Source organism: Sprattus sprattus (assembly GCF_963457725.1).
Source record: "Sprattus sprattus genome assembly, chromosome: 21".
NCBI classification, from domain to species: Eukaryota; Metazoa; Chordata; class Actinopteri; order Clupeiformes; family Clupeidae; genus Sprattus; species Sprattus sprattus.
The window spans coordinates 773178-840920 of NC_137919.1; the positions used below are offsets into that span (position 1 = coordinate 773178).

The window sequence follows — 67743 nt, forward strand, 5'->3', positions numbered from 1 at the left end:
AGCGTCCTGTGAGCAGAGTTCTCGTCCAGTTTTGGTCAAACCGAAAGTAGTCCGGCAGGTTTCTAGACCCAGCAAAATAAAACGTTTCTCTTCCCAAAACATTATGTGTTCAAAAGAGTGATATATTTGCATCCCAAAAACATGGTAGTGGAAAAAGTCACACCTCGTTATCACTTGGCCCTATTTTCAGTAGGCTCGATACTGCAAACTCACAGCTAGAGTCTACCTGTTTGATTCGCGAAAGTTTGATTCACCAAAGTTGCCTGAGAGAAATGTCCGTCACAGGAAAACGATGAAAACTGAGACAACATTTGATAAAATTGACATAAAGCATCGTTTTCCTGTGACGGACATTTCTCTCAGGCAACTTTGGTGAATCAAACATGATTGCATGACACTGGTGACGGGGAAGGTATACAGATTCATGTCTTAAAAACCGAACTATCCCTTTAACGTGCTATAAATGCGTTATTAATGTGTTGTTAACGCACTGCATATTGCATGTATTCAAGCTGTTTGGCGTTCCATGGGGATGTCCCACCTCCGCTTCCAGCTTTGCCCCTCTAGAGGGCGCTCTAGGTCCATATACACCAAAACTATTTCAACCGGAATGGAGGGAGGAGAAGGCTGACCTCTCCATCTTTCCTCTGAGGAGACCCCCAGTCTCTAAGAAAGGAGGAACATAAATACACCACAGAAAACTGCACTGCCACAAATATCTAATCTCTGAAAACAATGTGTGATGAATGTTTCTACCCTTATTTTCTCTACCCAAGACAATTCATGCATCTATTTAAATTGTCAAACTAAATAAATATTCATCAATATCAGTTGCTTATTAGTACTAATGACAGTGTTTACTGAGACATGACATTTTCAGGTATTACTCATTCAATCTTTATTGTTGATATACTGTACCTCATTAAGCCTTTTGAAGTCTTTCAAAATATTTGAATAATATCATCTAACATAACAACATAATAACAATTGACTAAGAAAGATGAAAAAGGTTTGTAAATACCACATAGGAATGAAAACTGTGATAAAGAGTTTACATGTACTTTCTCATACTAAAATGGCATTAATCCCTTCACCATACAAGGTAGGTCACCTATGAAATGTATATTTCTTGATCTTGATGTGGAGCTCTGGATCATGGTGATGGTCCTCTAAATATGCACTGCGTAACCATCTAACAGCTGTCAAGATAGAAGTTGAAGAAGGAGTGGGACACGTTGTCCTGTGAAATAGAAGGAAAAGACCTCATTGAATACAATTACTGATTAACATACAAGGTATTGCTGTAAAGTTATTTTATTAGAATACATACCAAATGTTTACATATAGTCTATATCATCAGCATATAATATTAAATATAATTTCTGTTTTATGCTATGACTATGTCTACAACACACAACAATGTAAACAACACAGGAGTAAAGAGCACATGTACCTCACCAAAGAGCGATCTACAGGGCTATCAATGATTTATATTCTCTTCCAACTCCTCCATTAGCTGCACAAACTCTTCTGTGTAGTGCACTGCACTTCTATATTTCCCTTAGACTACCAGAGGGTGGTGTAGTGACTGTGTGGAAGAGTACCTGTCACTCTTCTTGAAGGCTAGAGTCAGTACCTTATGCATGTTTAAGGGCTATGTGATTAAAATGAACGTATTTGTCTCATAGTGTTCAAAGATTCAGGACTTTTTGTTTGTTCGTCTGAACTTTAAAAGTACAGCACCGGGAACCAGGAACATCTTTTGGCTTTTATCCAGTTTCACTGATGTTTTAGTTATACAATGTTGCGTGCTATTGGTTGGGGACTTCCCATGGTGGCCAACGCTGTCACTGACACATGCAAATACTCATACCCAAAAATCAAACCTAAGTATTATAAGAACAGGGTGCACTATAACCATCACACAGATACTTAAAAAACAAAATACAAAACTTTTCAAATGTGCCCAATAACAGCCTTGCTCATATACTTGTATACATGCTACATGAATGCTAATATGTTTACTGCTGACGGACATACTGTATGTAGTATTGTATCTGCTTGCTATTGTCTCTCTCTTCTCTCCCCACACTGGACTAGCCTCAGGTAGAGGGCTCCCTCTCTTCACCTGGTGTTCTGCTCTCCCAGATGGTGGTCTAGTTCCTGTTATTAAAATTAAGTTTTAGTGGGCGCTCAGGTCTTGGGCTCTATAAACTGCATTAAGTCAGTATCAGTTGAGAATCCAAATTAATAAAATACATTCAATTGAATTGAATTAGTTATAAAGGATAGTAAATATATTTGGCCTACTATATATATTGTGTATACATCCTTGTAAGTCGCTTTGGATAAAAGCTTCTGCTAAATGACTAAATGTAAATGTAATGTAAATATACGTATGCATATATAATATTAGGTACAGTAAATTACACACTGTCAGTACTAGAGAATTGTAATCGCCAACAACAACTTTCAGAGAACTGTCTGTACCACTTTACAATAAGACTCCATTATAAATGGTTTATAAATAGGTTATTAATGAGGTTGGGTAAACCCTTTGTAAGTCATTAATAAGCCCTTATAAATGAGTTGTAAACATACATCGATGCAGGCTTACTATTTGGGAAGATCCCCATCTTGGCAACCCACTGTCTATCCCTTAACTTGCTCTACTAGCCCAATTGCACACTCCCTACCATTCTTGTATCTGTTACATCCGCATCGACGTATAAAAACTGTGTTTATAACTCATTTATAAGGGCTTATTAATGACTTTAGTAACCTATTTATAAACTATTTATAATGGAGTCTTATTGTAAAGTGGTACCGAACTGTCCACATGTTGCTAGATTTAGTATTATGTCTAGTTTGTCTACTTCTGTCAGTGTCTATAATGAAAGCTATATGATTAAGGCATTATTGGCAGCCAATTATATAAACTGTCATTCATATGCTACTTTACTCGTCTAATTTCAGACAAATAGAATAAATCAAGATATCAAAGCAGCACAATGGAGGATATGCTAAACTCTAATGAGATGCTAGCGGCTTAACCTAGCAAAACCTGTTATAATTTGCTTACCTTAACACATGACAAACTAGTGAGTCAACAACTTTCCTAACACAGTCAAATATCAAGCAAGTGCAACACAAGACAAAGCAGGACGGCAAATAAATGACTTACTAGTTCGGCAGAAAGTAGTACTCGGACGGTTTCAGAAACTTACATAGCGAAGTCATATGCTGACGGACCCTGGTATGGCAATGCCACAGAGGCCATTCTCCATATTTATCATCATTGTAGCGCCCACATTTTCTTTAAGGTGTTATTTAAAGGTAAAATTGCTAGTCCTAACCCTAACCCTAAAGTACAATTGCTACATTCTGTTACTTTAAATGGTGTGAATGAAGTGAGAATGTTCAAAAGTTACAGAGAAATAGGCACTGTCCTATCTGACAATGGACCTTTATAACACAGTTATTGTAGTCAGCAAAACATTTTGATGTGATTTGCAGGGAGTGTGTCAGCCAACTGTCTAATATTAGCAAGTGAGATTATGTTAGCTAGCCTAACGTTCTTGCAGCGTGCCAACATCACACATCACCATTAATGCTATCCTAAAGAGTCGTTCGAAAACAATGGTTTAAGAAGATGTTTTCATTCAAAAGTCATGCCTTGTGAGACACCTGTCTATTACGGCAAGGGGACAACGGGGCATCAAATTTCTGTTTCAAAAGAACAAAATTTCATTCTAACATAGATTTAACTGAATGCATAAATACCAACATTTACATGGTTTGGAGAGTTGTCTCTTTAATTGCCATCATCTAGTATTTTCTGAAAACTGATACCCTGATTTTCTGAAACAATGATACTGATTATGCTTCATTACATATATGTACCTCCTTTTTAAGGGTGATTATATTTTTTTCTCAGCTTGTTCATCAGTTTGATTGTTTGTTTGTTTGTTTGTCAACAGGCTGATTTTCATTTAATGTGGTCGGGAAGTGGAGTATATGTGAGAAGCCATTAAATATGGGAACGGAACCAGATCATGGCCCCTCAGTACTGCCCCTCCTCACCATACTCAACAGTACTGTGTTGGCTGTGGAATCCTTCAAGTTTGAAACCAACATCAACACCATCATCAAGAAGGCCCAGCAGAGGATGTACTTCCTGCGCCAGCTTACTTGCCTCAGGAGCTGTTGATGCTATTCTACACATCAGTCATTGAGTCTATTGTTTAGTCTAAGAACAGTCTTCAACGGACTGTCAGGACTGCAGAAAAGATCATTGGTGCCAACCTGCCCACCATCCAAGACCTGTTCACCTCCAGAGTCAGGAAACGGGCATGAAAAATCACTGCAGACCCCTAACAACCTGGACACAACCTAATCCAACTCCTCCCCTCTGGTAGGCGCTACAGATCTCTGTTCGCCAAAACCTCCAGACACAAAAACTGTTTCTTCCCTCTCGCCGTCTCTTTACTGAACAGCTAACACATTTTGGTTCTGTGTAATAAACCTGGATCATTGTAATAACCAATGTACAATTACTCCCTCAACCATATTTATTTAAATCACCCTTACTGTATAACCGTCATACTCATACCGTATAGTATTTATTAATTCCTGCACTTTCTGGACCCTCATCTTCTTTGCACTATTCCTCCTTGTATATACTTTTTTAGACTTCTTGGATTGTTAGACCATTGCACTGTTGTATTGTTTTGCACTGTTGTATTGTATTGTGTTGTGATGTATTTTGTGTAATATGTGTAAGCACACTGAGAGCCACTGTACCAAGACAAATTACTTGTTTGTGCAAACTTATTGGCAAATAAAACCTGATTCTGATTCTGTCCACATCAGGGTCTGCATCCTCTTAACCATCCAGGATAGCTAGCACTACCTAATAACATTGAGTCAAAAATGTGATAGCTAAGCTAAGTCATTTAGTGATAGCTAGCTATTTAATTTACTGTAAATGGTAATTCTCCTACATCTTGGTTATCATCGTTGCATTACATGCAGATCAATTCCTGATCGCTTTGGATAAAAACGGCTGCTTAACACTTTTACCTGTACTAGCTAGGTTATTAACTAGTTACACACGAAATAACACAATCAAAGCTCCTGTAATCCATTACAAATGCTGGTGATTCAAAAGGGGTTAGGGCGAAATATATTCAGTAAAAAGCTTTAAAGAATATATGTACAATGTAGCATTAATTTGGTTGGTTTGCATCTTCTCGCCATCTAGACAAGCTCCATTCATTTGGCAGTGTGTCCTCAAATTTTGAGCAGACTTGACAAGTTAAAGATGCAACTTTTTTCTCCTTTTTTCTGGACCAATGCCTGTGTTTAGATTTCTGTTTTTTTTTCAGTTCCATTGCCAGGCATGATACAATGTTATAGGGACATATTTTCATCATTTTAGCATCAACAACATAGCTGATAGTACACCTGATTTTAATCAGAAACTTAGGTGTGGTTGCATCAAGAACGTTAACAGTCAGCCTCTCCTCCAATCAGTCTCTGTAAATGTAGCCTGATGTCACCTGAACTACAACCATGTCAATATCAGAGACTTCTACAGATACAACACAGGACATGATATGCTGTAGATGTACACATCAGATACATCCAAGCATTACTGAGATACTTCCCCTCAACAACCAGCCTGGTTCTTCAGCAATACTTTGGCCCATTTGCTGGTGGCTCTAAGTATGGCCTCTTCAGCCACACTTATGCCCGTAGATTTAGGTTGCTCTAAGTATGGCCTCTTCAGCCACACTTATGCCCGTAGATTTAGGTTGCTCTAAGTATGGCCTTTTCAGCTGTACCCATGCCCCGTTGATGCAGGCTCTAGGTATACCAACAAAACAGGAGATCTTGCAAAGTGTATCAGAGTAATGCCAATGTCAACTTCCGGAACATCTTACAACAACAGGCTTCTTCATATAATAGTAGTCTGTTAGTGCCTCAGCCATAACCACTGGCTTCCGTTATAGCAGCCTCAGACAACTCCTTTAAAGCTCCTTTCAGTGACTGTCTTTGAAAAATGTAATCCAACAGAAGTGATGTGGTTGATTTAACTACAAAGCTTCGACACCCAACTCGTTCCCTCGCTTCTGCAACCAGTTTTGGATACGTTAGCTTCTTCCTATCAAAGGCTTCCTCAGTTGCCTAATTCTTAATTATATCTATGGCTTGCCAAGCCACTGACAATGCAATTATATTTGATTTACCTTTATTGCATGCTCACTCGATGACACTAGTGATGGTGGTGTCATCTTATATTGCCTGGTGCCTGATTTCCCTGCTATGTCTTCGTGAGTTCCGTATTCAGACGTCTTCGTAAGTTCCAGTATTCATTTTGAGAAAGATGGCAAAAGACGTTGTGTGAGAAGGTGAATTCCCTCCCTTCTCACCTTGGCAAGAGTAAGGGATGTTGCCCTTCAAGAAACGTTGACTCCCCCACCGTAATGGTTGGTTCTGTGCTTCCCCGCATTAATGGTGTAGTCCAATTTAGTCCAAGTGGCTGCCCTTTTTAAAGGGTGCCTCAGGAGAGGAGAGACTAGCATGAGAGGCAGTGAAAGGCTTAAGATGAAGCCAACACTTCCCTGCTGTGAGGTGAAGAGTTGGGTATCTAGATGTGTGGATACTGTGTTTTTGTGCCTTGTTTACTGTTTGCCTTGTCTGTATGCCCTGTCTTTGTGCCTAGCCAATGTGTCGCTAGCGGAGGTACTTAGGGCTTAGTCTATGGGCCTAGTTTGGGCCTAGAAGGCTTGACTTGAGTTCCTTTAACCCTTCCAGCACAGTTGGTGGTATTTTTATTAATAGAATTTAAAATATCACATGTACTGGTTGTATTTTGCTTTGATGACTTACGTTTGTTTATTCTGTCGGCACGTGTTTTGGGGTTGATAGAGTCCCCCTGGTAAATGCCAATATTTCTATAAGAGCCACCATCTCCTGCACCATTCACCCGTCTTCCCAACTACACCACCTGGTCCAGTCGCCAAATCCCAAAATAACGTGTGGTGACCGCCCGGTCCCTCACTCGTCTGTATAGAATTAATTACTTATTTTTTTAAAGGCGGGAAAAATATATAAATCATAAATTAATAGATATTTGGTTGACTGGTTGAAGCTTGTTTGATATAGTTCATGGTGTACCCCAGGGTTTCATTCTGGGACCCACTTCATTCAGCATGAACACGTTACTATCCTGTGACATTAGGCTGTAGTTGTTTTCAAATAACGTTTACATGATTGTGCTATGGCCCTGCTGTTTTGCAGAAAATTGCTACTATCTCAAAATATTTTATAAAGAATACACATTTCAAAGTTAGGTGAAATATAAGTTCCCCTTCACCCAGGTTTCACCAGTAAGGGCAATATCAGCAACGTCACCAGGTGTAAAAAGGCACCCAAACCCACAGCTCACCGGTAATCAAAAATGATTACCTACACTGCAAGTAATGCACAGACCTTAGTTAAACTTGTAATGGGTAGATATTAACATGACACAAGATGTGTGACGTACTACGATAAATAGGGTTGTGTGGTGGAAACATATGTTCAACATTACATGAAAAAATCTAATCACATTAAGTTCGTAGCATTGTTTTACTGCTACTTATGAGTCTGAAACGAGCTAAGGCCTTAATAAAGTACATACACATTTGAATTACATTCCCAGACCAAGGATGGAACCTGTTAGCAAGGTTTACATAGCTCTTCAAGGTATGAAAAGATATTTTCCCTGAAATGCAATTCCAAAACATTCTGGCAGACTATGAAATACAGTCACAAAACAATGTTTTTTTTTTCTTTTCTTTTCTTTTTTTTTGTATTTAGGAAAATTAAATACATTTGATTTATCCTGGGCTTTTTGACACATTATTGTGTTACTGTTTCAGTTGATCCACGCAGTAGTTCAAGAGATACAAGAATTCAAACTTTAAATTAGAATCAAACAAAGTAGCCATAGGAGTGTATACAGGCAGTTAGATGTTTAGATTTTTGGACGCAAACATAAGTTTGCGTTGACGGGGAAACTGCTAGCATTGGCAGGGATTTGAATAAAGGTCATATGTTTTTTTATTGCTAGTTTTTTTTGGAAGTAACATAAAAAGAGGTTCGGGTAAAATCTTAATAAAGTAAAGCCTTTGGGAATAATTGGTCGATGACCTTGCATCAAAACTTTTTTTCTCTTCGAGATATAAATAGGGAAGGCAACTGACATCAGAGTATCAATGCTAGGCATTGCCTTAGCCATTTATGAGCATATAAAGCACCTGTGCTGCTTGGCAATTTCACAATATTATATCAGAATGATTGTGCTCTATCTCCCATCAAACTATAACGATATAACAGGAAATTAAGTGCGCAAATTATTGAATAGTATGGACAACTGTGTAGGTCAAAACACATCTTGCACTGTCAAGAATTTTACAGTTTTCTTTATTTTGCCACTGTCCACATCATATAACTGGTAGACTTTTCAGAGAAAGGAGTTTGAAAGCCCCTCAGCTGATGTGCAATTAAACAAAGGTATTATAATATTGGACTGTACGACCAAAAACTGTATGTAACAAACTTAAAGTGCTTTCAGTTGGTCTGCCTTGAGCAAAAATTACATACATTTCATCCTGAATCAGGTAGGGATACAGCAGCTATGTGGATGTGTTGTTTGGTCTTTTCGCAGCTAGAGGGAAATCTTGCCGCGAAATTGCCTTCAAGAGGACCAGCCCCTTTTTTTGCATAAGAACCTACCCACCATTTTATACCTCAGTTCCTTTTTTCTCTCAAACACATTTCACGGAGTACCTCTTAGCAGATCCTCCTCTAGATCCCTGTAGGTCTCAAGAAATCTTTAGCTATTTAATACATTTACCAACCTTTTTCATTTGGAAATCCATCCTTATTTCTGGCTGTGGGAGAAGAATTAAGATCTATCATGGAATGTAAGTGCATTGTTCTTTGTACTTGTTGTCCTGTATACAGTAAAATAGCTACTCTATACTACATAGCTACTAACATTTTATATTTTACTTTTTGGTTACTATAAATATTCAATATGTATGTATGTATTTTCTGCTTTTTGATCATGAGAAGCTTTCCATATGAAGGGTTAATACTGCCTTGTCATTTGTGCTGGGCTTGCTCCTTGCCTTGGTAATTTACCTCACAAGTATTCCAATACCAAAGCAATGCTAAAAGTCTCTTATGGATGTCAAATAATTGAAGATCAATGATTTTGTTCTCTTGTTAAACATATATGTGGAACAAAGAAAGATGGAGTGAGACAGATAGTCTACCAATAACCAGTTAATTAGTGGAAGTGCCTGTAAAACTCCATTTCTATCTTACCTGATATAGCTAACCGTTTAATTTACAGTTACGCTCAGGTGTGATTTTCTTAAACTTCTTAGATCTCCTTAGAAGGCTCAATGATATCTTGTGTGTGACGTCATATTCTAGATTAAGGTGTGTCCAGTTATGGACATGATTGTGTAACAGGAAAGGCAGTTTTGTCTGGAACCATTGGCTTTAAAGGGTTAAACAATTCAATATAAAATTATTAATTTTATTTATAAACGTACCCTTCTTTAGCCATAGCTAGGGCACATGTGATAAAGAAGGTCTGTTAGCCTAAGAGTCCTATTGAAAAATAATGATAAAAACAAAAATTATGGGAACAATGTTTTCGTCATTTGGGTACAGAAAACACAAATACAATTTTAGTTTTGCCTCTGTCATAAAGATGCTGTTTGTGTGGAGGTTGGGCAGTGTTTCATAGCATGTTAGCGCTCAACGATCTCAAACGATTACCTGTGGAGACTCCGGTTTGATGGCTGATGGATCATCCTTCTCTGCTTCGTATTAGCCCGGTTCACTCATGTAGCCTAAAAACAAATAAATACATGTCAGATTTAGATTTTCTAAAAATATATATTTGGATATTTTTACAACCGTTGTATACATCTTTGTTAATTGAGGCTATGCAATCATGTCTTAAAACAACTTGCCACCTGTAAAAACAAAAAAATCTAATTACAAATGTTATTTTTAGATCAGTGTTAGATTTTTGTCAACACCATGAGACATATAAAACAAAAATTCTAAATAAATTATCCCAGATATTTTGGCTCTTAGCCGTTTCTTTGTTCTCATAATTATGAACAAGTTTTAATGACTGCCGTTTAGGTCGTATAGATTGCCATAAGTGATATTTAGAAACAAATTACTTTGGAAATGCAACGACTTTATTGACAAATATTCTTGAGGGAAGAAAACATTTTTTTTTTTTAAACAATAATCTGAAAGAGTTGACAAGACATCAACAGGGGTGACCAAACTTATATGGAACAGGGAAAAAAATTATAAAACGTTTCAAATTAACTCTTAAAAATATTAGGTTGGTGCAAGACATGAATAAAATATAGTACAAAACCCTTCTTTTCTTGGATTCACATCTCAAGAGAGTAGAGGGCCGTTACACATCAGGCAGTAGACAATGCACATATAACCCACTTGTAAAGTCCACAACCTTTTGAAATATATGCTACATAATGTAATTCAAATCATTTAAAATAAAATAACCATTAAAATATTGGAAAACTGTAATGGAAAAATACGGTAGTCGATGGAGTTTAAACACCAGGCATTTCAACGTCCTTGTTTTTGCAGAAATGTAACATTTGGTCCATGAGGGTGAAACAAATTCAACTTTACCATCTTGATGCTCTTGGTCAATTGCTAAGACTTTAGCCAGCCACCTTTTATGGCCATACATGGCAACAAGCCAATCTCCACTCTTGGGCTGTGTCTCAAATCGGGTACTTGCGCACTTTTAACACTGACTTTCAGGGTGTAGGGCGTTCACACTCACATAACCAACAGAATTCAGGGCACTGAAAGTACCCGGATTGTGCCCTGCCCAGTGTGAAACGATGGACATGTTTTGCCCTAAACAGGCGCTATCTTGGCTATGTAGCGGAAGAGGAGGAGCCCTTTTGGCAGCTTTTCAGTTTGGAAAGTTGGCTGACTGATGCTTCGCAAATCACTTCAATCATTATTGCTGGTTACAATAACTGTGTAATCGGTTAGTACAGTGTCTATTTCTCGTTTACTTTTGAAAAATCTAAGCCACAAATACACGGCCGTCAGCGGAGTTTGGTCCGCCATCTTTGTATGAATGTCGGGTTGGTCGGAGAGAGCTAGCGCACAGATGTATGGGTAAAAGGCTGGCAGATATCGTCTGTCACTTCCGCTAAGTGGTTAACGTAAGTATTCCATTTGAAACAACACTAATCAGAGACTGAACGCACTAAAGATGTCAGTGCGTAAGGCGCACTACGCCTGTATTGCAGTCTACTTCGTAGAGTAGAACACAGCAATAGAATGATCAACAACACTAGAATGTCCAACAGCAATAGAATGATCAACAGCACTAGGATGTCCAACAGCACTAGAATGATCAACAGCACTAGGATGTCCAACAGCAATAGAATGATCAACAGCACTAGGATGTCCAACAGCACTAGGATGTCCAACAGCAATAGAATGATCAACAGCACTAGGATGTCCAACAGCACTAGGATGTTCAACAACACTAGAATGTCCAGCAGCAATATAATGATCAACAGCACTAGAATGTTCATCAGCAATAGAATGATCAACAGCACTAGAATGATCTATGTCCTGAGGGATGCCATCAAAAGTGTGATAACTGGTCTGAAACACTGGCCTCTCTGTGGCTCACTGCAAAAACATGAACTGTGTCTACACTGGATGAACGGATTTCAGGGGTTGCATGAGGAGAGTGTCATATGCCTGAAAATCATCATTGGTGGCATATTGTAGCTTGACACTACTTAGGCTGCTCGACCCTATCCTAGAAATGCTCTGCCATCCACTATGTCCCGACCTCTCGGCACAATACTGTCTGCACATCTCTTTACTTTGCCTGAACGCAATCTGGGGCACTCTTGTCATGTGATGTTAAGTAGCTATGTCAGTTATCGGACAGTTTCTTAAACATCGGCCATTCTGTTAAACAATCGATATGCTAAGTATAGTAATGGATTAACATGACAATGCAAACGTTTGCCGATAACACACATATGCTGGTATTCAACACCGTTATGATAGAGAAGAAATTCCATGTTGTATTCAACAATCCCAGTTGGGCAAGGACAGCGCAGAGGAGGATAAAGTTGTTCTTGTTTTTATACTGTTTGCTTGAACCATCTGACCAGAAATAGACGGTGTTTATATTTTGGGAACTTGGCATGAATGTCTGTCCTGATTTGATCCGTATAGGTCCAGATGGCAGTTGCATCTTCACGCTTCCATTCTGAGATTGTGCTGAGGTTTTGCCCGTAGTGAGAGGATTGCACTTCTCAGCTGGATTTACTTAGGTTTCATTGCAATTGGTTATCATGTTCCTGTATTCCTTGATCTGATTTTGAACTAAGGTGACACGGGTGGCTGTCTCATTTCTTACTTTGTCTTTTAGACAATCGTAACATCTGAAAGAGGGCCTGAGTGTTTCTCAAGTTTGGTGTGAAAGTGAGCTCCATCTTCTGTTCGCACCTCAATGCATTTATACTGCTTCCACTCCACCTGTCTTTCTCTCTCTCTCTCTCTCTCTCTCTCTCTCTCTCTCTCTCTCTCTCTCTCTCTCTCTCTTTCTCTCTCTCTCCCTCTTCCTCTTTCCCCTGCTCTGGTGAGACCTGAGTATTTGTTAAGACATCAGGAACAGGTACGATACAGACAAGATTCACTTGCTGGAGAACAACACACAATTTGGAAAGTCTCTTCAAGTGTGCTGGTTGCCACAGCATTGAATGACTTCAGGACCTCATGCATCAATGTTGCATTCTCATGGTACTGACATTGACAGGTCTTTCGATCTGAGGCTCTTGGAAATGTAATGTATAATTGATGCAATGCACAAAAGGATGAATAAGTCTAATGTTAGGGTTTTGTTGGATATATACATTGTGAAGGTGTTGCATAGTATCGGTCAGAGTCATACTTTGATGTTTCATGTTCTTCCTGGTGACGGTGTCTTGCTTGTTTATCGCTTTCCTCGCATTGTTTTCCAAACTCTTTTGAAACTCAAGGGAATGGTCAGGAGGAACCTAGGCAACTTTTGTTTTCGTATCTTTTCTCATAGTGTTTTGTAAGTCAAGCCAAACTCATGAACCCAATAGACACGGCAATAACTCTTGAGACAGTTTTGGATGCTGTGATGCAAGTGTGCCTCTTCAGTGAGTTTCAGGATCATGTATTTTCAACTCTGCAGTCATTGCATGGTGGAAGAGCAATCTTTAGTCTTTAATTGATTGAGTGTTGTGTCTTATTTTGAGTACGCTTTCTACGTTCAAATTGCCTTCTCAGCATGTCAAAGTCAAAGTCAAAGCAGCTTTATTGTCAACTACTACACATGTCAAGACATACAAAACAAATTGAAAGAACGTTTCCCACTCTCCCCACAGTGAAACATATAAAGTGCACAGGCACAGCAGATAAACATTTCCTAGTACTAAGTAGAGCATACAGAGAAGACATTTCATAACACTAAGTAGAACATACAGATAAACGTACAGCAGCATCGGTTTTACTTAAAAAGTGGGGTTATGGTAGTGCAAAAAAGACAATTGGTAATGGTAGCTGAAGACATCCTGTAGGATGTATTTGTAAATTAGCAGTGCAAGTAGAACAGTAAGTGGTGGTGAACGTAATTGATAAAAGTGATAGAAAGTGATAAAAAGTGATAAAGTGCAGAAACAGTTTGCTGCAGAGTCCTGAGTGATTTTTTTGGGGGGGGGGGGATTTCAGCCTCTTGTCAGACTGTCGGATATGGCTGGGGGGAGTCAGTGGAGAGAATTAAGCTTCCTGACAGCTTGGTGGATGAAGCTATTTCTGAGTCTGGTGGCGCGGCAACGGAGGCTCCTATACCTTCTTCCAGAGGGTAGGAGGCTGAACAGGCTGTGTGCGGGGTGGCTGGTGTCCCTCGCAATCGAGGTGGCTTTCCGGGTGAGGCGGGTGGTGTATATGTCTTGCCAGGAAGGGAGTGGGGCACCAATGATCTTACCAGCTGTGTTCACTATGCGTTGCAGTGCTTTTCTGCTGTGTTCAGTGCAGCTACTGCCCCACACAGTGATGCATCTGGACAGGATGCTTTCAATGGTGCCCTGGTAGAAAGTGTTCAGGATGTATAAGATGTCCCTTGCTACTTGTCGAGTTTGTATTTCAATGCTCTCATCTCTCTGGAGTGTCTTTACCTAGTTTTGCGTCTTATCCAGCCAACAACGTGGCCAATCCAAACATGTTTCCTCCTCAGTGATTCTGAACTCTGGGTACAAGGGTAGCCCGTTGGTTTCCATCAGTCCTCAAAGACTTCAAAATGACTCAACAGAAAACAGCTTTACAGGAAAACTGTCATATTAACCAACAACTTTGTCTTCCAATGCTTTAAACTCTCTGGAGTCAGATGTTGCGTCTTATCCAGCCAAAATGTTTTCCCTTCAGTGCATCTGAACTCTGGGTGCAAGAATAGCCCATTGGTCTGCTGCCCCGGTGCATCAGTCCTTAAAATGGCTCAACAGGAAAACTGTCATATTTACCAACAACTACCCCACTCAAAATATGTTTTAATGTTACACTATAGGCATGAGAGAGGCTGAGGTGGCAACCCCACATTTTGGGATGTGGGCTAACTGGAGTCGATGGTGAAATCGGGAAAAAATGGTGCAGGAGATGGTTGCATCCTTCATTATTTATTTTACATGGGGATTCTTTCCAAAAACCCCAAACAAGAATCAATCAGTGGTCAAACGTTCTCAAAGGAGGCTACTACAGAAACTAGGCAAACTAGGAAATAGCCACTGTTAGTTTAAGACGTAATGGCCACCAGACACAACCTACATTTCTATTCAACTGCACTGCTTGAGCAACAAACATGAACCTCTAAGAAAAATCTACTGCTCTTGCAACCAAGCATCTAAAAACCTTGTTTGTTGACCGTGTCTTATATTTCACAAAAAGTATGAGAGGCAGAGTCATTTTTTGTTCATAATTCTTAAATTAAAGGAAGGTACCTACAAACACTGAAATCAAGACATGATTCAGATGAAATATGTTGAAAGAAGAAACATCATTATTCAACCTGGTTTAGACTGATTGTGTTTTTGCGAACATATCCAAACGTCTGAACTGACTGTAATACTGTAAAACAAAACACATCATCAACCAGTGAAGGACTTATCCCCTCCCCACAAAAGAAGACCCTCACAGACCAAGATCAAGTTACTTCAATGTCACCGCTTGTTGCTAGGCAGCCTGTGTGTTGCTAAGCAACCAGTCTGGTCCCTACTATAATGATGAGTGTTGCAAATAGCCATTAGTGCCCTGCACTGAGACTGTCTGGTATTTTTTCGCTGCTTCATCTAAACACTGCTTTTCAAGGCACTGAGAAGGAAGTCCAAAATAGGTTCCATCTCCTAAAGGCTGAAGCCATAATTCAAACCATATGTTTTTTCATTCACCCCCTCTGTCTGCAGCCAAGGCCCTGCGACTGTAGTGCCAGATAAATGTGAACACTGCTCTGCTCTCCTTTCACTGTAGTTTGAGATACATTTGAGCTCTGCTCTGCATCTCTCTTCCTTAATGTCATCCAAGATACAAATATGACCTCATAGTCTACCACTAGAATTAGCAAAAACGGTTAACTTCTTAAAATATGCAATGCACCCACCCAAATTCTATGATGGATGTTTATGAAATGAATCACTTTCAGCTAATAATAACACCAGACTTTCATCAGCATAGTTCCTATAAACTGCAGTTGGGTGTGTCCAGTTCTGTGGAGTGTTATTTTCTGCTTTATTATTCTGCTTTAATGAGAAAGCTATTCTCCATGACCCTGTACTGTCGGAAGGTGTGCCAGGGTCTATTGACTTAGCTCAGGCGTGTCACTTCAGCAGTTCTTCTGCCTGAGTTGGCCCTGCAGTCTATTCAAATCTCAGAGGCAGAGTAGGGGTGGCTAAACTGGATTTCACAATACCATAAAATGAGTGTTCTGAGACGATGCGAGTGGCAAGAGTGTGCTTCTGGTTTCACTTCTTGTATCTCATAGTTATTATACACAGAAAAAAATCCCAGGGTGTTGCCATTTTTAAAAGGACCTGATCCCTTTAAACATTCCAGAAACTATAATTGTCTCCACATGATTTAGGTAAGCCTTGCCTCCAGACTGCAGTCATCTGCTCAGCCCACTAACATAGTTATGTCCCAGGACAACACTGAATGCTCGTTGCCGTGGTGATGGATGACGTGGTAAACAAAGAGTGGAAGGCTTTCCTGACTCACTGGCTGCCTGTTCCGCACTCTATAGCCTTGGTGCAGAGGGAGAGAGAGAGAGAGAGAGAGAGAGAGAGAAAGAGAGGGAGAGAGGGAGAGAGAGCACTCTATAGCCTTCATGCAGAGGGAGAGAGAGAGGGAGAGAGAGAGCATTAGATAAAGAGAAAGAGAGAGAGAAAGATAGACAGAGAGAAAGAGGAGTGAGAAAGAGAGAGAAAGCGAGCAAGGAGGAGAGAGATTATTAGAGAGGAAGAGAGAGAGAGCATGAGATAGAGAAGGAGAGAGAAAGAGAGAGAGAGAAACAGAGAGAGGGAGACGTTTGTTATTCAGGAAGGGGAGTGGATTGAGGGGAAATCCAGGTCACTGCACTCTGTAATGTTTATAGTCTCTGTCTTGGTTTCTGCAAGCTGTGCTTTGCTCTATTCATCCTTGCAGGGTTTTTAAGGAGGGTTTTTGTTTAAATTATGTTTGTGGAAATTACCATGCTTCTGTGTCTTTGCTTTAAAGGTCACACACTTAAGTCAATAACCTGCCACACTAATATGCAATATATTCCAGAAAAAAAATACATATTTTATTGAATTACTTTTAGTTAGTATTACTACTATTATGATTATAAGTATTATTATTATAGCAAAAGTATACATATTAGTGGCAGTTCCAATGGTAACAACAATAGTAGTTATCGTAATCATACTAATGCCACAAAATGACGAAACACATGACCAAAATATTATAGTCAATAATAGTCAAAACAAGACAACCCTTCCTCGTAAAAAGAGTGTAATCCATGACAAATAACCAGTAAAAGCATTTGAAGTTATCCCTTTGCTAAGATGAGGGGAAAATTGAAAAGGGGCTGACCATTTCAGTGAAAATGCCACCAGGTGGTACTACAGCCTAGCTAGCAGAGCATCAACACTTGCACACAGTCTTGGTTACTGGCTCCAGTGTTGCCTTTAGGGTGTGCAAACAAGAGGACACCACTGAGATCAATTGAAGTAACAGTGCAGTGCACAAACTAAATGTCCTTTGGTATATTGCTTTAGCTCAAAAAATAGACAAGGCTAAGCTAGCACCTCATGGTGTTCGTGACAGATAGGGACATCATAAGAACATACTTGGAAGTATGTGTTGTAGGTCATATGGTAAACTACAAATAACATACAAGGTAATTTGTGTGATAACTATGACAAAAACAAATGTACACATTTTTTCTACGCTTTTCACAATCAGTACGAACAACAGAATAGCATCATTGTGCAAAACATACAAACACACTGGAAAATTAAACACCTTACATTACATTAAACAAATATGATGTTATATTTGTCAACAAGGATGTGAAATGCTTGCTTTTATTGGTAAGATTGTACATAGTATGTAGCTAGCTAGCTAACTAAGATTACCTGGCAGAGACGCATAGTTTTTCATGTCAGTAATGAATTGTTCCTCAGATGGGAGTATTTAAGCCCACACAATATGGTAACTTGACCTATGAAGAAAGGTATTGACATGCCATGTACTCTGGAATGGTAACTTGACCTATGAAGAACGGTATTGACATGCCATGTACTCTGGAATGGTAACTTGACCTATGAAGAAAGGTATTGCCATGCTCTGTACTCGGGAATGACTCTCAGAACTTGAATTGGCGCTGTCGTGTAGAAACAAACCTTTTTATTTACATCAAATATACAAAGTGGTTCCACCTAAAACTGTAATGTGCAACAGAAGATCTTTCATTACTGTAATGTATGCTACGGGACATGATTATTGTTGGAGCTTTTTAATGATACTCCAAGTAGTGCATAAGGGATGCTAATACAAGTTCCTCTGTTTGTGTCTTTCTAGTAAGGTTGGTGCTTCTTGGGAAAACTGGGGATGGCAAAAGCAGCACTGGGAACTCTATCCTCAAGGACAAGCTCTTCCAAGTCTCAAAGGGCACGCAAGCTGGAACACAACACAATGAGATGAACGAAAATGATGATGGCGACAGAAGAGTCAAAGTTGTCGACACCCCTGGCTTCTGCAACTCGAAGCTCACAGAGGGACAGCTGTCAGAAGAGCTGAAGGCCTCTGTTTCCCAGTGCGCTCCAGGGCCACATGCCTTCATCATTGTGCTCCGAGTGGGCAAATACACTGCCCAAGAGAAAGAAATTGTATCTCAAATCGGAAAAATCTTTGGCAAAGAGACTTTCAATCATGCTATCGTCCTGTTCACCCATGGTGACCAGCTCGCCAATGATCAGACCATCGAGCAGTTTGTCGATCAGAGTGAGGATCTGAAGACGTTGGTTCAAAAGTGTGGAGGTCGCTGCCACGTTATCGACAACAAACGTTGGAACGAGAAGCACGAGTACAGGAGCAACAGCGTTCAGTTGGAGAAGCTGCTATACACCGTAGAGGAGATGGCTAACAACGGATACTGCTACACAACCGACATGGTACAAGCGACCAAACAAGAGGCACAAGGTAAAGAAAACACTCTAACACAAAACCGCACAGAAATGACACATTTTATATAATTATTTGGTAAAATTGCAAATGTCAGTGTTAAGTGGGTTAAGTAAAATACAAATCAAATGCTAGACTACTGTATGTACGATGATGAAATCATGGTAAGCTATATGACCCGCAGCAGAATGTGACAGAATGATCAAGAAGCAAGTGTGTTATTTTGAACAAATATGTTTCTAGCAACAATAGACTAAAAACGTTTGTTGCATATCTTATTCTGAGTGAAAATGTAAGGAACTATAGTTTGTGGATGTGGTGGCTGTATGGTTATAGGGTGGTAGAGTTACGTTCTTCCATTTTGAGACCTGTCTAGCAAATATGAGGTTGAGTGTGACTTTATAGCACTTATATCCTTGTGGTACATTTACATGTAACAATTTGAGCTTCATTGTATCTATATACTTGCCATTTATTCTCAAAGTTTGGAAAAATATACAGTACATGTGTACATAAAATGTAGGTTTATTAGTTAATGGCAATACCATGTGTGAATACTCCTAAATGTAGAGTAAACGCTACATATTGGCGTAGAAGTATCAACATTTATAACAGGACGGGTATGCACCATCATAATAATACACTTCAATCTAACTGCAATATCATTGAGGTCCAAGCAGATTGTTCAAACTAGGGTTAGGGTAAGGGTAAGTAGCAAAATGTTGAATGATTTGACCACTTCAAAAAGGTGAAAGAGGAAAATTTGAATAAATAGCTTCTATTCATTTGATGTATTGGCTGCTGAATTTTATTTTTTTATTGGTGGCTATGTTATCTAGCACTTCAGGAGACAGAGCCAAGTATAAGCACACCAAACTTAAAAGTTGAGCTTAAGCCATTATTGAGACGTTGAAACTTGCCAGTTGCAGTGGTCCGATTCACCAATTGTGTCCAAAAATTCTCTATCAATGCAACATGTCAGCTTTCGTGAAGTTTGAACCTTGACATCACAACATATTGGCTAGTCGAGTGGTACACCTTTGCTTGAACATTATTCAGTAGGATAAGCTATTCCACGAATGAACCGTAATGAGCCTTGCACCTAACATGCACCTAGCATCTACCAAAGGCAAATTGCCATAAAGATAACGGTATTTTAGGCGAAAGTGTTTTTAGTTATTGATGTGTGTAATTTGCCCTACAAAAAAACATTTGGAACATTTGGTGAGCATCCAGAAATGTGGTAGTGATTAAGGCATGCCTCTCCTTCAAACTGCAGTCATCTGCTCAGCCCACTGACAGTGTGATGGCCCAGAACAACACTGAATGCTTGGTTGCCATGGTAATGGATACAATTGTAAACAAAGATTGGAAGGCTTTTCTGACTCACTGGCTGCCTGTCTCACACTCTATAGCCTTCATGCAGAGGGAGAGAGAGAGAGAGAGAGAGAGCATTAGAGAGATAAAGAGAGAGAGACCATTAGAGAAGGAAGGAGAGAGCGCATTAGAGAGAGAGGGAGAGAAAGATAGTGAGCATTAGAGAGAGAGAGAGAGAGAGAGAGAGAGAGAGAGAGAAGCAGAGAGAGAGAGAGAGAGAGAGAGAGAAACTCTTTGATATTCAGGCAGGGAAACTCTTGCTATTCAGTGAGGGGTGTGGCTTGAGGGGAACTCCACGTCACAGTACTCTGTAATTTTGATAGTCTCAGTCTTGCTTTCTGCTCTGCTCTCTCCATCCTGGCAGGGTTTTGAGGGAGGTTTATAAGCGTGTTTATAAGCATGTTTATAAGCATGTTAATATTATGTTTTGGGAAAGATCATGGCTTTGTTTCTTTGGTTCAAAGTTCACACACTTGAGTGAATATCCTACCCCACTTATATGCAATATATTGCAGGAAAATAATGACTCCTCCTCCTTCTACTATTATTATTATTATCGCGACCACAATAAAACTATCATCCAGTTCAAGGACACTAGCACGAAGGGAAAGACACACACACCTACAGACACAAGCCCTAACCCTACAGACACAAGCCCTAACCCTACGGACACAAGCCCTAACCCTACGGACACAAGCCCTAACCCTAACCCTACAGACACAAGCCCTAACCCTACAGACACAAGCCCTAACCCTACAGACACAAGCCCTAACCCTACGGACACAAGCCTTATATTCCATATCAGTCACGTATGGCCTCATATTACATCTTTGACTATAACTTGGACCATAGTTTTCTGTTTAGACAACTGTATCAGCACCTATGGAATACCTACTACTGAATAATCAAAGAATGACGATCTGTTGGCGTCCAATGGATTGTAACACATTAAACCTTCACATGTAAATACAGGGTAACACCCATGATGTTTAATGTATTTGTAGTGTTGTAGCATTGAAACACAACACGAATAACGATCTAATTATGTTTTCTAAAAGCTTTTTCAGTGAGTGTTGTCCTTCTGGGGAAGACAGGAGATGGCAAGAGCAGCACTGGGAACTCCATCCTAGGAGACAAGTTCTTCAAAGAGTATCGTGGGACACAAGCTGGAACACAACAAAATGAGATGAACGAAAAAGATTTTGGTGACAGGAGAGTGAAAGTTGTCGACACGCCTGGGTTCTTCAACTCGAAGCTAACCGAGGAACAGCTGAAGAAAGAGCTGGAGACATCCGTTTCCCAGTGTAGTCCAGGAGCACATGCCTTCATCATTGTGCTCAGAGTGGGAAAATACACTGCCCAAGAGAAAGAAATTGTATCTCAAGTCGGGAAAATCTTTGGTAAAGAGACTTTCAATCATGCTGTAGTCCTGTTCACTTGGGGAGACCAGCTTGAAAACGATCAGACCATCGAGAAATATGTGGGAAAGAGTGAAGATCTGAAGGAGCTGGTGGATAAGTGTGGAGGCCGATGCCATGTGATCGACAACAAACGCTGGAATCAGGAGCACGAGTACAGGAGCAACAGCGTCCAGTTGGAGAAGCTGCTGAACACCGTAGAGGAGATGGCTAACAACGGATGCTGCTACACTCCAACGATGCTGCAAGCTGCCAAAAAAGAGTCACCAGGTAATACTGAACTGTACTGATCCTATGCTTCATATCATAACTAGTATTGTGGGTTGAATGTAATGTTTCCTTTCCCTCATATTGGTTAAAGTATCATCATTATTATCATGAACATCATACATAGCATAAGTAAAACATGGTCACCTGCTTTAATGGTCAGCCACTTTAACTGACATTTTGTTGACATTCTTGAAATGTGCTGGTTCAGCTAGGAATATGACAAGTAGCCTGCAAACTACAAATCTAGCATTGCATAGAGAGATTGTTCATTTCCGTTTTACAGTCAATGTACATGAGAGGGTCTCACAATTTGCTTCCTATTCCAGCACTAGATGAGATGAGGCTTGTCCTTCTGGGGAGGACAGGAGATGGCAAGAGCAGCGCTGGGAACACCATCCTAGGAGACAAGTTATTCAAAGAGGTTCGTGGGACACAAGCTGGAACACAACAAAATGAGATGAACGAAAATGATTTTGGTGACAGAAGAGTGAAAGTTATCGACACCCCTGGGTTCTTCAACTCGAAGCTCACCGAAGAACAGCTGAAGAAAGAGCTGGAGGCCTCCGTTTCCCAGTGCGCTCCAGGAGCACATGCCTTCATTATTGTGCTCAGAGTGGGAAAATACACTGCCCAGGAGAAAGAAATTATATCTCAAGTCGGGAAAATCTTTGGCAAAGAGACTTTCAATCATGCTGTCGTCCTGTTCACTTGGGGAGACCAGCTTGAAACCGATCAGACCATCGAGAAATATGTGGGAAAGAGTGAAGATCTGAAGGAGCTGGTGGAGAAGTGTGGAGGTCGCTACCACGTGATCGACAACAAGCGCTGGAATCAGGAGCACGAGTACAGGAGCAACAGGGTTCAGGTGGAGAAGCTGCTGAACACCATTGAGGAGATGGCTAACAACGGATGCTGCTACACTCCAACGATGCTGCAAGCTGCCAAAAACGAGCCACCAGGTAATACTGAACTGTACTGATCCTATGGGTCGAATCATGATTAGTATTTTGGGTTAGATGCAATGTTTCCCTTTCCTCATATTGGTTGAAGTTTCATCATACATAGCATAAGTACAACATGGTCACCTGCTTTAATGTTCAGCCACTTTAACTGACATTTATTGAGGTTTTGGATATTTTGCTGGTGCAGTTACAGATATGACATTCAGCCTGGAAACGAGAAATTTAGCATTGTATAGAGATATGGTTAATTTCCTCTTTTACAGTCAATGTACTGTACATGATAGGGTCTCACGATCTGCTTCCTATTTCAGCACTAGATGAGATGAGGCTTGTTCTTCTCGGGAAGACGGGGTATGGAAAGAGCAGCGCTGGAAACACCATCCTGGGAGACAAGTTCTTCAAAGAGGTTCGTGGGACACAAGCTGGAACACAACAAAATGAGATGCACGAAAAAGATGTTGGTGACAGAAGAGTCAAAGTTGTCGACACCCCCGGGTTTTTCAACTCCAAGCTCACCAAGGAACAGCTGACCAAAGCGCTGGAAGCCTCTGTTTCCCAGTGCGCTCCAGGGCCACATGCCTTCATCATTGTGCTCAGAATGGACAAATACACTGCCCAAGAGAAAGAAATTGTATCTCAAATCGGAAAAGTCTTCGGCAAAGAGACTTTCAATCATGCTGTAGTCCTGTTCACGTGGGGCGACCAGCTTGAAAACGATCAGACCATCGAGAAATATGTGGGAAAGAGTGAGAGTCTAAAGGAGCTGGTGCAAAAGTGTGGAGGTCGCTACCACGTGATCGACAACAAGCGCTGGAATCAGGAGCACGAGTACAGGAGCAACAGCGTCCAGGTGGAGAAGCTGCTGAACACCGTAGAGGAGATGGCTGGCCAGGGGAGCTGCTACACTATGGACATGCTTCAGCTCGAGGAGATGAAACGAGATTCCGTGGATATAAATTGCCACACATGTTTCTCCTTCTTAATACGCAAATAGAGTGGCGTCCACCAATGCACACAGAGGGTGTTCAATTAGCTGCCTGTTTGTGATGAACACAAATTAGAATGGTATTGCAGTGGAGTTAACTTGTTCTTTCAGGTGGATTATCTGTTCCCCTTTATGCAGGTACCCTTTTCTCCACTAGAACACAGTAGAAATGACCATATATGGACGTATGCAGTACCGTGAAAACGTTTTAGGCACAAAAATACTGATTACATTTTTTTTTTCTGATCAAATAGCAACATACATAGTGCAGTACACAAAAAAAAACTAAAAATCTATGTGTAGTATACATACTACATACATATATAAAATGTATATACATTATATACATACATTTGTCTAATTTTTAATTAAATGAATTACATTTTATTTATATAGCCCCAAAACAATATAATTGTCTCAAGTCCTTTAAATAGCCCAGTGCCTGGACTGTGTGCAGATATTGAAATGCAATACAAAAGACAGTTGTGTAAAAATAGAAAGCAATACTATTGTGTAAAGTCAACATCCTTGTTGTGGTAACACATTTCATGTTTGTGTGACAAAAATTGATCCCTGGTTATTGCATGTCTTAGTAGGTTGGACATTTCAGGAAAGTGATTTGATAAATGGGATTTTAGAAAATTGAGTTTAAGTGCCAAATATAAGCCTGAATGGAACCATGTGATCTAAATGGAAGCAGCTGGCTTTCAATGTGTTTATGCAAATCATAGAGAGGAAATAGAGACGTTCAAACTGGCGACGAGTGAGACGTTGGTGTATGATGCCATGTAGCACTGCAGGGAAAGAGGTTTTTACTGTGGAGGGTTTATGAAAAATCCTTCAAAATGACACTGGTGCCATTAAAGGCAGAGAGTGGCATAATGTTTCTTTAATTATAGCTTCTAGTGCCTTCAGCTTTAAGCATTATTCATGGGGAGATAAGTATCTGTCTTTGAGTACCCAGTTAAGGAATTATATATAACCAAATCATCGAAATCATACAAATCTGATGACTTCAAATCTTTCTCTATGCTGTGTGTGATTATTTATGTTCTTCTTGTGCAGCAAACACACTCTTTTATAATCAATCAATCAGCTATCAATAAACATGGTAAAAGCTATTTTACGCAGAGCATGGTTCCACTGTTCATTTATTTAATGTTTGCGCTTAAAACAGTTGATTGGATTGGATGTTCAGTTTTACATTCCTTGTTGTAGGCTTCCTGCAAATGAACTGCTGACTCACAGGCCTGGTCTGTATCTCACTTCAGTAAGGGTATAATTAAAGAACCCTCCTCCTGGATTTAAAGAGACAGAACCAATAGTCCTCTTTAACCTCTACATGTCGCTTGTTTGTTTTATCTGCGCATGAGAGAGAGAGAGAGGGAGTGTGAGTGTGTGGGTGGGGGCGCATGTCTGTGTGTGTGAGAGAGAGAGAGAGGGAGTGTTTGTGTGTGGGTGGGGGCGCATGTGTGTGTGTGAAAGAGGGAGTGTGGTTGAAGGCGTGTCAGAAACGGGTTTAACCACTTCTCTTGAACTTAACCCCTTTGGAAAATAATATGTCACCTATTGTTGACGAGCCCCTGAGCGCTCTCGGTGAAAGGCCAGGTGGTTCCTGTGGCTGTGAGTCAGGCCACAGGTATGCAGTGAAGGAGAGATATAATGGGAAACAGTGGAGAGGGTTTAAAGCTCAACCAAAATGTCAAGGCTGCTTTATATTGATACAGTGGTATCCGGTTTCACAGGTTTAAATGTATACAAGGGAAGGACACAAGCAGGCACCCAGTATGCACTCACACTCACACACACACACACACACACACACACACACACACACACACACACACACACACACACACAAACACACACACACATCTATATAGACCCACATCCTTTGTATTCAAAGCAAACACCCGCGCACACACGCGCACACACACACACACACACACACACACACACATATACACACACACACACCCCCCCCCCCCCACACACACACACACACACACCATGCGCGCGCATGCATGCCGGCACTCTCACACACAGACCATTTGCACTACGCTCACTTCACACTCCAATAATACTAATGAGGTCCATGACCCCAATCCATCCTGCTGACCCATGTATCAGGTAAAGAGAGAGACAGAAACATTGATATGGAACCCTCGGAGGGCAGTAAAAAGAGAGATAGAAACATTGATATGGATCACTCGGAGGGGAAGAAAGAGAGAGAAATACATTGATATGGATCACTCGGAGGGGAATAAAGAGAGATAGAAACATTGATATGGATCACTCGGAGGGCAGTAAAGAGAGAGATAGAAACATTGATATGGATCACTCGAAGGGGAAGAAAGAAAGAGAAACATTGATATGGATCACTCGGAGGGGAAGAAAGAGAGATAGAAACATTGATATGGATCACTCGAAGGGGAAGAAAGAAAGAGAAACATTGATATGGATCACTCGGAGGGGAATAAGGAGAGAGATAGAAACATTGATATGGATCACTCGGAGGGGAATCTGCCTCTTGGCTGTGTATACAGACGGCTGGTTAGACAGGAAGCCAGTGTGTTCCTCTGCATCGTGCTCCGTGAGGGGAGGGGTGTAACATGACGCCAGCCATTTTACTCTCACTGGCAGTGAAAGAGACTGCAAGCTCCGGCTGCAGATGTGGTTGACGTTGGGGCTGTGTCTTTCTTGGCCGCAGGGAAATCACATCCTTATCTTTTAACAAAATGGCGGGTAAGTTCGGCAGCTCTGATCAAATATACAATATGTTAAAAAGGGGTTGAGGATTTATTTAGAGAGAGAGAGTGAAGGCAGATCTGATCAGATAGTTTCTGTTGGGAAGACGTGGGAGTAACTGCCATAGAGGAGTAATGTCTTCCATGGCAATGTGCATTCAGGGGCTATTTCCATCCAACTGCTCAAGAGAGCATGCTCTTAATATGGAATTGGACTTTGGAATGGAATGTTTACTGAGCTTCTAAAAGCAGAGCTACATTAGACACTTCCAAGTATAGTACAGCACATGCCCGAGTGATTAAAGTTGGTTCTGGCTTTTGCTATTCAAAGTCCCTTACTGGATGTGGATGACAGGATGTTTAGTACCTCAATTGTATTCACATGGAAGTGTACTAATGTGCTTTGGAGATTGTGGTAAAACAAAAAATGCAGGATAGAATGTGGTCTTAAATGGAGTTCTACTGCCATCTTCTGATTAGGGTTAGGACTAGGATGCCTGTTACTAATTGTCCACAAAATTAAAGCAAAGTTTCTGGTTCTAGTGTATGTGTTTATTGTCCTGTAAAGTCTTTAGGTTAAGACATTTCAGATCCTCCTTAATTTTGTTGTTGTACTACAAGAGGTTGCTTGTATAAGACATGTATCCTGAATATGCAGGCCTCAGACATCCACGGTGTCATGTTATGTGGATGTTGTCCAGGTTTTATCTTTGGTCTGTAGGTTTTACAAGCATCATTATTAAAGTCTATTGCAAAGAGTCAGCCATCCTAGCCTGTGATATAAGGATCTGGCAAGGCCATATGAACAGGCTAGATGATTTTTTGTTAGTCTAATTTGTATGGCTCATGGGTTGACCTTGGGAAGGATAATTCAAATATCAAGAGACCATTTTATTTATAACTGTCAGATACTTTTCAGACTACTTTATAGCACATATTAAGCACATTTTGTCTTCTGTTGTTTAGACGAACTACGGATTGTGCTGCTCGGCAAAACCGGTGATGGTAAAAGCAGTGCTGGAAACACCATCCTGGGTGGAGACTTCTTCGAGGTGATGAGCTCACCGGAGTCCACCACACACAAGTGCAGCGTCCAGTCCAACAAAGTCAACGGGAGGCTTCTTTCGGTCATCGACACTCCTGGATTTTTCGACACCCGTTTAACCGATGAGCAGCTGAAGCCAGAGATCGTGAGGTGCGTCACGGAGTGTTCTCCTGGACCGCACGCGTTTGTGATTGTGCTCCGGGCCGGCCGCTACACCGAGCAGGAGATGGAGGTGGTGAAGAAGATCACCGAATCGTTCGGCGAGGAGGCCTTCCGCTACGCCGTCGTCCTTTTCACTTTCGGGGACGAGGAGATTGACGATGACTGTGACACCGTTGAGGAGTTTGTGGAGACTAGCGAGGAGCTGCAGGAGCTCGTGGACAAGTGCGGGGGCCGCTGTCACGTCATCGACAACAGATACTGGACCACGGCACAAAAGGGGTACAGGAGCAACAAGAGGCAAGTTGATAAACTGCTCAAAACTGTGGACAAGATGGCCGCCCAAAATGGAGGAGGCTGTTACACCAACGACCTCCTGCAGGCCGTGGAACAGGGAATACAAGCCGAGACAGCGCGACTCCAGGAGGCCGAGGTGGAGAAGGACGAGGAAGAAATAAAACGACTGGCCAAGGAGAACATTCACAGAGTGCTCATGATGATACTAGGGGGTGTAGTGGGGGCTCTTTTGGGAGCCTTGTTCGGACTTGTAGTGACCGCACTGTCAGACCCCGCATCCAAAACTGTGGTTGTCTTGTTAGGGACGGTCCAAGGCGCTATAGCGGGGGTCAAGGCAGCGAAGCATGAGAAGAGTCTCAAAGGCGCTCTGACCAAGGCCTTTCAGGCTAATCTGTGTTGTTTCACGGATCGATTTTCGAAGGATAACGACTAATGCAAAGCTGACTAAGGAAATCGTAGGAGGAGGAGAAAATGTAAACCTTTAATCAATGTGCTCATTTGTTGATATTTAACAACCTTTTTTTATAAAAGCTAAACTTATGAACCATGCCAGTCATATTTTAGGATTGTAGTCCTTGTGTCGAAGACAGTTAGAGTGAAGAAGTATTGCTTAATCAAGAGATTTCACATTTAAGTCAAATAATATATTTACTTTTCTATGTGCCTTAATCCTCAAAAGCCATTAAATCACGTGTTCCGTTTCATAACGTGACCTTTGTTGTGTGACACTGACCATACTTTACATGCATGTGCCACCTGGCACTTTAATATCACAAAGCTTGTATTCAAACTTGTACAATATTGTCCCAGGAAAACGTCCATTTCAAAACACTGAGAAGACCTTTTGTTATTATACTGTTCATCATCATCTCAGTGCTCTACAATGTAAAGTATGTTCATTAAATGAAATGTAAAAAATAGAAACTGTGTGAGTGACAGCTTCTTTGGATGGTTTGATTATGTGGCATAGGAGTAATGGAACTGAAAATATGTAACACATTTTCATATTTAAATGCAAAAATATGGAACATTCTGAGGTGTGACATTTCCACACCCCATCTCTATATCCCCAGTCCTTTAGTTGCCCAAAAGCCTTATGATGCTTAAGACAAACTCTTTAAGATGGTTGAAACAGATCAGATCCCTCAACAGATGAAATAAGACAAAATGCTTCATTTAATAGTTGGGCAAATTATTTGTTTCCCTCAGAACGGATTGCTATGCTTAAAATCCACATTCCTGTCACTATATGTGTCACATTTCCTTACTTTTATGGAATGAGAGCAGGGCAAAGGGTTTAATATGTAACACTTAAATTAATCTGGATGTTTCAAAGTTTACCAATAACAGAAACTAACCATCCCTTAGGATAACACAATCATAAATCTAATCTAAGGCTATCATATCTAATCTTAACATATCTGTCTTGTATAGAGCTGTTAGTAATACAAGGAAAGAAGAGGAAAAAACGTACCTCTAGGCTTTGAAGCATTTCAGCCTGGCCTGTGTGTTTGAACCAATCAGGAGGCTTCCTTACAGATGGGCATCCCTGCCAGCCAATGATGTTGCACACCAAAGGGAAGGGGTGGTCTCCAACAGCGGCTAGGTGTGCAGGAAGTAAGACAAAACTGATAAGCAGCTTTCTATCACAGACTCACAGCACTTGAATTTTGCTGAGTCGATGCAGTCAGACTTTTTAAAGCAAATAGTTTTAAATATGGTGGCCCCCCAGTTATCCTTTGTCCCTGTGACTATGGCTGTGATTTCAAATCTCTGATAGGCGTGATGCATAACTGAGAAAAACAATACAATCATTTCTAACATAAACTTCTAGCCTTATAAATGGAATGCTCTGTCTTTTTCTTACACTACCTAATCCAGAACAAGACAATTGATCAGACTGATGTTAACTGGAGGTCAGGACACACTTATCAAGTAGAGGTGATCAGACTTCATCGGGGCCAGGACACCGACACTCAGTTGAAATGTTTTTCATACGCACACATTCCCAAATGTATACCCTTTGATATAAAGACCTATGAAGAATTTAAAGAGGTATACCTATCCCTCTAGTGCCTTGAAATATGCAGTGCATGGTGTTGTAGTACCGCCTAGTGTCTTAAGATATGTATTGCATGAGGTTTACATTCTATACCGTACAATAAAATGACTGTAAATTCTACATGTTTTCACTTAAAGGCGGAACACAACCTACCCAGAGGACCATCAAGGACATGAGATTATTAACCTGTGTTCATCCAGAGGACTTTCAAGGACATGAGATTATTAACCTGTACTCATCCAGAGGACTATCATGGACATGAGATTATTAACCTGTACTCAGGACACCAAGTGCATCCAGAGGAATTGGTTATGTCACAACACTGCCATCATGAAACTGAACAGTCTGTGGGTTAATAGTGCATAACAACTAACATGCTTACTATGCCCCGCCCTATCGAACAATATTACAGTGAAACATGCAATGAAATCTACTTGATAATGACATTACCATAATACACTCTATGCAACACAACAGGTTAATTAATTAAATCACTTCATTTAATGTTATGTTTAATTACATTATTTTAGACATGAATGGCTGTGGTAGTATTGTTTCATTCTGTATGGATTAATGAACTTACCCATGTCTTGGTATGCAGCCCATATAGTCCACTGGGTATGACACAACATGAATCAAAATGCACCACCACCTCCCAGGACTGAGTCTACAGGGCTGTCTTTATGTTAGACATGGTTTTAGAAAAGCACCACTAGTTGCAACATTAGACTAACGAAAGCAAGAAGGCAGTGAAACCGCTTTAAAGCAGAGCAGCAAACGAGTCTCCGAGTCTAGCAGGGCTTTTCCCTCTCTTTTCCTCAAATATGTGAGCTAACTCCTCCCCCTCACATGTGTTCCCTGCCACTCACAGACCAAGCACTAAACAGGAAGTACACAGCAGTGGCTGAGACAAGACTTGAACATTCCATAAGGGCACCCTTTAACCATCAACCTGTGCATGAATGGTCATTCAAACTGTGTACGTTACGTATGTATTTATTTAAAAAAAGTTTTCCTGGCAATAATGTGGAATATTACATATCTCCCTTATAAAGGTGACATTGACACCTAGTGGCTAAAGTGACTTATGTCAGGGACATATTAGGGAGAAATTTGAGGTGTTTTTTAAAGATTACTTGCTTGGTGAATTATAGCAGTTTTTTAGTTTTTTTATTAAACAGTTTTTTCTTTACATGAACAAAAATCTTTATTAATGGTCCCTTACAAATGCAGGGATACTCATGCAATCACAGATGAAATGCTTGTTGTAATATGTATTTTAAGAATAATTAAGAGCATGAGGATGACAATGACATTAACATGACTGAGAAAACTCTAATGTGACATCATATAGTATGAAAAGTCTCCTATTCAGTACATTACAATTTGTTTTAAGAATTTGAATAACTTTGCTGACTTGTATTACTTATATTTACTTTGTTTGAGGCCTGTCTCTGTCTCAGCAACACAGACTCATGAGATCTGGTGACAAGGATACCCAATCTCTTCTCCCTGGTGGTGACGGTTGGTGCTGACCTGAGCCGGTTCAGATGTTAAGATAACGAATACAAACAAGTGGCAAAATAAGCCCCAAGCATTAAGAGCACTGTGTACTGTGGTTGTTTATCTCTAGTTTTAAACATTTTTGATAGGCTGCAATAAGAAACCGGTGTGTTTGTTTTGTTTTTACCTCGGCTGACTTCAACTCACTTGATGGCAAACGTGAACATCCAGTTCAGAGTCTGGGAGGAGTTGGACAAGACTGCAGTCAAGCTGTTCAGATTCTCCTTCCTGTTGTAGTTTGGTACTGACTTGATGAACTGGAGATCACGTGGAGTTGAATTCCTACACAGTGGGTACTGTTGAAACTCCCCTAATTTCCATTCAAATGCACATGATGACTAACATGAATTGTAGTGTTAATGGAATCAATCACTGTTGAGATGAACATTCAACAGATCAGAATTGCCGATCACATGTTCAGGTGTTTTCTGCACATTTATCTCCCTCTGGAACGAAATACTGTTTTCTGATTGGCTAATGGGGTGAACATTAAGTTCGTGGAACCGCACACCTTGGACGTAGTCCCAGTAGAAAAGTTAAATCGCCGTTCCATATCAGTGCTCTTGAATGGTTACCATTGACAACCAACATAACGTTTATTTTTTGACAGCTAGGATAATTCGAACAAAGATGGCGGCGTGTTGGGAGAAGTTAGTGGGAAATGTTTTATATGAATTAAGTTATCTACACGACTTTTTATAGGTCTAAATTGACTCGGTTAGTTGTTTATGTGCTACACGAATGTTGCAGAGTATTGTAAGTCTTAACTGAAAGTCTCGAATATTGTAGGCGGCTGCTTACGCGTAGATCAAAAACCCATTAAAACAGATAGTAGCTCACACGGCTAGCTCGCCGGCTCGATTGTGAGCCTTCGACCAAAATCAACAAACTTGACCTCCCTGTTGCTCTGTCCAACTTCACCATCAACGGAAACGTGGAGTTCAACTTAAAATAGTCAAACCTTATGAACAACACCTTTGTCCCTGTGTCCGTTTTACAGAGGAGAGCTCATGAGTGTCACTTTGCAGCAATGCCCGGGAAAACTAAAGGTCATATGATAAGACCAGTTCCACGCACTACTTTCTCTAACGGGAGCACTAGGCTTCAAATCAAGAATTCATCAGGTTATTATGCATATTAAGTTTCCTAAAGATAACGGAAATTCTAAATATAATAATAAAAACATTTTTGGATGTTGTATGTTGTAAACTTTGCGGAGCAACACCACTCTGCTGCGCGTCGTGGAGTTCTTTGCCCCGCAGCGTCCATTAACTTTGTAGAACTGCACAGCTCGTCGGCCGTTATCCCTTACTTTTTATCATCAGTCTACACTACAGCGTAAACTAATTAGGTAAGAAAAAGGTTTTCAGTGCCACTGTTGCAGAAATCACATATCAGATTCAGGTATTTATTTCTTAAAGTTATTCCCTCATTCAGCAATCAAACTGCCTTTGAGCTCAGAGGAGATTTGAGTCTGAGAATTCCTTTTTTTTTCTTGCCAAAATGATTACTAATACATGAAGCAATTGTTTGTTGTTTCACCCATGGAAGACAAGAACTCTTTTCGTGAACCCTGCCATGAGGGAAACTTTTGTTGTCCAATCCAGAAAGACCTCAAACTTTGGGTTGGTTACTACGGTTATTGAGTGTGTGAATCTCACCTGCTGGCTGGCAGGTTTTCTCCTCCCTCCTGCTGAGCAGCTATTGGACAATGGGTGTCCAATGATTACAGACATACACTCAAGTATGTTGCAGCCCAGTACTATTCAATCTAAACAAACACATTTCTTAAGAAAGATTCATGATATGTTGTTAAATATTGGAGGTTTTCATAATCTTCAAACACATCCCTAATAAATTAATTTCCACCACAAATCCAAACCAATGTTATTGACATGAAAACCGTCATTAGATCAACACAAATGAACAGTTGCATAAAATATTAACCCTCCTATTATGTTTTGCAATTTAAACCTCCAAAAAATTATTATAATATATATTTTTTACCAAAGTTTATGTGTCAGGTACTTTAGGTTTGTTTGTTGACTATCTAAATAGCCCTTAAAAATAAAACAATACCCCAACCACCCCCTTTACATCCAGTATACATGATACGCACTATGGAGAAATATGCAGATACCCATGAAATCTCACTGATTGACCTAAAATTGGAAAGAGATACCCTTCTGTTTTTTTATGGCTTCATAAAATTATTTTTAAGTACATATTGTTGTTATCGATAATATTTTGAAATAAAAACAATTTATTTTATCAATAAAAGTAACAATATGATGAAAAAAGTCGTTCTTATATATCTTATACAATTAAAACAGCCTGGGATCAAATTGACCCCAAACAACACCTATCTGTAAAGCATGTGTCCAGGACATTTAAAACATATCATCATGTTACATTTGTGTTTGCCCAGTTGTCCCCATTAAATTAGGAGAAGTCATTAAATATGAAGCAAAAATAATTATGCCAAACATATATTTAGAGACGTTAAACATTGAATGGGGTCAAATTGACCCCAAACATAATAGGAGTGTTAATAATATTCGTTTTTGCTATTGATTTTATCTAGTTGCAAGATGACACCCAAAGAAAGGCATGAGATCCAGCTCAGTGATTGGTTGTTTCCCAACACCCATGGACAGAGTGACAGGTGTCTCGTTTCCTCATATAAGGGGTGGAGTTTTCTTCCCCTTCACACGTCCTTCACACACCTGTATTCAAGACTCATATTTAAGACAGGATCCACACTTTGCATACTGAATAAGACAATAGTGGCAGGTAAGCGTAACTTCCTCAAACTTTAGTACATGTTCATATTTCAAACTGACATATCAAACTGACGATCCATATAATTATGGGGTGTGTACTTTTATTATGTGTACTGTAATTATCAGGTATGTACTGTCACTGTCAGGTTGCATTATAACGCCAAAAGAAAGGCATGAAATCCAGCAAAGTGATTTGGTGTTTTTACCCCCATGGGTGAAATGATGGGTGACCTGTTTGCCTTCATAAGGGGTGGAGTTTTCTTCCCCTCCACACATGACCAACAGTAATATCTCATATTGTACCTTCCAGTGTTTTTCCAAGACCATGCAAGTTGTTGATCCACACTGTGATCCGCGTTCTGAATAAGACAATAATGACCGGTGAGTATAACCTCTTAAAACCTTTGTACATGTTCATATTTCAAACGGATTCATCAAACTGATGATCCATGTAATGTGATTTATATTGTAATTATGTAAAATGCATTAATAAGTGTTTTCTGTAAGCTTCAGTGAGTTCACCATACGGGCTGATACATACGTACCCCTTTCATTTTCATTTAAACGTAAAGTACACATGGACACATGGACATAAATCACTATTTAAATCTTTCCAACCTTCCTAAAAAATCCTGGGGCTCTTAAAGTTTCAGGGTGTTACAGCATAATTCTGAAGAAAAATAATAATCTGGACTACACCTTCAAATATCTCAGTGCGCCTTCATTCTAAATTCATCATTACTTCTCCAGAGCATTTTACAGTTAGGAGCAAATATCTTCCACATGATAGCCACAAAGTTTTAGCAGCGATCGCTCACACATGGCTCTAAAAGTTTCACCTGTCAAACTGCATGTGTCATGGGCTTGAAAGCATTTAAGACAACCGTGGTTAAACACCCTTGAAATAGACAGACAGAAACCCCGTTCTTTGAAAAGTAGCCATCCACAAACTAGGAGACACTTTTCTTTTCACTGCCATTTAAAGCATGTTGAATGAATAAGCCTCTTCTCTGTGACACCATTTAAAGCATGTTGAATGAATACGCCTCTCCACTTTGACAAATACTCCAAACACTGAATGGAGACGTAAAAGAAGGTCTTGAACTGATGCTGATAGTTGTGGTTAGGGGATGGCGAAAGTGTTGGGTTCTAAGAATTTGGTGTGGTACACCTTTAAACACAACCCAGAGAGGGTAATTCATGATAATTGATAAACTGCTTAGGCATTTCAGCTAGACGCATTGGTAGGGAGGATAACACATAAATTAATTATCAGTCTCATCAAATATATACACAATGTTACCACCCTGCAGTACGACGCTGGGTGTGATGCCATCTTCCACTACATAGTTTAAAAGCAGATTGGAATCATAACCTTTGGCATTGTGGGTGAAAAATGGAAAAAATCAATGTTGTATGCGGCAAATAGGTGCGTTTTCTTTTTTTTACCTTGACTGACTTCAACTCGCCTGATGGCAAACGTGAACATCTAGTTTAGAGTCTGGGAGGAGTTGGACAAGACTGCAGTCAAGCTGGTCAGTTTCTCCTTCCTGTTGTAGTTTGGAACTGATGTGATGAACTGGAGATCACGTGGAGTTGAATTCCTACACAGTGGGTACAGTTGAAACTCCCCTAATTTCAATTCAAATGAACATGATGACTCACATTAGTTGTAGTGTTAATGTATTCAATCACTGTTGAGATGGGCCCATTTTGCCCCCCGAGACAGTGACACAGAGACAGGCACATTTCCAAGCCTATCCTGATGGATAGTAGAGGCTATCGTTTTGTCTTATATGAGTTTACCCCCAGTGAAGCTGCGTGCACACTCTACTCGGGGAGTCTCTTCCTCCTGGGCCTTATTGAAAGGAAAGGAAAGATTAGAATTCCCCGCTTCACCAATACTGCAAGTCCCTCCTTTCTTCGCCCCCTTAACAGATTATTCTTCCCCCTTGGGGCAGTGTGATGCTCATTGGACCAGTTATTCAACCCGGCTTCAGTTCCTGACAGTAATGCTGTTCGTTTGTGCTGTAAAAATCATTGCTTGTGTCGTTAAGGCTTTTAGCGAAGTAATTAAACTTTACTAATTCTGTCAAGTGACTTGAGAGAATGTTTAAAACCCTCACTGCATTGGTGTTTTTTTCACAGTACAAACCAGCAAAAACAAGCTATTACTTTTTTGATTTGCTGCGTGAGTCAATGAGTTTTGAAGGTAGTCTGCTCATTTAACATTTAACCACACCTTCCTTAAATATGGGAAAGCTGGGATAAAGCAAGTGAAATAACACTTCTAATTTAACGGAATTTGCAAAGACATCATACGAGAGAGAAAGTTCCTATTTTGTGACTTTCACCCTAGATCTGTCCTTATACAATACACTTAAAGGCACCGTATGCAACAATTATGCTTCAGGATTAGGGTTAGGATAAGCAGTTTAACCTTAAAATAACAGCTTAAAAAAAATTGGGGCGCTACAATGACATTTAATATAGAGAATCGCGTCGTTGCCATTGGCATAGCAGGGTCGATAGGCATATAACTGCGTTATGTAGTTTTACCTGCCGATGCCCGCCGACCTGACTTGTTTACCTTCTGCCGATCTAGTAAGTAGCTTATTTGCCGTCTTGCTTAGTCTTGTGATGCACTTGCTTGATGTTGTTGACTGTGTAAGGACAGTCGTTGATTAACTAGTTTGTCATAATGTCAAAGTCAGCACATTTCAAGAGATTTAGTTAGTTTTAGCTGCTAGCATACCTTTAGCGAATAGCTATTGTTGCATACGGTACCTTTAACAGCTCAGCATTGCAAACTGAAGCGTGTAACCCACTGATATAGTTTTTAGCACCCAGGGCGACACTGCACGCCAGCTCTCCACACAGCCGGGAGTGAAATAATAGGTCGAGCTCTGGGAGCTCGCTTATATTGAATTCGTCTATGCCTAGATCTGTGCCGGCTCCGGGAGGGAGGCGAGATCTGGAGTTGCCCTCTCAGTTTGCATGAAAAATTTCGAAACGCTGTGCCTAATGGACGGTTGGGACAAGTGAATGCAACGTTGGAGTAAACTGACAAACCGTGCTTGGCATGAATGTTGCATGCGGGCTGCGGGCCATTTTCCCTGGTGGTGAGGATTCCACCTCTCCTCCTCTCCTCTTTGGTGGTCTTAGCTGCGGATCAGGTGGCTGACGGCTGGCCACGTCCTCTCCTGCGCCTAGCAGCATACTGGTGTGGGGCGCGGGGTGCGCTCTGAGCCTGGCGTGGAGCAGGCTGCCGCGACTCGGGTTGCTCCGGGAGGCGGAAAGGGTGTCTGTGCCAGCCCCGGCGCGCCTGGACCGTGGCTGGACCTTGGCTGGGGGTGCCGGGGAGCAGAACCCGCTGCGCTTCACCCCTGAGGTGGGAGTCACCTGAACGGAGGAAGAGCGCTGGTCAGAGCTGCCGGAGCGTGGCATCCAGGCCTGAAATGCCTCGCGGCTCTTCTTCACCACCTCAAACTGCGTAGCCATCATGTCCACAGCCTCACCGAAGATTCCGTTGACGGTGACTGGCGAATCCAGCAGCAGTGCCTTCTCCTTGTTGCTGAGCCTTGCCAGAGACAGCCAGAGGGAGCGCAGTGTAGCTACAGAGGCGCCCATGACTCTGCCTACCGCCTGCGCGGTGAAGCGAGTGAGACGGAGAGAGAGGTCAGTCGCCCGGCGCAGCTCAGACACCGCTTCATGGTCGCTCCCCAGCTAACTCTGTTGAAACTTTTGCCTGGTTGCGCTGCTGGAGAGCCGAGGTGTTGGTGGAACAGCCAGATACGCCTTCTCCGCCAAAGCAGCCTGGTGTCTGGAAATGCGCGAGGGTAGAACAGGCTTCTGGCCGAGGCGTGTCGTGGGAGCGGAGGGTGAAAGATAGCCCGCCACCGCGTCTTCCACCGGGGGGAGGGAGAGGTAGCCGGTCTCCTTATCCTGGTCGAGGTGGAGGTAGGCAGCAAAGCCGGGGACCGGGGCACGCCACCGGGGCACGCCATGAGTAGGGTGTGGACCAGGTCGCTGTGAGCTCCCTGTGCACCTCAGAGAATGGGATGGGGCTGGGAGCTGTAGCGAGGGGCCCACCGTAGAATTCTCCGTCCAGCAGAGAGGACTGCACGACAGGAGGGGGTGGAAGGGGGAGACTAAAGTGGTTCGCAGCCCACAGTGCATGCCCTCAAAGCTTGATGGCAGCTCCACCGCCTCGTGGTCTGCGGCAACCAGTAGGGCAGGGGGAGAAGTGGGGGAGGGGGAAGGGTTAGCGGGTGTGGCTATGGCTATGGCTATGGCTGGAGGGCGACTGCCAGACACCGCGCTGCCCAAGGTGGAGGGAGCACGCAGCCCGACTGGGGGAACCTCCCCAGACAGTGCTGGCGTACGCATCCCTGAGCCCTTGAGTTCCCAGAATGCAAGGCGCTTCCTCACTCTGGCTAATGACATAGACGTCGCAGGATGGGTCGTCACTGCCGAGTGCCACCGCCGCATGGTCTCTCCCCAATCCCCTTGTCTCTGGCGTGCCCACAGTCTGGGTACGGCTGTCTGGACATATCTGAAATGAGAAAAAAAATTGTACGAGTGCAAGTTTCGCAACAAAGCACGTTGAATAGTAGAAGGTTAGCAAGCTAGTCAGAGGACTGGCTAGTAACAAGCTACAATACAGTGATTCGACTTTCTTAGATTTAACAAAGCCAATAACTCGCAGCACTCAGAACTAGTGATGGCAGGAAACCCAACTCGCTAACTACGTAGAGTAGGTTGCACACTAGAAAAATGTGCAAGTATATGAAATAATTGAGCGTAAATGAGATTGCGATGTAAGGAGTACTAACTAGTAGTGGCTAACTGTTAGCACATCAAAACGAGCACTGTTCTGTTTCCCATGCCCTCTTTTTGGAATTGGTACCAATGCAGACTCAGTTCGGACAACGGATGGATTCAAAGACTTGGAGCATCTGGCAGAAAGCTGAAAAACCCATATCAATTGCGCCCTGAAATTGGGGCAGGTCAACATCATGGCACAGCTAGATAGTGCATATCAGCGGAACATTTTAGAGCACAACAAACAGACGGAGGAGAATCGTTAGGTACTGGGGAGGCTGATATCGTGCATAAAGCTCTGTGGGAAGTGAGAACTTTGAGATGATGTGCAAGGGTGACGCCAGGCTAAAAAGACACTACGATTCTGTTAGTCAAACCTTTTTTTTTTTTTTGGAGCTGATGGATGTATTAATGCAATCTGCAAGAACAAAGTTTTGTTCATTTAGCAGCATGTTTTGTTGCTGTTATTTGTTTCAGTTGTGCCTTTTGCTTCATATTGTATGCCACTCATGTGCCACAAGCTTAATAAATTATGCAAGTTATTTGAGCTATGTGTCTGTCTAATTTTTTACATTTGTTGTAATCTTTGTACTTTAATGCTGTATTATAGGCAACATCTGTGTGTTGCTCTGAGCGCAAATATGTGAAATGTATTTGAAATAGGATTTCTGATCCCTGCTGGCACTCAAAATCCAGCCCATAGTTTATTATACTGGTCTTTATAGTCCTACTGCTAACCTAAAGGAGTCATGTATCAGCCCTTATGGTAAATTGCCTGAATCTCATGTGGTTCTTAAAGAAACTTGTACACTTATACAGTAACACAGGATGCAGATTTTAAAAGGTGGACATTGAACATTATCATTTAGTTTTATTTTGTTATTAATTATGTATTTCCTATTTTATTATGTATTATTACGGTTGTATCCTTCTCTATGTCCTACTGTTGTCAATTCTGAATCACCCCTCTCTCTTCTGCCCTCTACAGGTACAAACATGTAAGTAAAGATTTCCTGTGAAGATCAGGCAAAAGGGAATGATTAGTTCCACATAGTTTTAGAGTTGATTTGTTGTTTTTTTCACCAGTGCCAGGTTTCAAGGCTTCAGGTAGAGATGCTTGCTTGATGTTTAATACAAGAAACTCTTTAGAACAACACTATGCAAGAATGTAACACTTTAATGCTTTTATACACAACTACCTTTAGTATCATCTTCAGGTACTGTATGTTGCCATTTGAAGGACAGATAAACACACCTGTTGTTCTGGCTAGCTGCCCAGGCTATGCGCTATGCAGTTATGTTTAAACGGCCATGCTCCAAGTGTTGTTTCCTAGGTTTTTGCACACATTGTAGGCAGTTATCTCACCAAAACTCCTTAGTGCTGCTTTAATGCCACTTTGAATGGATATAAATTATTATATCCATCCCTGAAGATGAAGGGGAACTATTCTACTAGTTTTACCAGCACACCTTGAAAATACACCTCAAGTGCATATCAAATCTCTAATCCTCTCTACTGCTTGACTATCCATCTTTGATTATATGATTATAGAGTAAAGTAAATCAAGTGTAACTTACATAGATGATGTTAACAATGTTTAATACATATTATTAGGCACCACTGGGTAACAGCAGACTAATTTAAGAGGTATTTAATCTTCCCCAGCTCAGAGTTCTAAGGAAGCAAATTGTTGCCAGGTAACTGTGGATGAGATGGGTCTCCTGAAACTGAAGTTTACCATCAAGGCCGTCCTCTCTGTCATCCTTGTAGCTTTTCTTGTGGCATTTCAAGTGTCTTGTGAGTGTGTTTTTAAAAAGTGAAGGCACACTATGTTCATTAGTGTGCTAGCAAGCAAGAAAGTGTGTATTTTATAATCCATTCTAGGCTAGAAAATCTACAATATGTGTCAACAACACACAACCTTTACCATCATATACCATGTTAGTATTTCTGTGATATATAATTTAAAAAATGATAGGATAACAACATGTATTCGTCTTGCTCTGAAATATTAAAATTAATACATTGAAAAATCTAAACGTAATTAATTATATAGACTAAGATCACAATAACAATATTTCTGACAATAATGATTACTGTGATAAATATAACAAAATAATAGCACCCTTATTCTCTTTACAGATTTCTTGAAGAATGTGGGTGAGTTAGCATGCATGAGTGAGTGAGTGAGTGAGTATACAGTGATATACCAGCGATATACCATCACAGAATAAGTCAATCTGACAATGAATGAGTGAAAATGTTTGTGTAAATGAGAATGAGAATTTGTGAGTAAATAATCAAGTAAAAGACAGAGAGACTCTCATTTGAAATACTTTCTCTGTCTGAGTACCAATGGTGGACGAAGTATACTAACTACGTACTTAATTGAAAGTATAGATAGCTTGTGTAAAATATAACTCCAGTAAAAGTGGAATTATGCACTTTGAATTTCCACTGGAGTAGAAGTATAAAAGTATTTGCCTTCATATATACTTCATTATTAAAAGTTGAAATACATTAATGAATTATGGTTCGAATGGCCTTTTATTATTTTCACATCAAAGCTCCTGCTCAATCAACTGATATAAGGTGAAAATACTAATGCCACTCTTTAAATAGTGTCTTACATTTGTCTATTAAAAAGAGTATAAGCACAAAACATAATAAAATTAGTCCTTCTTCCTTTCTTCCAATAAAGAAAAGTTTGCCCAAATAAGGCCAAGGGTGTTCAGGCAAGTAAGTGTCAGCCGTTTTCTTCCATAGTTTCCATTATTTATGTTGCGTTAAGTAAGCATGAGCATAAAATATCCTCAAAATGCAGCAGCAGCACTGTAGCAAATTCAACGGAGCTTGCGCTCAACGAACACACTGACGAAACCAAAAGGACTTCAGAGCAAATCGTGCACTGAGCCCTGATTTGTGTGATTGTGCAATAGCTTTGACTTCTCATCATTTGATACGCTTTGGTAAAAAGGAACGAGAGGTTTTACTAAATGTAATGGAGTAAAAAGTAAGAATTTTCACTTTGAAATGTAGTGGAGTCAAAGTATAAAGTCTTACTAAATAGAAATACTTGAGTAAAGTTCAGATACATCAATATGTTACTTAAGTACAGGAACAAACTAGAATGCGTTTCGTGAACGAACTGCGAGAGTGTGCTTGCTCTGTGACAGAGAGAACAAGTGCCTATGAATTAACATGTATTTACATCTACTCAATCAGTGTAGTGGGGCCTTCTTCCAATATATTTTAGCAAGCAACCAAGCTCAACCATTATATTTTGGCTCCACTGACGTTTAGACATATGAGGGTATCTCAGAGTTTCGTTATACTGACTTACTGAGCTAAGTGAATTGTTGAAATTGCTATCTTGGTAAAAGGAAACATCTCTGCAACAATATTGGAATGAATGCGGTTACATAGCCAGCTTTACTTAAAGTTTATTGTAAGATAGGCCTATATGTTAGACTTAATGCAGTTAGAGTTAGACTGTAGGTCTAGTATCAAACGTAAGCAACACTTTTACTGTATAGCTAGAGAGCACGTGTATCACATTGGTTTATAGTCTGTCAAATTAGTTCTAGTTATTGGTGTTCGTTGGCATAAAAAGTTAGTCTTCTCTTATAAGCCTATAGTACATCTGATTAGAGCTAGCAACCATGAAAAACCTCTTCTGAAACTAAGAAGGATAACTATGACTAAAACTAATATGCATTTTTGTCTTAAGACTGAATCTAAAATAGCTGCCAAAATTAATACATCTCAGTGTTCATTTTGGCAGCTATTTTAGATTCAGCAGCTATTTTAGATTCAGTGCATATTAGTTTTAGTCACATTTAGTCATAGTTATCCTTCTTAGTTTCAGTCTAGTTTTCGAAAACTGAGCACACTACAACAGCTACGCTGTGTGTACATCCTCAAACGTTTTTCAGTTAACCTAATGATTCAAGGTCTCTCATGAATCATTACTCCCAGGACACGGGTTAATGTTAACTCACGCTATCGGTCACAACAAGTTACTTGGGATATGCTACCTCATAGTTAGCTAACGTTAGCTAGCTAAACGTTTACAGAGGCTAACGTGAAGCTTCAATCAAAAATTATTAGCTAGCTTTCCAAGCTAGCTGACACAACCTAAACACTCGACTGCCCCTTTGAAGTCAACTTAACGTTGGCTAATATATTCTAATAACTAGTTATCATTGACAGTTACAAGCTAATTTACCAAACTCCTTTCTGTCCTAAATTGAGCAGTTGCTGGTGTGAGCTACAATATGGGAGCTAGCAAAGCCATTTCTAGCTCTACTTCACAATACTGCTGCCTAGTGTAATAAGTTTACGTAAAACATAAATGTTTATAAAGTATCAGACATAAACAGGATACAACACACCAGTTACCAATTGATATTATGTGTTTATATATACCGAAAATGTCAGTAAATCCAGATGATGATTATGCTGCTGCTGCTGCTGCTGCTGCTGTTGGTCCCGTCGAAAACCCTGGAGTCGCGACCCTGTCACTTGTTTCCATGTGAAATCAATGGAATGCTTCACTTTTTGGCGCCGTATTGACAACTGTCTGTCACTCGCACACTGTGCTTGTAAATTATTTTTCAAGTTTGCACGTACCTATTTATGCGAGTGAAATACTCGCACTGTAGAGCCCAAGGTGTCTCTTAATATTCCTACAGTTAAATGGAGAGCGACTGATAGAGCGGGTGACGTCACAATGGCTCAACCTTCCCCATGTTAGTCAATGAGAGAAAAAGGGGATGAAAAAGAGGGATAAAAAAGGAGTGGCAAAGAGTATCGCCACGAAAAGTCATAGCAACCTGCACCGGATCGGGCCGGACGTTTTGGTGTTTGAATGGCGTCTCTAGCTCAAACGAGCGAGGAGTAGTTAGCTGCAAGAAAAACGGGGAGAATAAATAAATAAAGAAAACTTGACGATAACAATACTGTGCTTCCCTTCGGGCAAGCACACTAATTACATCTACTTCGTTACTGTCCACTACTGCTGAGTACACACAGTAACTCAAAATGTGTTTCATTTACTGTTTGAATATCCAGTTATATCTGTTAAAGACTACATTACCCATTAAACTTTTTTCATGTGACTCAAACACATTATTTGAATAGTCTTTTTTACAAAGTAGTCCACTAACTACGAGCATTTCTGTTTTTATGACCAGGTTGTCCAAGTAACATGTTTGCATATTTAGTACGTTTTCCCTTAACTATAGAAGACCTTCCACATGCTCTTTGCTTTCCAACATGTGTTTAAAAACAGTTAGACTTACTGAGGGTGGAGCACACCAATGTACTGTATCTCTGGCTTTGCAAGCTAATATGTCAGGTTGTGAGAAATGCACAAACACTGTATTTCAATAGAAATATGGAACATGGATTCGTATTTGAAAGGTATACTTAAATTGTATATGGATAGCTGTCCACATTTTTTTTTATGTGATTACACAAGACATCAGCCAGAAGATGGGAATGCTGCAGGAGGAGTATGATAATGCCACTGCCATGACAAGGACTTTGGAGGCTAACCTTACAGGTAAAACGTCACACATCTGGAGATATTTCATCAAGATTGAATATGGATAGCCCTACAAAGAGTAAGTCAAATATCAAGGACTAGCTCTAACTCTCACCTACAAGGTAACTTACTGTCTACTAAACTATAACTAACTTGAAGCTAACCCTACTCTCACCCCAACTCTTAGTGTGTAACTGTGATTTTTATCAGTCAACAGAATCAACACATTTTTAGATAAAACCCCTACTCTCCACACTTAACACTAACCCTCCACCACACACTCGTCCCCAACACCCCACCATTCCCTTACCTCTCCACACATAATACTAACCCTCCACCACACACTCATCCCCAACACCCCACCATTCCTTACCTCTCCACACTTAACACTAACCCTCCACCACACACTCATCCCCAACACCCCACCATTCCCTTACCTCTCCACACTTAACATAAACACTAACCCTCCACCACACACTCGTCCCCAACACCCCACCATTCCTTACCTCTCCACACTTAACACTAACCCTCCACCACACACTCGTCCCCAACACCCCACCATTCCTTACCTCTCCACACTTAACACTAACCCTCCACCACACACTCGTCCCCAACACCCCACCATTCCCTTACCTCTCCACACTTAAAGCCATCTCTCTCACGGTCAAAGTAATATGACACTTAGGGCCTGATTTACTAACATTGCGATCGCCTGCAAGTTACTGCCACCATGGAGATTCGATAAAGAGAAAACGAAGGTTCAGCGAAGAGGAGATAGATATATTCGTTCACGTTCGCTTAATCACTGAACCTGATTCAATGGGCAAGCGGTTATATCATTGTTCTGCCCGCCATCACCTACAGCGAGATGTTTAAAAGAACACGATTATAAAGAATATGCTATTGGGTGGCATTAATACATAAACTGTCTAATATAAGAGTTTAACAAGTGATGGAATGGAATGTGATCACGGGTTGGAGGGTTCGATGTCGTCTCTGATCTGGTCCAGTAATTGAAGTATTGCGTGGCTGGTTAACCTGTACCGTCTAATGATTTGTGGTTCCCTTAACTGAAAAAGTGTAGACAGTGTCTCTGTCTATGTCTTCGCCTTGCTCTTATAACTGCTGCCATATCAACGTTTTCAGACTCAATGGAAATGCGCTTTAACTTCTCTCCTCCCATATATTTGCGCTACACGCCTACGTTCCTTATACCCTCCCATCTCGTTCCGGCACACACCCACAAAGCGTAAAAATGTGCTTCTACTCAAATGCGCCTCCTTTTGTAAATACCGTTTTATGTTTACGACCGCTATTTTACACCTGAAATGGGCGCAATCATGTTAGTAAATCAGGCCCTTAGTGCTGATTGACTAGTTTTCCTTAAAAATAACACAACAAAAACTGGAAGAAAATTCTCTGGTAATGCATTGTTTACTAAGTCATTTACTCTGATAAAGCATCACTGGACTATTTCTTTATCCAAGATGATAATAATCTTCTCGTACTATAAAAAAAAAAAGAAAAAAAAAGTAAAGAATTGGCTTTTTCATACAGCAGACCCCCTCTATCTCTCTCTATCTACTTCGTTACTTTCCACTACTGCTGAGTACACACAGTAACTCAACAATGTGTTTCATTAACTGTTTGAAAATGCAGTTATATCTGTTAAAGACTACATTACCCATTACACCTATTTTTTCATGTAACTCTAACACATTATTTGAATAGTCTTTTTTAACAAAGTAATCCGCTAACTAAGAGCATTTCTGTTTTTATGACCGGGTTGTCCAAGTAACGTGTTTGCATATTTAGTACGTTAGGGTGGAGCACACCAATGTTACTCTGGCTTTGAAAGCTAATATGTCAGGTCCATTTTGCCAGTTTTAAATGTTAGTAACTGATTAATAAAGGGTGATTTGTTGTGTAATGAGTAGTAAGCAGTAACTTGATCTTGGATGGATGGATACTTTATTTATCCAGAGGGAAATTTTAGGACATCCAGTAGCTTCAAGACACAACATCCATTTATTTTTTTCAATTTGAACTTGAATTACATGGGATGCACACTATGGTCTTATCTGGTTTTCCAGAGCTGATATAAAACAAAAAATATATATTTATTTGTGCTTTTTTTGTTAGTTGGTGACGTGATGATATAGGTCAGAAGGTCACAGACCAGCACGCCCACGGCAAATAGGGAGCTTGAGTTTTATATCTTGCCTATATTGTGTTTCCGTTCCGTTCCCACTCCTTTTAAACGTGTTCTCCCTATGTGGATGTGATTTGTGGATGTTGTGTCTGGATGCTACTGGATGTCCTAAAATTTCCCTATGGATTAATAAAGTATCCATCCAAGTTACTGCTTACTACTCATTACACAACAAATCACCCTTTATTAATCAGTTACTAACATTTATAACTGGCAAAACGGAGCCTTATTGTAAAGTGTGAAACACATCATCATCTAGTAATCAGTTACAAACATTTATAACTGGCAAAATGGAGCCTTATTGTAAAGTTATTTTTTTGGGGGGGGGGCACGTTGTGAGCCCTCCCCCTCCTGGGGTTTTATCTCTAGTAACAGATACAAGAATGGTAGGGAGTGTGCAATTAGGCTAGTAGAGCAAGTTAAGGGATAGACAGTGGGTTGCTAAGATGGGGATCTTTCCAAATAGTGAGCCTGCATCGACGTATAAAAAAAATGTTTATAACTCATTTATAAGGGCTTATTAATGACTTACAAAGGGTTTACAACCTAATTAATAACCTATTTATAAACCATTTATAAACCATTCATAATGGAGTCTTATTGTAAAGTGGTACCCTTAAATTGTATATGGATAGCTGTCACCATTTTATTTTGTATTTGCTTACACAAGACATTGGACAGAAGTTGGGAATGCTGCAGGAGGAGTATGATAATGCCACTGCCATGACAAGGACTTTGGAGGCTAACCTTACAGGTAAAAAGTCACACATCTGGATATATTTCATCAAGATTGAATATGGATAGCCGTACAAAAAGTCAGTCAAATATCAAGTACTAGCTCTAACTCTCACCTACAAGGTAACTTACTGTCAACTCATCTATAACTAACTTGAAGCTAATCCTACTCTCACCCCAACTCTTGGTGTGTAACTGTGATTTTTATCTGTCAACAGAATCAACACATTTTTAGATAAAACCCCTCCTCTCCACACTAAACACTAACCCTCCACCACACACTCACGCCCCAACACCCCACTATTCCCTTACCTATCCACACTGCACCTCTCAGGTGCACCTCATTAGGTTACCTTACACTCCATTGGCCATGATATTTTCTTCCTCTCTCACAGTCAGAGAAATGTTGGTGATTGATTAGTTTTCCTTAAAAGGAAAGCAAATCATGAGAAAATGCACTGTTTACTTAATCATTACCTCTGATTAAGCTTGACTTCTCTGGACTTTGGCTATTCTTTTTCCAAGATGATAATAATCTTCTCGGATTACAAAACAAAGTAAAGAATTGGCCTTTTCATACAGCAGAAGGCAAATCTGTTTTGATTGCATAGTCTACTGTTGATTTCCTTTCACAGAAACTGAAAGGATGTTAAATGAGCAGAAAAACAGAAATGATGATCTCACCAATGAAATCACAAAGCTGAAGAATGAGCTACAAGGTGAGATTTCTATACATCTGTGGTGGACTGTAGGTTCCTAGACCATGTTTTCTTTCTGGTGCACAAAAGTACTGAATAAGCAACAGGTCTGTCCATATCAGGTTTTGACCATTTAACAAGACTTGTAACATACTTGTAATAGTAGTAGTAATCTTTTTTTCTGTCAAATGAGCAGTATATACAAACTGTATCAAACAGTAACAAATCTTGACAAACTAAATGTCAGTTTTAGTGGTCATTTTGAATTGCATTCCTCTAAAAGGAGGGAGGAAGTGTTCAGATGACTGGGAGTATTTCGAAGGATCATGTTACCACTTCTCCACTGATTGGAAGAACTGGACTGAGAGTAGAGATGCCTGTGTCACTATTGGAGGACACCTGGCCATCATAAACAGTCAACAAGAAATGGTATGACATTATTTCCTTAAACAAAATTGCATGGTCTGCTATCTAACTCTAATGTACTAAACTGTAATCAGTAGTGGCTGGTGAACACAGACCATTTGTGTGAATGCTAGGATGGCTTTTGCATATACAGCATTATTTGCATCAGTTTTTAAACACTAGGTTAAAGATACAGGTCTCTGAATATGTAGAATATTATTCAGAAGTCATTCAGCAATTCCTGATCTTCCATTGACTGACATGGCTTAGTAAGTGTCATGGCCCTTTGAGAAGTTGCAGGTTTGCTTACTCCCCCCCAGGCTCCTGTTCCAATCTCACAGGGTTAGTTCAAGTGCGATGATGGCGGCTCTCTGCCTGCTAGTCATCTCTGGTCTTCAGTCTCCCTTCCGTGTGCCGGGCATTACCGCATCCCCACCTCAAGTAGCGCTCGCCCGGCAGAGACAATCAATGAATAAACATGCAAGCTACCCACAGGTGTCCACCGTCGCCCCCATACAACCCATATAGACGTGACAATCAGGTCATAACACAGCAATATTCAGAAGTCATTCAGCAATCCTGCTCTTCCATTGGCCGACATGGCTAAGTAGGCAGGTAGCAGAAATCTGTACCAGTAGCCAGTCAGATCTCTATAAAATCCAACACTGTGTTAATTACTTACAAGGCTGTAGTCATCATTCAGTAATATCATTGAGTACATCAATTTACTTAAGTAGAGGTCTAGGTTTAAGTACATTTCAAAGAGGCAATACACCATGCATCATTGGGAAATGATCAGTGATAATTATGAGTGATATATATTTTAGACCTTAATGGGAACTCGTATATTGATGTATGTATGTATTTATGTAAGGAATAATGAGGGAATATGGCTTATGAGTAGTAAAACTACTTTGTTCCTACCCAGATTGTATCTTCTTTTCAAACATATGACTTATATGCCAACATTCCTTCAAAACCATTCTAACCTTATGCTTGTGTTGAGCCAATGTTACGTAAAACAGACTTTAGCCTGAACTAAAATACAACATTACAATCCAGGAATTATAAAATATGTTAATTTAAATAGAAATAACGTGGTGACACTGAATAGTAATATGGTCTACAGTCCTGGATATGCATCATCTATGTAGTTATATATACAGCCGCGGAAAAAATTAAGAGACCACTTCAAAATTATCAGTTTCTCTGGTTTTACTATTTATTGGTATGTGTTAAAGTAAAATGTACATTTCAGTTTTATTCTATAACCTACTGGCAACATTCCTACCAAATTTCAAATAAAAATATTGTCATTTAGATCATTTATTTGAAGAAAAATGACAATTGGTCAAAATAGCAAAAATGATGCAGTGTCTTCAGATCTCGAATAATGCAAAGAAAACAAGCTCATATTCATTTTTAAACTACACAATACTAATGCTTACACTTAGGAAGAGTTCAGAAATCAATATTTGGTGGAATAACCTTGATTTAAAATCACAACTTTCATGTGTCTTGGCATGCTCTCCACCAGTCTTTCACATTGCCGTTGGGTGACTTTATGCTACTCCTGGCGCAAGAATTCTAGCAGCTCGGCTTCTTTTCATGGCTTGTGACCATCCATCTTCCTCTTGATCACATTTCAGAGGTTTTTTATGGGATTCAGGCCTCGAAATTGGGCTGGCCATGACAGGGTCCTGATCTGGTGGTACTCCATCCACACCTTTACTGGCCTGGCTGTGTGGCATGGAGCATTGCCCTGCTGGAAAAAACACTTCTCAGAGTTGGGGAACATTGTCAGAGCAAAAGGAAGCAAGTTTTTCTTCCGGGACAACGTTGTACTTTGCCTGGCTGAGGTTTGTAAAAGACCATAAGGATTGAAAAAGCGGACTGGAGGTTCCTCTAAGTTCGTCTTCTCTGATGAGTCCGATTTCACAGTAGGTGCAAGACTCTCTGGCTTGTAGGCCTCTCCAGGTCTCCGTCTAACCGTCAGACGACCATGTGTTGGGCAAAGCTGAAAATTGGACTCATCAGAGAAGACGAACTAGAAGACCCTCCAGTCCGCTTTTTTCAATCCTCATGGTCTTTTACAAACCTCACTAACTGATAATTTTGAAGTGGTCTCTTAATTTTTTCCGCGGCTGTATATACCAAGGCTCTCTAAACAGTTACGACAACCTATTTGAGATTATCAGGTATTCAGCACATGTCCCTGTGTGAGATCAATAAAGGTCATCTTAGCCTTGGTACATTTTCTTCATTTCAACCTCATGCCCTGTCATGCGATACTTATTGGATATCCCACTTTACCTGGGAATTAAAAGATTCATCAGATGCAAACATATTAATTGATCAGTCTTATTCACAATATACAAATACAAAAACATGAGTAAGAATGAATGAGTAAAAAAGAGTAGTAAAGCTTGAAAGACTGATGTGTTTGAAATCAGCATGATCAAATGGATGGTTATTGCAGTCATCACCATTATGTTGCTGATCAAGATCATGAGAGTGATATTTCTTGCATTAGAATTTCCTGAAGACCAAGGGAGGTTACCACTGGATTGGTTTAACTGATGCTCAGGAAGAGACAAAATGGCGCTGGGTGGACAACACACCCCTCACAGACCCAACGTTGGTACAACCCAAACACATTTACCTTTGTTTCTGCTCAAAAACAGTTCACATTTAATGTAATTTAATTGGTTAGATATGTACAGACCTCAAAAACAACATGATGAGCTGAAAAGTGTCATGGTTTAATTTGACAGATTATGAGCACCATTTGTTATGTTTATGTGCTCTCTGGACTCTGCTCTTCTTCCAGGTTTTGGAACCCTGGCGAGCCAAATGACTCCAAGGGATCTAATCCAGATGGAGAAGACTGTGTCATGATTATAGGAGGAGGGCTGAATGACGTATGGTGTGATTTCTCACTTAAAATAATCTGTGAGACTAAAAGCTGTAGGGCCAGGGCTTAACAAATATTACTACAACATCAATTTATTTAACAAACTCAAATTAATGTACGCTTGGAAACATTGCTTAGACTATATTTTGTAGGGTTGTCTGAGTGGGGTATGGATTTAACATTAATTGCGTTTGATCTGATTTCTAGACATAAAACTAGGGAAACACTTTAGTTTAGTGAATATATGTTAATCATTCACAGATTACTAATATGTGTCTGTATAAGTGCCAAATGAAGTCTGCATTAAACATAATATATTAGATGAAAACATAATAAAGTTACTTAAATACAAACCCCATGATATCAAAGAAGTCTTTAAAGGAAGTACTTGGGTAATCATACCTATGCCTTGGTCTTTAGCCTACACAATCGGGGTACTTAACGCTGGGGGTGACATAACATGAATATAAATGCACCACCAGCCTTAAAACTGAAACACAACCTTTCCTGAGGACTATCAAGGACATGAGATTATGCATCCGTCCTCAGGACACCAAGTTCTGAAGGAGAATCATTTTCCAGGAAGTGACACAACACAACCACCATAAAACTGAAGTAAATTGGTTAATAGTGCATAACAACTAACATGCTAACATGCTCATTATGCTAACAGTTCAAGCCTCAAACTATCTTCCAGCATTACTGTCACGGACATAACAGCTCAGATGGGAGTGTCGGTGATGCAGAGTTTATTGACGGAATACAGCCGGGCAACAGGAAACACAAAAACAGGGCATACTAATACACTAAAGGGTTAACAGACAGAAGTAGACTGGATCTGGCACATGGGCTTGCATTGCTAACAGAGACGTTATAGTGAAATTGCCAGGTCAACAAACCAATCACGCCACTAGCAAGCTGTTTACCTTGTGAGTAGTAGCATGCTAACATTAGATAGGTGGCTCAGACACCTCACAAATCCTATCAGACCTATTTTTCAGTTTCAATAAAGGGTTTTTTTCTGTAACTTAAAAACAATGTAAGCCTCTTTGGCTGCACAGTGCCGTATTAAGTCATTTGCAGGGAATAGGTGCATTTTTTTTTTTACTTAGGCTGAATTCAACTGACTTGATAGCAAATGTGAACATCCAGTTTAGACTCGAAGAGGAGTTGGACAAGACTGCAGTCAAGCTGGTCAGTTTCTCCTGCCAGTTGTAGTTTTGAGGTGGGGTGATTAACGGGAGATCACGTGGAGCTGTGTTCCTGATTGCTGTTTACAGTGGGTACAGTTGAAATTCTCCTTTCATATTCATTTAAAAGAACAGAATGACTAACATGAATAGTAGTGTTAATTTAATTAATCACTGTTGAGATATAATAGGCGTACATTCAACAGGTCAGCATTGCATGTCACATTAATTCAGTGTTAGGTGTTTCTATCATCAGCCTACACTATAGCATACATTTATAAAGTAATACGGTTTTCAGTGCCACTGTTGCAGAAGGCACATATCAGATTCAGGTATTTCTTAATTTTTAAACTATTTAGCATTCTAGCATCAGCAAACAAACTGCCTTTGAGCTCAGAGGTGACTTGCATTTAGAATTAATTATTTTTTTTCAGTTTTGTTTCTTGCCACAATGATTGCTACAATATTTGTCTGTTATCTGTTGTTTCACCCATGGAAGACAAGGGGAGCATTCTGAGAAAGGTGTTTTGTTAAAACTCTGAGTTTGTGAGCCCTGACATGAGGGAAACCCGGTTGTCCGATCCAGAAAGAGAGGGAACTCAAACTTTGGGTCAGTTACCATGGTAACTGAGTATGTGAATCTCACCTGCTTGCGGGCAGGTTTGCTCCTCCCTCCTGCTGAGCAGCTATTGGCCATGGGGTGTCCTTTCCTCATTTCCTGTCAATGTTGAAGTCACACTAATTTGCATAGCATTACGTAAGGAGAGGATTTCAAGACCCAGAATCAATGTGCAATCATTCCTCAATGACTACTTAATCAAACTTTACCATTAACATTTTTGGTACAAAATAAAAAACACCGCATTTCTTTAATTGATACACACTTGATGATGACAAGGGTAATGATTACAGACATAAAATAAGATATGGTGTAACCCAATATTATTCAATCTAAACTAACACATTTCTGAAAAAAGATTCATGATAAGTTGCAAAATATTGGAAGGTTTCATCATTTTAACTTGTTGTTTTGTTCCGCATGCGTGTTACAATCATTAAGACGAGCAGGAATGAAAGTGAAATTACAGTTGTTCCATTGTGGCTCAACTGGTTTGTCCTGGTCTGTAAATGAACTGCGTTTTACAGAGGACAGATGTAGGTTGGAGTCACAAAAGATTGGCTTTTAGTCTTGTACAATCTCTTTAAATTACGTTATGTTACAACAAATTAAAAAAGTGTTACTTTCACTCAAGCTCTCCCTTATTAAAAGTGTGGTTAAATGTTCAACGAACAGACTATCTCCAAACTCGTTACAATTTAAACTAAAATGTGGTTCAAATATTCATGAATTTGTTTCATGTGAGGAATATTCACTGCAGAGCAATACCAATGTTATGGACATGAAAGATAACAGGGTACAAAGGGTGATAGCAGGAAGGAGGCTATCTGGGGGGAGGAGGGTTCACATGTCATTTGTTCAGGTCTCAGTGAGACAGACAGAGTACACATCAAAGAATGCGTTACAGATACAAAATAAGGTCACACTTAGTTAATGTCTTATAACAACAGAATAGCAATATTTCCAGTTCCATCGCATAAAATATTAATAATATTCGGTTTTGCTATTGATTTGAGCAAGTTGCAAAATAACACAAACAGGAAGGCATGAGATCCAGCAAAGAGATTTGGTGTTTTTACCAACACCCATGGGTGGAATGACAGGTAATCTGGTTGGCTCCACCCCTGGAGTTCTCTTCCCCTCCTTACACACATGACAGTAATGCTCACATACTCTATCTGTTTTTCCAAGACCATACAAGTTGTTGATCCACACTCTTGATTCGTGTTCTGAATAAGACAATAATGGCCGGTGAGTATAACATCTTAAAATGTTTGTATATGTTCATATTTCAAACGGAGTCATCTAACTGATGATCCATGTCATGTTACATGTCACATTAAACTGAAAGTTTCGGGGTCTACAGCGTATTTCTGAAGAAAATAAAAATGTAGATTACACCTTCAAGTATTTCAGGGCGCCTTCATTCAATCAATTCATTCCGAGCATTTAACAGGTATGAGCAAATATTTTCCACATGATAGCCACAAAGGTTTTAGCAGCAATCGCTCAAACATGGCTCTTAAAGTTTCATGTGACAAACTGCAGTTGTCATGGGCTTGATAAAATAAAATATCTTTGTCACTTCAAATATGTACAACATTGTATTGCCCTGCAGTATGACGCTGGGTGTGGTGTCATTTTCCAGATAGTGATCATAACCTTTGGCATTATGGGCATTGTACACGGCAAATAGGTGCAATTTTTTTTTTTTTACCTAGACTGACTTCAACTCACTTGATGGCAAATGTGAACAAGGGCTATGATTACAAACATACACTAAAATGTTACCCAGTATTATTCAATCTAAACAATTCTAAATAATGGTCATGATATTGAAATATTGGAGGTTTTCTTAATTTGAACTGTATGTTCTCTCTGTTTCGCATGCTTGTTACATGTCCCCGGATGGGGAAGGACAAAAGTAACATTGCAGCTTTTCCATTGTGATTCAAATTATACCTTAACAGGTTCGTCCAGGTCTGTAAATAAACTGTGTTTGACAGAGGACAGATGTAGGTTGGAAGTCAAAACCATATTGGCTTGTATTATTTCTTATGTTATGTTAAATTAAAAAGTTAAAATTCCAAAAATTTAAGTTATGTAAGTTTTATTTTAATCTTAATTTCTTCAGAAGAATTTCTGTTTTATATTAAGTTCAAGAAGGATATGCATAAATGTTTTTAGTACTACTAATATTACAAAACAAACCCTAAAATACAAATACATATATTTATCTGTGTGCTAAACACCAGAGTAATAACTATGTAATAAATGGGTACCACTTTACAATAAGGGTCCCTTTATAAAGGTTTATAAATGGTTTATAATTGGTTTATTAATTAGGTTGTAAACCCTTTATAAGTCATTCATAAGCCATTATAAATGAGTTCTAACACAGTTTTTTCAAACAACGATCCGGGCTCACTATTTGGGAAGATCCCTGTCTTGGCAACCCACTGTCTATCCCTTAACTGTCTATACTAGCCCATTGCACACTCCCTGCCATTCTTGTATCTGTTACTACCAAACCTGTAGAGATTACCGTATGGCTTGCTATGCATAATTTCTTTGTTATTTTTTTCTCAATTATTGCCATGTGCATTTCTTTATAACTGTCCTTAAATATTGAGAGGAGTGAAGAAATAGTTTTGTCTTGTGTTATTTACTGTATCTATTTGCACCTCTACAGTGTCTCGTACAAATTATTAATAATTTGAGTTTCAAGAAAGAAGCCAATTAGTTATACATTTCAATACCTAATTATAAACCATTTATAAACCTTTATAAAGGGACCCTTATTGTTAAGTGGTACCAATAAATGTATAGACACCTTACCGAAGTGGTTTGGCCAAGACCATTTCTATTGCCCCTACCACGGTTACAAGCGAATCAGACAACCAAATACATTTTCCCCCTGTTTCCACTGGTGCTTCTTTACCAATGGACTGACAGCTAAACGTGGACCCGAACCCCAAACAAGTCGGTAATCCATTTATCTATATTCAATGACACCAAGTTTGTGCACCAACTCAGTTCACTCAAAAAAAATAGTTTCAACTTTGTTTAAGTTCGTGCAATCAGGTGTGTGCATGTTTGTGTGTGTAGAAGTGTTGATGGTGGTGCGAGCTTGTATGCAAGTCATTTAGAATGTGCAATGGGACAGAAGAGCGTCTTTCAACGCTGCAGGCAACATCTTTTTGCGCCACAACCGTCATACACCCCTCACATAAAATGTTCACATCGTTATCATAGTAGCTATGTGTCTGATCTCTCCAGCCCATGAAGTTCTCATGTTTAATCACGAGGCGGGGGGTAGGGTCCTGTAATCTAATCTTGTACACTGCTGATAAGGAAAATCAGAAAAATACCCCGTAACGTAGTCCTCAAAGCCTATGGGCTGAAGCATTTGAGCTAGACGCATAGGTAGGAAGGATAACAAATCAATGAATCTCATCAAATATGTACAAAAAATGTTCCACCATGAAGTATGACGCTGGTTGTGATGCCTTCTTCATAAATAGTTTAAAAGCAGATAGTATTCGTAACCTTTGGCATTGTGGGCCAAAAATGTAAATGTCTGATGTGTTGGAAGAACATTAACTTGGTGGATGGAACAAACAAGATATATTGGCAATATTACACTTCATTCATTTAATACACCGTCAGGAGACTCAGGCTTTCCAACAGTAAAGAATACATTGCCAATTACCATTGTAACAACAGAGAAATAATTGACCAAACACAAATTCTTTTCCGAGTTTTTCAGCTAAGGGATGGACTCTGAGTCAAACACCAACACATGTAAATCGACCAGGGAGGAAGTCAAGGATTTGAAAGTTTATTTCAGTGTACAGTCTGTGCAGGGAGCTACTTTGAGGAGTAGGTTCAAGCGGTAGCTGCCTAACAGTCAGTAAGGCTAGCAGACAAATCAGGCAGGTAGTACAATCAGCCTCCATTAGTCAGCGTGAATCAGATGAATGACATCTGCACTGATGCTGTATTGGTGAAGCGGGAATTTTTATCTGAAGCCCAGAGCAGACAGTGGGTGTGGTTTACTTTATGACAGTCCCCTTCAAAGAACCATAGGAGTTGGGTATGGGGGGAATTATTTATGGCTGGAGGCTTTTGTCTGAGGTACAAAAACAGGGAAAATGTGGTCCCTCAAATGGATTGAGGCCTTAACGTATGTGTTTAAAGATATAGGTTTCATATACTATATGTGATGTGGCATATGTTGTGAATAAGACTCAGGGACATATGTCACCATGTTGATACTTCCAGTTTAGAATAAAGCTTTCAAATCTCCTAAACCTCCTCTCCAGTGATTCACTGCAGTGCAAACAATTTTAAATGAATCTGACCTATTGACTTTGCTACTACTATTGCAGTGAATAATTACAACTAATTTTACTTGTGAGAAAGCTCAATATCACTACTTGAAACGTAAATGTTCTATTTGTGTGTTTCTGAAGAAGCTTGCTGCACCACAGAGACATATCCATCCTGTCAGGATTTATTTCCCATACTGACTGGCTGACTAAACATTATCCCTTACGTGAAGTAGACTCTGTTAGCAGCTAGCATTAACAAAACAAAATTCTTACTATATAAACTCTATTTGTTTAGTGAAAATAATCCATGTGTGAAATTTGTTAAGTGAAAATAATAATGGTGTTCAATGAGATTGAATTAATGGTATTTCAAAGAAGGTACATTTTCAAGAAAAGTAAAAAAAAGTGTGGAGGTTATACCTAAACAATATCTGTAGATTAGTATACAGTATGTTGAATATATACACTGCTATGACGGTGTAAACATATTTTGTCCCATGTCACTAAACTGTATCAGATGTATCATCTTGTTTACATGTTATTATTTGAGTAAAAGTTACTAACATATTGATATCCTCTAAAGGTTATGCTGAAAGGAGGATCTTGCTGGTAGGAAAAACCGGAGTTGGTAAAAGCAGTTCAGGGAACACCATCTTAGGAAAGAAGGCTTTTGTGAAGAATGCATCTCCATCCTCGACCACACAAATCAGTGTGGCACAACAAAAATACATGAAGAGGAAAATTATTAAAGTGATCGACACGCCAGGACTTTTTGGAACAGGTGAAGAGACAGAGAACACAGATGGGACCAAAGGTGACGAAATGAGACAGATAGCAAGAGGTCTTGTTGAATGCTCCCCTGGCCCTCATGCTGTGGTCATCATCCTTCAAGTGGGAAGATACACAAAACACGAGATGGAAACTGTGAAGCAGATCACAGAGGTTTTTAGTGAAGAGATCTTCAAATATGCAGTAGTCCTCTTCACACATGGTTATGACCTCAAAGGTCAAACCATTGAAGAGTTTGTCGCAAAGAATGGCAAGCTGCAGAAACTCATAGATAAGTGTGGAGGGCGATGCCATGTCGTTGACAATGAGCACTGGAACTTTTGGCTGACTGGGTATAAAAGCAACAGAATTCAGGTGGACAGGCTGCTGAATACCATTGAAAAGCTGGTGGAAAAGAATGGTGGCAAATGTTACCAGAATGAGTTATTTAAGGCAGTGGAAACAGATGTGGAGAGCGAAATAGAGATCATAAAGAAAGAGAACAAAGGATATCTGTCTGACGAGGAAATCAGGGAACAAGCCAAGGCAAAGGTTTACTCTACAATTATCGCAGCAGGCTGTGCTACAGGAGTGTTGCTGGGCGCCATGCTCGGGATTCCAGTGCTGGTGGGAGCAGGCGTGTACCACCTCTTCAAGAAGCTGTACCACAGCGGTATGAAACTGAAAGATCTCCTCCTCATCCTGTCGGAAAAAGTTTTAGAGCAATTCAGAGGTGCAACGGCAGAAGAACAAGAGGGGTTAATAAGTGGAGTGGCAGGTAGAGACGCAGGGGCAGGGGCAGGGGCAGGGGCAGGGGCAGGGGCAGGGGCAGGGGCAGGGGCAGGGGCAGGGGCAGGGGCAGGGGCATCAGCAGAAGCTGCAGTAGCAGACATGGTTGGAGCGGCAGGTGCAGCAGCAGAAGCCACACTTGGAGCAACACAGGCAACGTTAAAAGTAAGAGCTGTTTGTGGAGCCATAGGAGTAGTTGCAGCAAGGACTGGGGTAGCAGCAACTATTTTTGCGGCAGGTGGAACAGAGACTGGGGCAGCAGCAGCGGTTGGAGCAGCAGCAGCAGGGGCAACAGCAGCAGAGGCTGGGGCAGCAACCACAGTTGGAGCGGCAGCAGCAGGGGCAACAGCAGCAGAGGCTGGGGCAGCAGCCGTGGTTGGAGCAACAGGGGCAGGGGCAGCAGCAGAGGCCGGGGCAGTAGGAACGGTTGGAGCGGCAGGGGCAGGTGGAGCTTTTAGTGCTGGGGTTGCAGCTGGTATAGGAGCAGGGGTGGCTGGCGGTGTGATGGTTGTAGCTGGTGCAGTGGCAGGAGGGGTTATAGGAGCAAAAGCAGCTAAGGATGCAGATAGTCCAGGAGAGGGTGCAGAGATGGCCAAAGATGCTATCGTTGATCAAATTAAGAAATTATTTTCCTAGAATGCACCTTACTAAAAACTGTATTGAGCTGTAATTTGACATTTTTGTTTCTCTTTTTCCTGGTTCCGTCAAGAACATGGACTTGTTTAACTTTTGGTCAATCATTCTTATCACAATTCTACGTTTGATCTATTATGCTTAATGGCTGGAGTGATGATATAATATATTTACCCTTTAACTTTTTCTTCTCACAACCCTTACCATGATTTAGCTAATAGCTCAATCGTTGTGTCTCAACTTATTATTTACACAACACATACCATATACTAACCTTAGCTTGTACTTTGATAAATGCAAATCAACACACACAAATCTTAAATGCAACACAAATTGATGAAATTGGATGCGATGTATTGTAATAAAGTTTGTCATGATCTCATTAGGAAAATGTCATCATTTGTCTATTATACTAATTATAAATATTATACCCATCATTTGAATGTCATAAGTGTATTATTATATTAGAATCTGCAGCGGAGAAACTTTGGACAATGGACTTGAGAGGTAAATCAAAGGTTTCTCTGAGGTTTATTCCAGTGTGCTCCTGCAGGGAGTCAGTTTCAGCATCCAATGAAACCAGGAAAAGACTGAAGTACATTACAGTGTTCCAGTTTAAATAGCAGTCAGCCATGGGAGGATACAGTGGGGTGATGGGGCAGCCTTGGGGGTGTGTTGGAGGTGTCTTACAGGTAAAGTTGAAAAGGGGTACAGTATGTTGATCGGTAGGGGGGATCTGCCTACAGAAGAGCTAATTTACAGTGTGGCCCCAAATGGTAGATATGTGTTGTGTATTCAACACATCTGGGGCAGGAAGGGGATGTGTGCTGAGGTGCAGTGGGGCATTGTTCCTTTGTTCTATTAGCATAGGCCCTAGTGGTAGCTTGTACTAGAGGTGTAACCATAAGATCACATGGCACACACGTATGTCACACACATGACCAGGGCCTCGTTTCCCGATAACGATGTATCTTAACGTTCTACGTGGATTTTCGCGACATCGTTGACGGCCGAACTCTTTCTACTTACGAGGGTTTCCCAACCATCAACTTAAAGTCAGGTGCACGAGCGCGACGTGCACGAGTTCTTAAGTAGCTCTTAGGAGCTGTTTACGTCACGTTAACCTGTTTACGTTAATTGCTGTGAAATTAGCTAGCCTATGCGTGCATCGAACGTACACTGCGCACTGAATTCGGGGCGGGGATAGTAACGCCATCTCCAGCAGAGTTAAACTGTGTTCCCATTGTAAGGACATTTATTACATCTGTCTGAAAGTGGGCTGTCAAAGCTACCATCATCGAAGTCATACAGTACAGTAGGCTACATACATTCAATAAAATTAACCTACATTTGAGTCCAACTGCATGCCCATTCTTACCCTACACTTACCCTTACAATAAAGAAGTAATCCTATTTCAACCATAACTTCATTTTAAATTATTTCTTTCTTTCTTCATGACATTTAGTTTATAGTTTAGACAGCAACGTTGACATCTATATTCAACTACATCCACTACATAATCTCAAACTTTATTTGTTGGTAACAAATTCAAAAAGGCTACCATTAACACATTTCTTAATGAAAAGGAAACATGCATCACAATAATACTTCAGTGTAACCTGTACCTATGTGGAGTGCAAATATGTCTTGCCATTACACTACCCAACAGCTCTACGTCTGCTTACACTACAGAATGCATAATTCCTACGGGCACTGCACTAGTTTTGTATAGCCTAATCTTTATTTTCAAATACTCAATATTCTTTTTTTCTATTTTGATGGGAATAGGCAGGTGAAACAATGACATTCTCATGATGTGCTATACACAGAAACATCGTTGCAAAATATACATCGTGCAAATATATATGTATAGCCTACAACTGTGTAGGGCACGAAACAACCACCTAGCTATAAAGCTACCATATAAGCCAATGGAGTGGTGGCATAAGCGCTAAATGTGCCATCAAACTACTGTTTTAAAGCTTCAGTAAAGACCTAAATACTCTGCATTGGTCGCGTAGCACATTTCCGATCAAACCGAGTCATTATAAACATATAAAAAGTTGTGTAGATAGCTTTATTAATGTAAAATATTCCTCGCTTCAAGTAGCCATGTTTTTTTTTTAAATTCCCCTTTCTTCCGAACGACGGCCGAACGACGCCCCTGGTGGTTTAAATCGCTAAGTGTGAAGTTACTACTGGTCCTGACTACACGTAGAATTCCTCTCAACGAAAGATACACTTAAGCTAAGTGCCGCGTCGGGAAACCCGTCTGCAACGTAGGGTTCCTCTTACGAACGATTTCAAGTGCTTTTTAGGCTAAGTGCGTGTTCGGGAAACGAGGCCCAGAGTTATTACAGCCTTACCTTGCATTTTCCAAGGGGCCTATTTAGACTTTGGATGAAAAATGCAGCTATCATGTCATCATCAATGTCACATAAACTCTACAGATATCCTCATATGTAAATAATTATAAAAATGATAAATATGAGGACATTTGTATCATTAACAATTAGGTTTCACATTTATAGTCATGATTCTACGAGGCATCAAGATGTCCTAAAATAAATAAAAGCACTACAAGAACACTGCAAATGTAAGTCAATACATGAATAAGCACTAAACTAGATGGCGTGGATGTAGGCATAATGGAATAGAAGGGACACATCTACATTCTGCAACAGAACCTCCACCTTTGCACCGGTGAAGTTTGGTCTGCATTTACTCGACCGGTGCTCGGTTTCATCTTTGTCATAATTGTGATCAGTCATGAGTCTGAAGTTACTTTTGCGTCGCCTGTGAAGTCTGTGGATTGTGCACACGTCAATTTCAGTTGCATTCCCTTATAAGGAGCTGGCGGGGTGTTTCTGTATGAAAATACAGGTGCACGAGAATGCACGCTCAATTAAAGAATCAGTGCACGGCTACGGACACTATGACGGTTTAAGAACACATTTCCAGGCTTTCACCAATCCCGCTGAGACCTTTTCTTAGGTTGGTCTTTCAGAGTCATTCAGAAGATATTTAAGAAGACACCTAAGAAAATGTTCGAGATTGAGGCACAATGATCTTTAAAGTCTAAATACTTGCCTACATACAAATGTGTATTCATTACAATAGCAACTGCATATTGAAAAAGAAAGCATAATTGAAAATCGTATCAATATAATATTCATTGCGAATATTCATCATTCTGTAGTAACTGAGAGGAAGAGGACACTTTACTAGCTGAGTTCGCTGACACAATACAGTTTTTCTCAGCAGCTTTGACACGTTGCCTGGTATGTGGTCCTCATATTTGTCCGCAGATGCAAAATAACACACAAAGAAAGGCATGAGATCATGCAGTCAAGAGTGATTGGGTATTTTTACAGCCATGGGTGGAGTGACAGGTATCACATAACGGGTGGAGTCTTCTTCCTCTCCACACATGCCCTCACACGTTCTTTTACATTCCTGCGCTGTTTGCAAGACTGATTTTCAAAACAGGATCCACACTTTGCATAATGAATAAGACAGTAATGGCAGGTGAGTGTAACTTCTTCAAACTTTAGTACGTGTTCATATTTCAAACTGACATATCAAACTGAAGATCCATATAATTGAGCAATATGACTCGAGTGAGAGTGGAGCTGGTAAAGGATATTCCTTAACTGTGATGCTGCAGGTACTCACAGCCATGGATCAATTCTGATCAATACTGTATCTTCAGTTTGATATATCAGTGAGTTTGAACCAGTATTGCTCAAATAGAAAGGTGCTAAGAAACGAAAGGCTGTGAAAGTGAATGAGTACTGCAGTGGCAGTAAAACTAATATGTCATTGTTTCCTATTTATAGTTAAGGATTCTGGGCAAAAATGTACTTAATGGAAAGTTAAAAAGTTGTAACAGTGAATGTACATAATTAATAAAAGTAAAACCTAAATTACTTCAGTTCATCTGCTAAAATGTAATGACAAAAAAAAGTGCCATAATATGTTACTGACTTAATATATCTAACTAATGAACTAAAGGGGAGTGTGTGTTAGAGAGTGAGCGTGTGTGAGAAAGAATGTGTGCGAGAGTTTTGGAGTCACCAAAGTTCTGTGTGCATGTGTAAACATGTCCTTGAACATACAGCATGTGAAACGAACAAAAAATGAGTATGAATGTTAAGCGTGCAAGTGTGTTCTATGTTTTATGTTCAGGCCAGTGTATGTGTAATCTGTGTCATTTAAAAGGTGAAAATGAGAGAAAAAAAGAAGGATGGGATTTTGTATAGCTGAATCCTCCATGACTGAAGTTTTGAGAGAAGTTTTGACTGAATTCTTTTTTAAACCTTAAACGTCTGTTTCTATATGCATTTATATGAGAAAAGAGTTGACCCCAAAGTTCCCGGTTCGAGTCCCACCATTAGCAGAATTTGAGGTGTGCATTATTTTCTTCAAAGTTCATTTTTATTATTGGAAATCACAATTTGTGACCCAAGCCAGTTTGAATGCAGAGGGAAATGTTCCAGAGGTGAATGAAGTATTAATCACATGTGTGATAGCTGGTAAGATGGTAGGCGATATGGCTCGAAGGACATTGGATGGGATAACCAATCAGATTTACACGGGCCTTCAATGTGAATTCTGAAGGCCTCAGGGAAGATTTCTGTTCTCGGGGAAGATTTCTTTGAGCGTGGCAACACATGATAGCTGAAATATGATTGGATGAAAGCTCTAACATAAATAAACAACGCTGGAAGCTATGCAATGAAGATAATGGACTATGGGGAATAATTAAATACATATTTATGAAAAGAAAATATTGAAATTAAATTTATTTTATTACATTTACTTTCTGATTATGTTTAGGCCAGCAGAGAAGGCCTTGAAGGCCCTGACGGACCACCACTGAGTAAATCTCCTAACATGAGCATGTGTTTAAAACATAAAGTTCAGAATTGATGTATGTTTTTGGCTTGTTTTTTAAGCTAAAAGGTACATTTGCAAAATTCAAAGCATTGAATCATTACGTAAAATTACTACAAATCCAGGCTTGTCACCACCGTCAGACATGCATCATCTCTGTCAGATTAACATTTTGTTAATTTGTTAGTATGATATTTCAAATTTGTGAAGGCGTTGTAGGTCATGAGTAAATCATATGTTGTCTCCTATCAAGAACATGTGTTTGATGTGATAATTGATGAATGTTTTTAGGATGATGGTTGGGAGGTTGTACCAACACAATCTCTGTAGATTATTATATATTATTATGTATTGAATATATACACAATTAGTCAATGCATGACGTTTGATTTTCTCCAGTTTTGCATCACGTTTTTATTCCATTTCACAAAATGACTGATATGACTTGACAAATAATGATAAAAAGGACACAATGTATTTTTTGTATTATCCCGGCAAGGGATCAATAAACGTTACCTTATCCATTATGACTTTTATATATTTATATATTATTGTCTATACGTGAATTTAACACATGCATGCCATGAAAATGTCTTCTCTTTCCTCTAAAGGCAATGATAATGAACGGAGGATCTTGCTGGTAGGAAAAACGGGAGTTGGTAAAAGCAGCTCAGGAAACACCATCTTAGGAAAGCGTGCTTTCAAGAAGATGACATCTCCATCCTCATTCACACCACAAGATCTTGCAAAAGAGAGGAAAGTAAAAGGGAAAAGGATTAAAGTGGTCGACACGCCAGGATTTTTTGGATCTGATAATGAGAACACAGATGACCAAAAGTGTAACATGGCAAGGAGTATTGTTGAGTGCTCCTCAGGTCCTCATGCTGTGGTCATCGTCCTTCAAGTGGGAAGATACACAAAACACGAGATGGAAACTGTGGAGCAGATCACAAAGATTTTTAGTGAAGATGTCTTTAAATATACAGTCGTCCTTTTCACACATGGTTATGACCTCAAAGGTGAAACCATTGAACAATTTGTCTCAAAGAATGACAAGCTGCAAACACTCATAGATAAGTGTGGAGGTCGCTGCCATGTGATTGACAACGAGCACTGGAAACATAATCCGTTTGGGTATGAAAGCAACAGAACTCAGGTGGGCAAGCTGCTGAATACCATTGAAAGTCTGGTGGAAGATAACGGTGGCAAATATTACACCAATCAGTTCCTCAAGGCAGTGGATACAGACGTACAAAACGAAATGGAGAGCATAAAGGAAGAGAACAAAGGGAATCTGTCTGACAAGGAAATCAGGGAAAAAGCCAAGACAAAAGTTTGCTCTAACATTATCGCAGCCGGGTGTGTTACAGGAGTATTGCTGGGGGCCTTGCTTGGGATTCCAGTGCTGGTGGGAGCAGGCGTGTACCACTTCGGCAGGGACCTGAAACAACTCCTCCTCATCCTGTCGAAAACATCCATAGCTGCAGGGGCAGTGGGAGCAGGGGCAGTGGGAGTTGGGGCAGCAGGGGCAGTGGGAGCAGGGGCAAGTGCAGCTGTAGAAGCAACAGCCGTAGCCGCAGGGGCAGCGGCAGCAGAAGCCGGGGCAGCAGCCATAGTTGGAGCGGTTGGGGCTGGGGCTGGGGCTGGGGCTGGGGCTGGGGCTGGGGCAGGGGCAGGTGCAGTTACAGTTGTAACTGCTGGGGTTGTATCTGGTTTGTCTGTGGCTGGGGTTGTGATGGTTGCAGCAGGGGCAGTGGCAGGAGGGGTTATAGGAGCGAAAGCAGCTAAGGATGCAGAGAGTCCAGGAGAGGCTGCAGAGATGGCCAAAGATGCTGTCATTGATGGAGTTAAGAAACTATTTGACAAGGATACATCTTACAAAAAAATGTATTGAGCAGTAATTTGACAACATTTCTTGATTCTCTTTTCGTTGGTTCAAGCAAGTGCATGGACTAAAATTTGGTCAATCGTTCTCATCACAATTCTACATTTGATCTATTATATGTCTGGAAGTGATATATTCTATTTTCTCTGATATTGATTTCTCACAACTCTATGATTTTGCACGCCAGCGCTAAGCCTTGCCCCTGCCACACCCCCTCCTGATTCAACACACCTGCCCCAGTCACCTTCCAAATCCCCTGATTGTCTGCACATGTCACACTCACCATATAAACTCCTCACTCCCTTCACCATCCGTCAAAAGTAGGACTATATTCCAAAAAGCAACATGTTCCCGACGACTACTCCAGTGATCATTCCAAGTTCTGTGTTTTGACTTTTAGGTCTTCCGTGTATCTACAGTTTTTATCCAACCTCCTGCGCTCCAATTTTTCAGTGTTTAAGTAATCTCCTGAGTTCTAAACAAAAGTTTAACCAACTTTTGTTTAGTTTCAAAGAATCTTTTATGCTTTAAATATCATTGGACTCTAATCTTCTGAGCATTATCCCTGTGTTCGTTAGTTTTGACCCTGCTTGTTTCCCCGTTCCCTGGCTGATTCTCAATAAACTCCACCACCCCCTCTCCGTTCTCAGGCTCGCCAAAAGCCTGTAGTGGATTCCTTCTCCAGTGCTCCTTTACCCATTGATTTCCCTCAGAGAGGTCGAGAGTGGCCTATGTCATCCAGGGTATGGTGCTGCGCGCTATCACGTAAGACAGGTTCAGCGC

The 67743-nt window shown here is 40.3% G+C and overlaps 3 protein-coding genes across 4 annotated transcripts; all 3 read left to right on the forward strand.

The window, feature by feature from the left end:
• The first annotated feature begins 8837 nt into the window (after positions 1 to 8837).
• On the forward strand, positions 8838 to 24982 carry LOC308382269 (GTPase IMAP family member 8-like). The gene is made up of 5 exons (XM_080859972.1): positions 8838 to 8975; positions 18238 to 18858; positions 21276 to 21905; positions 22232 to 22864; positions 23179 to 24982. Exons 1-5 carry the CDS (start codon positions 8969 to 8971, stop codon positions 23859 to 23861), a joined length of 2574 nt encoding a protein of 857 aa, XP_080716098.1. The 5' UTR covers positions 8838 to 8968; the 3' UTR covers positions 23862 to 24982.
• Positions 24983 to 25936: 954 nt separating this feature from the next.
• Positions 25937 to 28936, forward strand: LOC308382270 (GTPase IMAP family member 9-like). 2 transcript variants are annotated; one of them, XM_080859974.1, is made up of 2 exons: positions 25937 to 25982; positions 27566 to 28936. In XM_080859974.1, the coding sequence occupies exon 2, from the start codon at positions 27655 to 27657 to the stop codon at positions 28531 to 28533; it is 879 nt and encodes a 292-aa protein (XP_080716100.1). In that variant the 5' UTR covers positions 25937 to 25982; positions 27566 to 27654; the 3' UTR covers positions 28534 to 28936. The 2 variants fall into 2 exon arrangements, with proteins under 2 accessions (XP_080716100.1, XP_080716099.1); XM_080859973.1 differs by lacking the exon at positions 25937 to 25982 and adding an exon at positions 26448 to 26597.
• A 15893-nt stretch (positions 28937 to 44829) lies between these two features.
• LOC308382335 (GTPase IMAP family member 9-like) lies at positions 44830 to 59966 on the forward strand (the record flags this gene model as incomplete). The annotated part of the gene is made up of 3 exons (XM_080860057.1): positions 44830 to 44899; positions 58572 to 59470; positions 59784 to 59966. The coding sequence occupies 3 exons, from the start codon at positions 44830 to 44832 to the stop codon at positions 59964 to 59966; spliced, it is 1152 nt and encodes a 383-aa protein (XP_080716183.1).
• Between the last annotated feature and the right edge of the window lie 7777 nt (positions 59967 to 67743).

Excerpts from the sequence above, each read along its gene's own strand:
- LOC308382269 (XM_080859972.1), top strand. Across the intron at positions 21,906-22,231 it reads TGCCAAAAAAGAGTCACCAG|CACTAGATGAGATGAGGCTT; the intron begins GTAATACTGAAC and ends TTCCTATTCCAG. Across the intron at positions 22,865-23,178 it reads TGCCAAAAACGAGCCACCAG|CACTAGATGAGATGAGGCTT; the intron begins GTAATACTGAAC and ends TTCCTATTTCAG.